Here is a 72089-nt window from a genome sequence, read left to right on the forward strand (position 1 = left end):
GTGATTAACAAAAGGCTAAGCTGTGTTTCAAAATATTGCACTTGTGATTTCATGAATATGAATATTTTCTAGTAATATTATTTGACTGTTGCGCTTACTTCTAGGTTAGACTACTGCAATGCTCTACTTTCCGGCTACCCGGATAAAGCACTAAATAAACTTCAGTTAGTGCTAAATACGGCTGCTAGAATCCTGACTAGAACCAAAAAAAATGATCATATTACTCCAGTGCTAGCCTCCTTACACTGGCTTCCTGTTAAGGCAAGGGCTGATTTCAAGCTTTTACTGCTAACCTACAAATCATTACATGGGCTTGCTCCTACCTATCTTTCTGATTTGCTCCTGCCGTACATACCTACAAGTACTCTACGGTCACAAGACGCAGGCCTCCTAATTGTCCCTAGAATTTCTAAGCAAACAGCTGGAGGCAGGGCTTTCTCCTATAGAGCTACATTTTTACGGAATGGTCTATCTAACCATGTGAGAGATGCAGACTCGGTCTCAACCTTTTAAGTCTTTACTCAAGACTCATCTCTTCAGTGGGTCATATGATTGAGTGTAGTCTGGCCCAGGAGTGTGAAGGTGAACGGAAAGGCTCTGGAGCAACAAACTACCCTTGCTGTCTCTGCCTGGCCGGTTCCCCTCTCTCCACTGGGATTCTCTGCCTCTAACCCTATTACAGTGGGTGAGTCACTGGCTTACTGGTGCTCTTCCATGCCGTCCCTAGGAGGGGTGCGTCACTTGAGTGGGTTGAGTCACTGACGAGATCTTCTTGTCTGGGTTGGCGCCCCCTCTTGTGTTGTGCCGTGGCGGAGATCTTTGTGGGCTACACTCGGCCTTGTCTGAGGATGGTAAGTTGGTGGTTGAAGATATCCCTCTAGTGGTGTGGGGGCTGTGGCAAAGTTGGTGGGGTTATTTCCTGCCTGTTTGGCCCTGTCCGGGGGTATCAACGGATGGGGCCACAGTGTCTCCTGACCCCCCCTGTCTCAGCCTCCAGTATGTATGCTATAGTAGTTTGTGTCAAGCGGCTAGGGTCAGTCTGTTATATCTGGAGTATTTCTCCTGTCTTATCCGGTGTCCTGTGTGAATTTAAGTATGCTCTCTCTAATTCTCTCTTTCTCTCTCTCGGAGGACCTGAGCCGTAGGACCATGCCTCAGGACAACCTGGCATGATGACTCCTTGCTGTCCACCGTCCACCTTGCCGTGCTGCTGCTCCAGTTTCAACAGTTCTGCCTGCGGCTATGGAACCCTGACCTGTTCACCGGACGTGCTACCTGTCCCAGACCTGCTGTTTTCAACTCTCTAGAGACAGCAGGAGCAGTAGAGATACTCTACTCGCTAGCGTGTCAAGTGGCCAATAGCCTAGGGAAATTCAAATAAAACGCGATAAAACTCAAACTTTCATTAAATCACACATGCAGGGTACTCAATTAAAGCTACACTCGTTGTGAATCCAGCCAACATGTCAGATTTTAAAAATGCTTTTCGGCGAAAGCATGAGAAGCTATTATCTGATAGCATGCACCCCCCTGAACCAGCTGAAAACAGTTGTAAACAAAAGAACTAGCGTAGCAGGCGCTACACAAAACGCTGAAACAAAATATTAAACATGCATTACCTTTGATGAGCTTCTTTGTTGGCACTCCAATATGTCCCATAAACATCACAATTGGTCCTTTTTTTCTGATTAATTCCGTCCATGTATACCCAAAATGTCCATTTATAAAGCAGGTTTGATCCGGAAAAAAAACAGCTTTCCAAAACACAACGTCACTACAAAACATTTCAAAAGTTGCCTATAAACTTTGCCAAAATATTTCAAACTACTTTTGTAATACAACTTTAGGTATTTTTAAACGTTAATAATCGATCAAATTGTAGACGGGGGAATCTGTATTCGATAGAGAAAGTAAACAAAACATGCCCCTTTTTCCCTCTTGCGTAACTATCAACAGTGTAACGTTGTTCCAGGATGTGCCTCTTCTTCGTTTCACCAATGATTAACTTCAACCCAATTCCAAAGACTGGTGACATCCTGTGGAAGTCGTAGGAACTGTAAAATGGGCGCTATCAAATTTCCCTTGGCAAAGACACCTGAGGGAACGGTCAGAGGAAAAATAATAATAATTCTGAACAGTTTTCCTCTGGGTTTTGCCTGCTACATAAGTTCTGTTATAGTCACAGACATGATTGAACCAGTTTTAGAAACTTCAGAGTGTTTTCTATCCACAACTACTAATCATATAATAATGATAATATTATATATTCCTGGCATGAGTAGCAGGAAGTTGAAATTGTGCACGCTATTTATCCAAAAGTCTAAATGCTGCCCCCTATACCTTAAAAGGTTAATGATCGGCTATGAAAAGCCAACTGACATTTACTCCTGAGGTGCTGGCTTGTTGCACCCTCGACAACTACTGTGATTATTATGATTTGACCATGCTGGTCATTTATGAACATTTGAACATCTTGGCCATGTTCTGTTATAATCTCCACCCGGCACAGCCAGAAGAGGACTGGCCACCCCACAGCCTGGTTCCTCTCTAGGTTTCTTCCTAGGTTTTGGCCTTTCTAGGGAGTTTTTCCTAGCCACCGTGCTTCTACACCTGCATTGCTTGCTGTTTGGGGTTTTAGGCTGGGTTTCTGTACAGCACTTTGAGATATCAGCTGATGTACGAAGGGCTATATAAATAAATTTGATTTGATTTGTTAATCACCCTGTCATCTCAGATTTTCAAAATATGCTTTACAGCCAAAGCTAGACAAGCATTTGTGTAAGTTTATCGCTAGCCTAGCATAGCATTTTGTCCAGCTAGCAGCAGGTAACTTGGTCACGGAAATCAGAAAAGCAATCAAATTAAATAGTTTACCTTTGATTGAGCTTCGGATGTTGTCACTCACGAGACTCCCAGTTAGATAGCCAATGTTCCTTTTTTCCAAAAATATTATTTTTGTAGGCGAAATAGCTCCGTTTGTTCTTCACGTTTGGCTGAGAAATCGCCCGGAAATTGCAGTCACGAAAACGCTGAAAAATATTCCAAACGGAGTCCAAATATTCCAAATATTCCAAGCTCCATAATATGACAGAAACATGGCAAACGTTGTTTATAATCAATACTCAAGGTGTTTTTCAAATATCTATTCAATAATATATCCACCGGGACAATTGGTTTTTCAGTAGGACCGATTAGAATAATGGCTACCTCTGTATTTTACGCGAGAATCACTCTGGGAGCCATCAGGTGACCAGTTGCACAATGTAGCCGCTTACGGGTATTCTTCAACATAAATGCGTAAAACTACGTCACAATGCTGTAGACACCTTGGGGAATACGGAGAAAAAGTAATTTGGTTGATAGCCCATTCACTGCTCAATAGAACTAATATTGCAGGCGAAAGCCTGAGAAAAATCCAATCTGGTTGCCAGATCTTTGAAAGATCTGGCAACCAGATTGGATTTTTCTCAGGCTTTCGCCTGCAATATTAGTTATGTTATACTCACAGACAATATTTTTACAGTTTTGGAAACTTTAGAGTGTTTTCTATCCTAAGCTGTCAATTATATGCATATTCTACTATCTTGTCCTGACAAAATATCCCATTTACTACGGGAACGTTATTTTTCCAAAAATGAAAATACTGCCCCCTAGTCACAAAAGGCTAATGCTCATGTGCATTTTTTGTTTACCTTTTATATTGACAACGTTATTGTCCGGTTGAAAGATTATAGATCATTTAGGCTACAAAACAACCTGAGGCTTGAATATAAACATCGTTTTACATGTTTCTATGAACTTAACAGATCCAATTTGGATTTTTTGTCTGATTGTTTTGACTGCGTTTGAGCCTGTGGATTGCTGAAGAAAACATGTTTTTGGATATAAAGAGACTTCTTCGAAAGGAACATTTATTGAGTAAATTAATGTCTTCTGATTGCCACCATATGAAGATCATCAAAGGTAAGGGATTAATTTTATCTCTATTTCTGAGTTTTGTAACACTTCTGCTTGGCTGGTTACTGTTTGTAATAATTTGTCAACTGGGCTATGTTCTGGGCTAGGTATGCTTTCGCTGAAAAGCATTTTATAAATATGACACTGTGGTTGGTTTAACAAGAAGTCCATCTTTAAACCTATGTAAAATATGTTTTTTGTTTTCTGAATTTTTATAGTGAGCATTTCTGTATTTGTATTTGGCGCTCTGCAATCTCACAATATGTTGGCCAGATGGGACGCTAGGGTCCCACGTACCCTAGAGAGGTTAACACCCCGGCCATCCTACAATCCAAGCTTGATGCCCTCAATCTCACACAAATTATCAATGAACCTACCAGGTACATCTCCAAATCCGTAAACACGGGCACGCTCATAGATGTCATCCTAACTAACTCGCCCTCCAAATACACCTCTGCTGTTTTCAATAAAGATGTCAGCGATCACTGCCTCATTGCCTGCATCCGTAATGGGTCTGCGACCAAACGACCACCCCTCATCACTGTCAAACGCTCCCTAAAACACTTCTGCGAGCAGGCCTTTCTAATCGACCTGGCCGGGGTATCCTGAAATGACCTCATCCCGTCAGTAGATGATGCCTGGCTATTCTTCAAAAGTGCCTTCCTCACCATCTTAAATAAGCATGCCCCATTCCAAAAAATGTTGAACTAGGTATATAGATATATTCCTTGGTTCACTCCAGACCTGTCTGCCCTTGGACCAGCACAAAAACATCCTGTGGTGTTCTGCATTAGCATCAAATAGCCTCCGTGATATGCAACTTTTCAGGGAAGTCAGGAACACATATACACAGGCAGTTAGGAAAGCTAAGGCTAGCTTTTTCAACTCCAAAAAGGTCTGGGACAAGTTCTGTAAAGTCGATGGAGAATAAGAGCACCTCCTGCCAGCTGCCCACTGCTCTGAGGCTAGGAAACACTGTCACCACCGATAAATCCACTATAATTGAGAATTTCAAAAGCATTTCTCTACGGCTGGTCATGGTTTCCACCTGGCTACCCCTACCCCGGTTAACTGTGCGGCACCCTCCACAGCATCCCGCCAAAGCCCCCAATATTTATCCTTCACCCAAATCCAGATAGCTGATGTTCTGAAAGAGCTGTAAAATCTGGACCCCTGCAAATCAGCCGGGCTAGACAATCTGGACCCTCTCTTTCTAAAACTATCTGCCGAAATTGTTGTAACCTCTATTTTACTAGCCTGTTCAACCTCTCTTTCGTATCGCCTGAGATTCCCAAAGATTGGAAAGCTGCCGCGGTCATCCCCCTCTTCAAAGGGGGTGGCACTCTAGACCCAAACTGCTACAGACCTATATCTATCCTACCCTGTCTAAGGTCTTCGAAAGCCAAGTTAACAAACAAATTACCGACCATTTCGAAAACCACCGTACCTTCTCCGCTATGCAATCTGGTTTCAGAGCTGGTCATGGGTGCACCTCAGCCACGCTCAAGGTCCTAAACGACATGATAACCGCCATCGATAAGAGGCATTACTGTGCAGCCGTATTCATCGACCTGGCCAAGGCTTTCGTCTCTGTCAATCACCACATTCTTATTGGCAGACTCGACAGCCTTGGTTTCTCAAATGATTGCCTCGCCTGGTTTACCAACTACTTCTCTGATAGAGTTCAGTGTGTCTAATCGGAGGGCCTGTTGTCTCTATGGGGGTGCCACAGGGTTCAATCCTCGGGCCGAGTCTCTTCTCTGTATTCATCAATGATGTTGCTCTTGCTGCTGGTGATTCTCTGGTACACCTCTACGCAGATGACACCATTCTGTATACTTCTGGCCTCTCTTTGGACACTGTGTTAACTAACCTCCAGACGAGCTTCAATGCCATACAACTCTCCTTCCGTGGCCTCCAACTGCTCTTAAACGCAAGTAAAACTAAATGCATGCTATTCAACCGATTCAAGCCCGCACCTGCTCGCCCGTCCAGCATCACTACTCTGGACAATTCTGACTTAGAATATGCGGACAACTACAAATACCTAGGTGTCTGGTTAGACTGTAAACTCTCCTTCCAGACTCATATTATTAAGCATCTCCAATCCAAAATTACATCTAGAATCGGCTTCCTATATTGCAACAAAGCATCCTTCACCCATGCTGCAAAACATACCCACGTAAAACTGACCATCCTCCCGATCCTCGACTTCGGTGACGTCATCTGTAAAATAGTCTCCAACTCTCTACTCAAAAAACTGGATGCAGTCTATCACAGTGCCATCCATTTTGTCACCAAAGCCCATATACCACCCACCACTGCGACCTGTATGCTCTTGTTGGCTGGCCCTCGCTACATATTCTTCTACAGACCCCCTGGCTCGAGGTAATCTATAATTCTCTGCTAGGTAAAGCCCCGCCTTATCTCAGCTCACTGGTCACCATAGCAACACCCACCCGTAGCACTTGCTCCAGCAGGTATATCTCACTGGTCATCCCCAAAGCCAACATCTCATTTGGCCGCCTTTCCTTCCAGTTCTCTGCTGACAATGATTGGAACGAATTGCAAAAATCGCTGAAGTTGGAGACCTATATCTCCCTCACTAACTTTAAGCATCAGCTATCTGAGCAGCTTACCGATCGCTGCAGCTGTACACAGCCCATCTGTAAATTGCCCATCCAACTTACCTACACATAAATAGCTTCTCCTTTTCGGTTTATTGAGAAGTGATTGAAAATACACCCTTTTTTATTATTGAATTGGAATTTCAGTTTACTTCCTGAATTGACTGACTTCTATTCAAATTAAATGTTATAGATATGTATGTGTGTGTATGCATGTACTGTAGGCTACAATTAACTTTATTCACACATACTGACATGACTTTATGCACTCATTTAGTTGTGGATGTGTGTAATCTGTGGTTTAAAGTAGAATTAAAATGGTGAATGTTAATGTGTTTGTGTGTGTGTATGGATCTTTCAACCCTCAAGACCCTCCAGGCCAGACGGGCTCAGTGTGAGCATCAGATCCCTTGGTATGGACGTGTCATCGTGTTGTCAAGTGGGTTCGAGACATTGACCTTAATGTGAGGTCATAGGGTCACATTCATCCCATTGACTTTGGCACACAAGTACTGTAAGAACTGATGTTTTACACTGACTCAGTACCAGTGGTGAACCGTGGCTATTAAGCCATCAGTGGGGAGAAAATGAATCCTCCAAACTCAAAAATGAAGGAAGATAACAGAAACATAGCATCACTTAATGTTCCCAACTGAATCAAACAGGCCTGAGGCTGAGCCAGGCTTCGGGCTGCCACTCACACAAAGACAGCACCCGCATGGATATTGCTACCAGCAACAACATCCACACTGATTACACAACCTATGGTAGCCTAATGCCATCACTATCGCACTATCACTGGCAACAACAGTGACAAATCAAAGGAATTGAGTGTCACAGGCTTGTGATGCTGAAAGGACAGCAACCCTAATATGCAGCGCATAAAACACACAAGGCCGATAGAAAGACAGCAGTCACACACAACATGATGTCAAATAATAAGCAGCCCATTCACTCTGACATAATAAGCCAGTAGGTCCCAATCATAAGAATACAAAAACACAATAATTAGGCTAAGGATATCCTAATTTAAATTTCCAACTATTACTTTCCATTGCAAACATATTTTTTCATGTTTAATGCTACAATGTTTCATGCACAAGTTATTTTCAAAGAGATAGAATAGAAAATTATATAGAAAACAGTTCCACTCACCAGATGACGATCTTTTGAAAAGTAACTTTTTGTTGAAGGTTAATCGTGAAAAGGGCGAAGCTAACAAATTAGCAACATCATCCTCTTCGATGACACATGCTGCAGCCGCTGCACACTAGCCTAAAACTAAAGCTAGCTCGCTAGACTGTGGGAAAACAACTGCTTGCTATTGCGCAGTGACCTGTCAGCCTTCAAGAAGGCATAAGATCTTCTTCTTCTACGATATAATGGTGTTCGCAACAATTGGGTGTGCATTCCACCACCTACTGCGTGGATGGATAATAAGGATCCCAAAATGTAAATCATTTGGTTAAAAAAATTAATTAAATATCATACAAACTTAAATAGAAATTAACTAAACAAAATGACACTGCTTTTCTGTAAAAAAAAAAAAAAAAGAATTCTAATGATGTCCCGACATATGCTCAGGGTGGAAAACTTCGTAGCGACAATAGTCCTTGCAGTGCTTCTACAATGAAGTATTGGAGCACCAAAAACGTCTATGCTGCAGATATAATGATGTCCAGATTCTTGGAATTCTTACACACTTGTGCTGTACAATTAACCACTGTGGCTATAAATGCTACAAAATGCCCCTTCTTCACAATGAGTGTATCCAGATCACGTGATTGACTTAAAGCATTAGCAATTGGATGCACCGCCATATCTTCGTCAACACTGTGGTCTCTTGCCCTTCGACTCTTTTCACTACCTCCACATAGGAGATTGGCTGCACAGCCCTGATCCTTGACACCTTGACCTCTCTCACCCTAACAGGGCACTCAAGGAAGTCCAGAATATAATCCCACCACAGTTGCAACATTTTACATTCACAGATTCTTCAATCCCATACTTCTCCCATCTGCAAACATTTGACACATGACCATATCTTTTACAATTCCCACACTGTAGAGGTTTGGACACAAATGCTCTCACCGCATACCTCACATATCCAAGCTTCACATGTTCAGGTAAAGAATCCTCAAATAATCAATAGGCTTTTCTCCTTCCTTCCATTTACCATACATGTCAGGTGGCGTGCACGGATCACTCCTGAGATTTTCTGAACGAGGTACACATCATCTACAGTACCAGTCAAAAGTTTGGACAGACCTACTCATTCAAGGGTTTTTCTTTTTTTGACTATTTTCTACGTTGTAGAATAATAGTGAAGACATTTGAAAGTGCGAAACAATTCTAAACATATTTTAGATTCTTCACAGTAGCCACCCTTTCCCTTAATGACAGCTTTGAAAACTCTTGGTATTCTCTCAACCAGCTTCACCTGGAATGCTTTTCCAACCGTCTTGAAGGAGTTCCCACATATGCTGAGCAGTTGTTGGCTGCTTTTCCTTCACTCTGCGGTCCAATTCCTCCCAAACCATCTCAATTGGGTTGAGATCGGGTGATTGAGGAGGCCAGGACATCTGATGCAGCTATCCATCACTCTCCTTCTTGGTCAAATAGCCCTTACACAGCCTGGAGCAGTGTTTTGGGTCTTTGTCCTGTTGAAAAAAAATTATAGTCCCACTAAGCACAAACCAGATGGGATGGCGTATCACTGTAGAATGCTCTGGTAGCCATGCTGGTTAAGTATGCATTAAATTCTAAATAAATCAAAGACTTTGTATTTGTATGGATCCCCATGATGGCTATTATATTGTGATCACTACATCCTATGGATTTGGTTACTGCTTTAAAGCAAATATCTGCAGCGTAAGTAAAAATGTGATCGATACATGTTGATGATTTAATTCCTGTGCTGTTTGTAACTACCCTGGTAGGTTGACTGACATTCTGATACAGGATGCAGGCAATGTTTACAGTTTACATTTTTTTCCTGAGTGGGCAGCTTCATGATAGCCAGTCAATATTTAAAATCACCCAGAAAATATACTTCTCTGTTGATATCACAGACATTATCAAGCAATTCAAACATATTATCTAGATACTGACTGTGAGCACTTGGTGGTCTATAGCAGCTTCCCACAAGAATGAGCTTTAGGTGAAGCAGATGAACCTGTAACCATATTGCTTCAACAGTATTTAACATTAGATCGTCTCTAAGCTTTACAGGAATGAGGTTCTGAATATAGACCGCAACACCGCCTCTGTTGGCATTTCTGTCTTTTCAGTAGATGTTATAACCATGTATTGCTACCACTGTATCATCAAAGGTATTATTCTAAGTGAGTTTCAGAGATAGTCAGAATATGAATGTCATCTGTTACAAGCAAGTTGTTGACTTCATGGACCTTGTTTCTTAGGCTACATAACTTCTTGGTGACGGGGCATTATTTTCACGTCCGGATGAACTGCATGCCCAAATTCAACTGCCTGCTACTCATCCCCAGAAGATAAGATATGCATGTTATTAGTAGATATGGATAGAAAACACTCTGAAGTTTCTAAAACTGTGTGAATCATGTATGTGAGTATAACATAACTTATTTAGCAGGCAAAACCCAGAGGACAAACCATTCCGATTCTTTTTTTTTTTTAGGTCACTCTTTTCAATGGGTTTTCATTGGGAATCCAGATTTCTAAGGGACCTTCTTTCAGTTCGCTTCCACTGGATGTCAACTGTCTTTAGAAATTGGTTGAGGTTTTTCCTTTGTGTAATGAAGAAGTATGGCCATCTTGAACGAGGGTAACTTGAAGTGTACTGTTAGATAGAGGCGCGTGACCAGAAAGCTAGCTACAGTTTGTTTTCATCCCGTCTTCAATTTTATTGATTATTTATGTAAAAAAAATACCTAAAGATGTATTTCAAAAGTAGTTTGAAATGTTTTGGCAAAGTTTACAGGTAACTTTTGAGATTTTTTGTAGTCACATTGCACAAGTTGGAACCAGTGTTTTTCTGGATCAAACACTCCAAATAAAATGACATTTTGGATATATATCAATGGAATTAATCAAACAAAAGGACCATTTGTGATGTTTATGGGACATATTTGAGTGCCAAAAGAAGCTCGTCAAAGGTAAGGCATGAATTATATTTTTATTTCTGCGTTTTGTGTAGTGCCTGCAGGGTTGAAATATACTTTGCTCTCTTTGTTTACTATGGTGCTATCCTCAGATAATAGCATCGTTTGCTTTCGCCGAAAAGCCTTTTTGAAATCTGACATGTTGGCTGGATTCACAACAAGTGTAGCTTTAATTTGCTATCTTGCATGTCTGATTTCATGAAAGTTTGATTTTTATAGTAATTCTTTTGCATTTGAATTGGATTTTGGCCATATCCCAGAGAGGTTAATATGGGCTATTTTTTAAACGTTTCTGTCTTGCTTGATTGTATTTAATGCTTTAACTGGGAAGCTTATCAGGGGAGACTTACTCATGTTATTTATATTGGAGCTGATAGTGCAGGGTGAGCTACATATTCTCTGTAGATATCAATGATGATGCTCTTGATGCTGGTGATTCTCTGATCCACCTCTACGCAGACGACACGATTCAGTATACATCTGGCCCTTCTTTGGACACAAAACCGGTTTGGGATAGGGGGCAGTATTTTCACGTTCGGATGAAAAGCGTGCCCAGAGTAAACTGCCTTCTACTCAAGCTAATATATGCATAGAAAACACTCTGAAGTTTCTAAAACTGTTTGAATGATGTCTGTGAGTATAACTGAACTCATATGGCAGGTGTAAACCTGAGAAAAATCCAACCAGGAAGTGGGAAATCTGAGGTTTGTAGTTTTTCCTCTTATTGCCTTTCCAAGATACAGTGTAAATGGGGTCATATTGCACTTCCCACGGCTTCCACTAGATGTCAACAGGCTTCTACTGTGAAGGGGGAGCAAATAAGAGCTGTTTGACTAAGATGTCTGGCAGAAGGCCATGAGCTAAGTCATGCGCGCGGCCGTGAGAACGAGCTGCGTTCCTTTTCATTTCTAAAGACAAAGGAATTGTCCGGTTGAAACATTATTGAAGAGTTATGATATGAACATCCTAAAGATTGATTCTATACATAGTTTGACATAGTTTGGACTTTTCGTCTGAACTTTCACCTGGACTTGCCCGCACCTTGTGAATTTCGATTGGTGAACTAAACGTGCTAACAAAAAGGAGGTATTTGGACATAAATGATGGACTTTATCGAACAAAACAAACATTTATTGTGGAACTGGCATTCCTGGGAGTGCACTTACCTCTGATGAAGATCATCAAAGGTAAGTGAATATTTATAACGCTATTTCTGACTTTTACTGACTCCACAACATGGCGGGTATCTGTATGGCTTATTTTTGTGTCTGAGCGCTGTACTCAGATTATTGCATGGTGTGCTTTTTTCGTAAAGCTTTTTTTGAAATCTGACACAGCAGTTGCATTAATTCTTTGAATAACTCTTGTATCAATGTTTATGATGAGTATTTCTGTAAATTGATGTGGCTCTCTGCAAATTCGCCAGACGTTTTCGAGGCACAACATTACTGAACATAACACGCCAATGTAAACTGAGATTTTTGGATATAAATATGAACTTTATCGAACAAAACATACAGTGGGGCAAAAAATAATTTAGTCAGCCACCAATTGTGCAAGTTCTCCCACTTAAAAAGATGAGAGGCCTGTAATTTTCATCATAGGTACACTTCAACTATGACAGACAAAATGAGAAAAAAAAATCCAGAAAATCACATTGTAGGATTTTTAATGAATTTATTTGCAAATTATGGTGGAAAATAAGTATTTGGTCAATAACAAAAGTTTATCTCAATACTTTGTTATATACCCTTTGTTGGCAATGACAGAGGTCAAACGTTTTCTCTAAGTCTTCACAAGGTTTTCACACACTGTTACTGGTATTTTGGCCCATTCCTCCATGCAGATCTCCTCTAGAGCAGTGATGTTTTGGGGCTGTTGCTGGGCAACACGGACTTTCAACTCCCTCCAAAGACTTTCTATGGGGTTGAGATCTGGAGACTGGCTAGGCCACTCCAGGACCTTGAAATGCTTCTTACGAAGCCACTCCTTCATTGCCCGGGCATTGTGTTTGGGATCATTGTCATGTTTTTACCAAAAAGTTATATTTTGGTTTCATCTGACCATATGACATTCTCCCAATCTTCTTCTGGATCATCCAAATGCTCTCTAGTAAACTTCAGACGGGCCTGGACATGTACTGGCTTAAGCAGGGGGACACGTCTGGCACTGCAGGATTTGAGTCCCTGGTCCCAGCTCTCTGCAGGTCATTCACTAGGTCCCCCTGTGTGGCTCTGGGATTTTTGCTCACCGTTCATGTGATCATTTTGACCCCACGGGGTGAGATCTTGCGTGGAGCCCCAAATCGAGGGAGATTATCAGTGGTCTTGTATGTCTTCCATTTCCTAATAATTGCTCCCACAGTTGATTTCTTCAAACCAAGCTGCTTACCTATTGCAGATTCAGTCTTTCCAGCCTGGTGCAGGACTACAAATTTGTTCCTGGTGTCCTTTGACAGCTCTTTGGTCTTGGCTATAGTAGAGTTTGGAGTGTGACTATTTGAGGTTATGGACAGGTGTCTTTTATACTGATAACAAGTTCAAACAGGTGCCATTAATACAGGTAATGAGTGGAGGACAGAGGAGCCTCTTAAAGAAGTTTACAGGTCTCTGAGAGCCAGAAATCTTGCTTGTTTGTAGGTGACCAAATACTTATTTTCCACCATAATTTGCAAATAAATTCAAACTTAGCTCTGGGGTTTTTAGATAAGACAGTGAGTGCATTCCTAAGTTCTCTGTTAATTAGAACTGTCAGCTCAGTGGTGATTGATAATGTTGAGGGGTCAAAAGTTACCTGGGAGCGTATTAGTAAGTTAGAATGAACTTTTCACCTCACTTTGTCCCGGTCGAGAGGGGATTCTGTTAAAGCAATGAAATGACGTCATGATCTGTATATAAACTGTTGCTCGTGGATAAGTGGCAGCGCGCTCCGAGAATAAATTCTGTTACCTATTATTGAAAGACTGGTCTGCGTCTATTATAAAGTAGACCAGCAAACAAGAATCTTACAAATTCTCATAAAATAGATTAAGGGTTTTCAATTAATGAAAACACATTGGCATAATTAAATTACATTAACATAGGAAAACTAAATGCATGCTCTTCAACCGATTGCTACCCGCCCGCCCGACTAGCATCACTACTCTGGACGGTACTGACTTAGAATATGTGCACAACTACAAATACCTAGGTGTCTGGTTAGACTGTAAACTCTCCTTCCAGACTCACATTAAGCATCTCCAATCCAAAATTAAATCTAGAATCGGCTTCCTGTTTCGCAACAAAGACTCTTTCACTCATGCAGCCAAACATACCCTCATAAAACTGACTATCCTACCGATCCTTGACTTCGGCCATGTCATTTACAAAATAGTCTCCGACACTCAGCAAACTGGATGTAGTCTATCACAGTGCAATCAATTTTGTCACCAAAGCCCCATACACTACCCACCACTGCGACCTGTAGTATCTCGTTGGCTGGCCCTTGCTACATATTCATCGCCAAACCCACTGGGTCCAGGTCATCTATAAGTCTTTGCTAGGTAAAGCCCTGCCTTATCTCAGCTCACTGGTCATAATAGCATCACCACCCGAAGCACACACTCCAGCAGGTATATTTCACTGCTCATCCCCAAAGCCAACCCTTCCTTTGACCACCTTTCCTTCCAGTTCTCTGCTGCCAATGATTGAAATGATTTGCAAAAATCCCTGAAGCTGGAGACTTATATCACCCTCTCTAACTTTAAGCATCAGCAGTCAGAGCAGCTTACCGATCACTGTACCTGTACACAGTAAATCTGTAAATAGCACACCCAATTACCTCATTCCCATATTGTTATTTATCTTCTTGCTTTTGCACCCCAGTATCTCTACTTGCACATCATCGTCTGCACATCTCTCACTCCAGTGTTAATGCTAAATTGTAATTATTTCGCCTCTATGGCCTATTTATTGCCTTACCTCCCTAATTTCTACATTTGCACACACTGTACATTGATTTGTATATTGTGTTATTGATCATACGTTTGTTTATGTGTAACTCTGTGTTGTTTTTGTCACACTGCTTTTCTTTATCTTGGCCAGGTCGCAGTTGTAAATGAGAACTTGTTCTCAACTGGCCTACCTGGTTAAATAAAGGTGAAAGAAATCAAATAAATAAAGTGGTCTTCCTACTATTGCACACCACCTCAGTGCTAACAGTGTAACTCTGGTTTATAGGCTCATGATTACCACTTACAATAGCTGTAGGATAAACATATTCGGTGCAATTAGGGGTCCATAAATTAAATTACTTACATTGTGTTTGCTAATGCCCCTAAGATCATGCACATTGGATGCAGCATTATGACGACTCATTGTCACAATGGTAGGGATTAACTGAGCTGGTCTTGGATCATTTGCCAGTCATGTTTCAATGCAGCCTTGAAATGTATGGACAGAGTCCAGGAGCCAAGATGATTTGGATGGACTCTGTGTCACCAGCAGAGCACCCCCACACCCTCACACCTCCTCCGCAATGCTTCATGATGGGAACCACACATGTAGAGATAATCCATTCACCTACTCTGCGCCTCACAAAGACACAGCGGTTGGAACCAAACATCTCAAATTTTGACTCATCAGACCAAAGGACAGATTTCCACCGGTCTAATGTCCATTGCTCGTGTTTCTTGGTCCAAGCAAGTCTCTTCTTATTATTGGTGTCCTTCAGTAGTGGTTTCTTTTCAGCAATTTGGCCACGAAGCTCTGATTCAAGCAGTCTCCTCTGAACAGTTGATGTTGAGATGTGTCAATTACTTGAACTGTGAAGCATGTTTTGGGCTGAAATTTCTGAGGCTGGTAACTCTAATGAACGTATCCTCTGCAGCAGAGGTAACTCTGGGTCTTCCTTTCCTGTGGCGGTCCTCATGACAACCAGTTTCATCATAGCGCTGGATGGTTTTTGCGACTGCACTTGAAGAAACATTCAAAGTTCTTTAACTTCTTCGATATAGGGGGCGCTCTTTTAATTTTTGGATAAAAAAACGTTCCCGTTTTAAACAAGATATTTTGTCACGAAAAGATGCTCGACTATGCATATAATTGACAGCTTTGGAAAGAAAACACTTTTCCAAAACGGCAAAGATATTATCTGTGAGTGCCACAGAACTAATGCTACAGGCGAAACCAAGATGAAACTTCAAACAGGAAGTGAGCCAGATTTTTGAGGCGCTGTGTTCCAATGTCTCCTTATATGGCTGTGAATGCGCCAGGAACGAGCCTACACTTTCTGTCGTTTCCCCAAGGTGTCTGCAGCATTGTGACGTATTTGTAGGCATATCATTGGAAGATTGACCATAAGAGACTACATTTACCAGGTGTCCGCCTGGTGTCCTCCGTCGAAATTGGTGCGTAATCTCCAGCTGCATGTATTTTTCCATTTGATTCAGAGGAGAAACCAAACTGCCACGAATGACTTATCATCGAATAGATATGTGAAAAACACCTTGAGGATTGATTCTAAACAACATTTGCCATGTTTCTGTCGATATTATGGAGTTAATTTGGAAAAAAGTTTGGCGTTTTGATGACTGAATTTTCTTTTTTTTTTCTTAGCCAAACGTGATGAACAAAACTGAACATTTGCTATCTAACTGAGAGTCTCCTCATTGAAAACATCTGAAGTTCTTCAAAGGTAAATTATTTTATTTGAATGCTTTTCTTGTTTTTGTGAAAATGTTGCCTGCTGAATGCTAGGCTTAATGCTATGCTAGCTATCAATACTCTTACACAAATGCTTGTTTTGCTATGGTTGAAAAGCATATTTTGAAAATCTGAGATGACAGTGTTGTTAACAAAAGGCTAAGCTTGAGAGCCAATATTTTTATTTCATTTCATTTGCGATTTTCATGAATAGTTAACGTTGCGTTATGGTAATGAGCTTGAGGCTATAATTACACTCCCGGATACGGATTGCTCGTCGCAACAGGTTAAATATTCCGTATTGACTGACCTTCATGTGTTAAAGTAATGATTAACTGTCATTTCTCTTGGCTTATTTGAGCTGTTCTTGCCATAATATGGACAAGGTCTTCTATCAAATTGTCACACCCTGACCATAGTTTGCTTTGTATGTTTTGGTTGGTCAGGGTGTGATCTGAGTGGGCATTCTATGTTGGATGTCTTGTTTGTCTATTTCTATGTCTGGCCTGATATGGTTCTCAATCAGAGGCAGGTGTTAGTCATTGTCTCTGATTGGGAACCATATTTAGGTAGCCTGGGTTTCACTGTGTGTTTGTGGGTGATTGTTCCTGTCTCTGTGTTTTGCACCAGATAGGGCTGTTTTTGGGTTTCCACGCTTATTGCTTTGTAGTGTTCGTGTTTATCTTTTTTTATTAAACATGAATCAATATAACCACGCTGCGTTTTGGTCCGCCTCTACTTCACCACAGGAATACCGTTACACAAATAGGGCTATATTCTGTATACCACCCCACCTTGTCACAACACAACTGACTGGCTCAAACGGATTATGAAGAAATGTGGTTTTAAATATACTTAAGTCTTAAAAGTAAAGGTAAAAGTATAAGTAATTTCAAATTCCTTATATTAAGTAAACCAGACGGCACAATTTATGTTTTTTATTTTATTTATGGATAGCCAGGGGCACTCCAACCCTCAGACATCATTTACAAATTAAGAATGTGTTTAGTGAGTCCGCTAGATCAAAGGCAGTAGATGACCAGGGATGTGTGAATTGGACCATTTTCCTGTTCTGCTAAGCATTCAAAATGTAACGAGTGCTTTTGGGTGTCAGGGAAAATGTATAAAGTAAATTCCTTTCTTTAGGAATGTAGTGAAGTAAAAGTTTTCAAAAATATAAATAGTAAAGTAAAGTACAGATACCCCCATGAAGAAATGTTATCAGTGTTTTTTCCTGATAGTTGCTGGTTGAAAATACAATCTACACATGGGTTGAGTTTTGGCTTACCTGGTGACATCAACAGTTGGTATAGGTTAATATAGACCAATAACAAAGAGGGATCAAGACCTCTCTGCCAATAACAGCTCATTTTCAGATGACATACTGTATCTCCCACCTCCCACTCAGACCACTTCCAGACAGTCCTAGCAAAATTCTTGCTTGAGAAATAGATTTTTGCTAAAAAGCTATTTTAACATTTTGAGTGAAAACTATTACAGTAAAGTACCAACTCACTGGGGAGATGAAGGCCATCATCAGCTCGGCCAGGTGAGTGAGTGAGAGAGAGAGAGAGATTATACACATGGAAGGCCTGAGGCAGGTCATGTGAGGATGATGTCATCCCTCCGAGTCAATGTGAACAACATGGCATGGAGACCATGTGACACCTTATCATGGCTAAGAGGACAAATAGACATCACAAAAAAGTGTTAATCAAATCAAGATATATTTGATATTCCTTAAAGTAACCACCCTTTGCCTTGATGACAGCTTTGCACACTCTTGGCATTCTCTCAAGGTAGTCACCTGGAATGCATTTCAATTAACAGGTTGCCTTGTTAAAATGAAAAGTTCATTTGTGGAATTTTTTTCTTTCTTAATGCGTGTGAGCATATCAGTTGTGTTGTGACAAGGTAGGGTTGGTATACAGAAATTGGCCCTATTTGGTAAAAGACCAAGTCCATTTTAGGTAGGCCGTCATAGTAAATAAGAATTTGTTCTTAACTGACTTGCCTAGTTAAATAAAGGTTAAATAAATAAAATAAAACAAATATTATGGCAAGAACAGTTCAAATATGCAAAGAGAAACAACAGTCCATCATTACTTTAAGAAAAGAAGGCCAGTCAATCCAGAATATTTCAAGAACTTTTAAAGTTTCTTTGAGAGTATTCTCAAAAACCTTCAAGCTCTATGATGAAACTTGCTCTCATGAGGACCGCCACAGGAAAGGAAGACCCAGAGTTACCTCTGCTGCAGGATAAATTCATTAGAGTTACCAGCCTCAGATTAAAGCCCAAATAAATGCTTACAGGGTTCAAGTAATTGACACATCTCAACATCAACTGTTCAGAGGAGACTGCGGGAATCATGCAGAGTCATGCAGAGTAGGTGAATGGATGATCTCTGCATGTGTGATTCCCACCGTGAAGTATGGAGGAGGTGTGGGGGTGCTTTGTTGGTGACACTGTCAGTGATTTATTTAGAATTCAAGGCACACTTAACCTGCATGGCTACCACATCATTCTGCAGTGATACGCCATCCAATCTGGTGTTCACTTTGTGGGACTATCATTTGTTTTTCAACAGGACAATGTTGAATGCTCTTCCTAGAGCTGGCCGCCCAGCTAAACTGAGCCTTGGTCAGGGAGTTGACCAAGAAACCGATGGTCACTCTGACAGAGCTCTAGAGTTCCTCTGTGGAGATGGGAGAACCTTCCTGAAGGACAACCATCTCTGCAGCACCACCAATCAGGCCTTTATGGTGGGGTGGCCAGATGAAAGCCACTCCTCAGTAAAAGGCACATGACGGCCTGCTTGGAGTTTGCCAACAGGCACCTAAAGACTCTCAGACTATGAGAAACAAGATGCTCTGGTCTGATGAAACCAAGATTGAACTCTTTGACCTGAACGCCAAGCATCACATCTGGAGGAAACCTGACGGTGACATCATCATGCTGTGAGGATGTTTTTCAGCGGCTGGGAAACTAGTCAGGATCGAGGGAAACATGAAGGGAGCAAAGTACAGAGAGATCCTTGATAAAAACCTGCCCCAGTGCTCAGACTGGGGGCGAAGGTTCACCTTCCAACAGAACAACGACCCTAAGTACACAAGTCTCTGAATGTCCTTGAGAGGCCCAGCCAGAGCCTGGACTTGTACCCGATCAAACATCTCTGGAGAGACCTGAAAGTAACTGTGCAGTGACGCTCTCCGTCCAACCTGACAGAGCTTGAGAGGATCTGCAGAGAAGTGGGAGGCAAAATGGGAGAAACTCCCCAAATACAGCTGTGCAAAGCTTGTAGCGTCATACCCAAGAACATTCGAGGCTGTAATTGCTGCCAAAGGTGCTTCAACAAAGTACTGAGTAAAGGGTCTGAATACTTACTTCAGTTTTATATTATAAATACATTAGCAAAAATACCTAAAAACCTGTTTTTGCTTTGTCATCATGGGGTGTGTAGACTGATGAGTAAAACAAACAATTGAATCAATATACCTCTGTATAAGAAGGGGATAAAGTCTGACCCTGGGAATTATAGGCCTGTATCTATCCTCTGTGTAACATCAAATATCCTGGAGAGAATTGTACATGAGCAAATGTATGAATATGTTAACAAACAGGGTCTAATGTAAGATTTTCAGTCGGGTTTTAGAAAGACATACTCCACTGATTCATGTCTACTTTACTTGACTGACTTCATCAGCAAAGAGATTGATGAGGGAAATCTGTGTGGAATGGTACTGCTTGACCTACAGAAGGCCTTTGATATACAGTTAACCTCCTAATCGCCAAACTGGAGGCATCGGGGTTAAGCAGTATCCCTCTACGCTGGGTAAAGTCCTATTTATCAGGAAGGGAGCAAGTAGTAGAGGTTAATGGTTCACTGTCTCAGGCAAAACCAATGAGTTGTGGCGTTCCGCAGGGGAGCGTGCTTGGGCCTCTGCTGTTTTTATTGTATATTAATGATATGAAAGATGCTTGTTCTTGCCGTCTTTTTCTTAATGCGGATGACTACACTTCTGGTGTCTCACAAAAGTAAAACTATGTTGGAGAGCATACTTAGCACAGAGCCTACTAACATTAGCAAATGGCTTGGAGATAGTAAGCTATCTCTGCATTTAGGGAAAAATTAAGCAATTATTTTTGGATCCAGACCTAAATTGTGTAGGTTGTCTGAAATCAGAGTGGAGTTAGGGGGTGAGGTGCTGACTACTAAAACCTCTGTTAGCTACTTGGGATGTATCCTTGACGGAAGCGTGAGCATGGCCAATAAGGTGCTAGGGAAGGTTTATGCCAGGATTAAGTTTTTGTCTAGAAAGTCCAAGCTGGTTGATAAGGACTCTGTGAAAGTGCTAGCTACTGCCCTCATTCAATGCCATTTTGACTATGCTAGTACTTCCTGGGTTGGGGGCTTATCTAAACTTATGAAGGGGAAGCTCCAGATAGCCCAGAATAAGTTGATCAAGGTAGTATTGAAGGTGAGTACTCACATAGGCAGGAGCTGCTTTCAGGAACTGAACTGGCTGCCTGTTGAAGCTAGGGTGTCCCAGATTAGACTCGGTTTGGTTTACAGGAGTATTTATGGTCCTGCGCCCAAATATTTAAGTGATTACTTTCCTCGTGTTAGGGATGCACACAATCACAGCACCAGATCAGGTGTTGCCGATGTGTGCTTATACAGGTTCAGGAGTAATGCTGGGAAAGGTACTTTCTTGTATACTGGAGCCTCAGAATGGAGTTGCCTCAGCCTAGTTGCCTCAGCCTATAAAAACAACGTCCTCTCTTGACAGCTTTAAAAATAAAGTAAAAATATGTTTGATGTCCTCTGTGCCCATATGAATAACCCCTATGATATAACTGGAATGATGAGATCGATGTTCTTCTTTTATGTTTATGTTTTATTATTTCACTGCCATACTGTGTTCGATCTTGTATAGCCATCTTGTCTCAAGAGAACCACAATGGAAATAAGTCCCAGACTTGATTGTGTGTAATCCTCAATGATTTTATTCATGTGCATGTATGGCTTTTAAGTTTTGTGTGCTTGTTTTTAAAAATGGTCGAATTAATAAACTAAACTAAAAAAAATCCGGGAAGGCTGTAACGTAACAAAATGTTGAAAAAAAATCAATGGGTCTGAATACTTGAAACAAGGTAGGCCAAAAAAGTACTGTCCAGTCGCAGTGGTCTTTTGGAGCACAGCAGAAAACAATGGTTTCTTTCCAGGTCGTTTTTATTGCAGTCGTCCTGCACATCTCAGAAGAGTGCTTCATCATTAGTGTGCTCCCTAATTGTCTGCACAGTCTGACCATAAAGCCAATAAAGACCATACGTTTTAGGGCATTGACTCAGATTGAGGCCCAGCTATTCTGAGGCTGGGCATGTTTCCACATATTTTCAGTGAATAGAAATATAAAACACACGTGACTATTATTATTTATGGCAATTCAGTAAGCACACACATGCATAAATTTGTTAAGTGCAAAAAAAATTCATATGCCATTTAGCAGATGCTTTTATCCAAACAGCTTACAGTCAAGCGTTCATAAATTGTTTACATATGGATGGGCCTGGGTCTCGAACCCACTATTCTGGTGTTGCAAGAGCCATGCGCTACCAACTGAGCTACATGTCACCATATATTGAATTATTCTTGCAACAATCTGACTTAGTCCTAACAAATCAAATTTGCTGATATGTTATAGGTTGAAAATTGTGGAATTTGATGTTAATAAACTCCACTAAATGAGTGGTATTGGTTGGCAATTATGTTGGACAGTGCAAGTTACATGTTTACCTAATAATACTTAATCGTCAATCTAAGAAACGTAATAAAACAATCCCCATCAAAATCTGTCAGTTTAAGTTAGAGATATCATGTTCGGCTGTATTTCAATCCACCGCATCTGCCTGTCGGCCTCCCGCATCTGCGTGGAAGGTGGTCTAGGTGCAGTGGTGTCTGTCAGACCATGAGACATCCAGAATATCGGTCTTCTCACAAAAACGTCTGTAGTGTCTGAACGGTTTGGCCTACTAACTATGACCACTCTATGGAAAGGGGAGACTCTCGTGAACATGATGGTGATCTCCGCTTTGCTCTACATCAACCACAAATGTCACAGGGATTGCCTGAAGGTAACGCATACAAACGAATGGCAGTATGGATGTAGTTTTGGGCCAACAAAAATAAGGGGATAAATGTGTCAAAACAAAACACAACAATATTTCCTGAGCTTTCTTATATCACCTAGATATAGGACAGACCTTTCAAAATCTTATTCCTAATGATATCTTTATGACTGTGTTTTTTGCCATTTATGAATTTATTATTCAAGATGTTTCTATGGGCTATAGTACTGCAGGCAAAATTCAATATTTTCTCAAATATTTTTACATTTTTCTTATACCTAAAGGGGTCCTAATAATCAAAACCAAATAGCTAAATGTTCCATGGTATGACCATCTTGAAACAATGCCATATGTTAGCTTAGTTAATTTAAATGGACTGATTTCCTTTTTGAACTGTAACTCAGTAAAATCTTTGAAATTGTTGCATGTTGAACCTCCGGCGCCGACAGAGATGGCCGCTTCGCGTTCCTAGGAAACTATGCAGTTTTTTTTAACGTGTTATTTCTTACATTGGTACCCCAGGTAATCTTAGGTTTCATTACATACAGTCGGAAAGAACTACTGAATATAAGAGCAAGTCAACTCACCATCAGTACGACCAGGAATATGACTTTCCCGAAGCGGATCCTGTGTTCTGCCTTTCACCCAGGACAACGGAATGGATCCCAGCCTCCGACCCAAAACAAAGACGTCGTAAAAGAGGGAAACGAAGCGGTCTTCTGGTCAGGCTCCGGAGACGGGCACATCGTGCACCACTCCCTAGCATACTTCTCGCCAATGTCCAGTCTCTTGACAACAAGGTTGATGAAATCCGAGCAAGGGTAGCATTCCAGAGGGACATCAGAGACTGTAACGTTCTTTTGCTTCACGGAAACATGGCTCACTCGAGAGACGCTAACGGAATCGGTGCATCCAGCTGGTTTCTTCAGGCATCGCGCCGACAGAAACAAACATCTTTCTGGTAAGAAGAGGGGTGGGGGCATATGCCTTATGGTTAACGAGACGTGGTGTGGTCACAACAACATACAGGAACTCTGCAACAGGGACGGGAGTAACAGAAATCTAATTCTGTTGGCAACATTGTACGCAAACACTGCTACCATGCTGCTCTTTTTACAGTTTTATACACTCAGCAGAGAACCTTCTCTTTCCCCATTAACCCCACTCTAATCTTGAGGTGCGTTTCTTTAAAACATGCATCCAATCCCCTTGACCCCTTACACAACTAGACAGCTTCAATGTGCTGCGGTTCACAGTGCTGCTGCAAAACAGGACAATGATAGAAGTTCCGCTCATGATGTTAAATTGCAGTACTTTTGAAAAGCAGTACTTTTCAATGCGTGAGATACAGTATAAGAGGAGTGCCATGAGAGCGTGAGATTTGGCAGCTCTGATGTGTGTGTTTTCGTCACAGTAGTGTACAGGCAGTGTTGAATATATGTTATTGAACCCAACACCCACCATGCTTGACAGAGGTTAAGTCATTACACACGAATCTGTTGCAAAAGAAACCGCTTACTCCAAATGCTGGTGAGTTCCGTTTTGCCTTAAACGGAAGTTCTTTAAAAAAAACAACAACAAGCGGCTGGAAGGAGTTAGAAGGAACCCAGTGGACTTCACTCCATTTTAGAGCATGAATGTAAAGAAGAATGTATCATTTATAGATGTGCAGCTTGTGTCAAACATTTTGAAGGCTTTTCAGATTGGAATGGCAACGCTTAGAAAGCATAAAATTAAAATGAACTACAACCTCTGTTTAAGAACCGAGGTAATCAGGTAATGAATACACCCCAGATGTGCATGGCCATCGCAAGATTCAACATGCAAAACCAAGAGTGAAGAGGTTAAATCTGGACTGGGAGTGATCTGCATGTTCAATCTGACTTATGCATTGGCCATGCAGCATTAAGAGCAAATTTATGCTTAATCTGTAAATGTGGTCGGAGGCGCCATATGGATGGTATGGTGCAACTTTGCAGAGGCCAAATTGAGCTCCATACCGCATCACCGTGAGCCTCTCAGATTTTGTAACAATGCGGAGGGCTTGGTAAAGCTCTGTATTGACATGATTGGTTGATGGTAGGTGAGGGCGGGAGGTCCTGTATAAACACAAACTCACTTCCTTGAAAACAGCTCTGCACTGCTTGGTAAAGTGCAAGAAGTATGAATGCCCTGACTTCTGCAGAGGCCACATCACAGTAAATGCTACAAGACCATGCAGCCTTAATTTGAAATGGCCTCTGCAGAAGTCAAAGCATTCATACTTCTTGTACTTCACAGAGCAGGGCAGAACTGTTGTGAAGGAAGTTGACATGTTTATACAGGACCTCCCGCCCTCACCGACAGTCAACCAATCATGTCAATGCAGCGCTATACAGAGCCCTCCGCATTGTTACAACATCATCATGGCCCATGTACACTAGTACAAGATCATTTCAATGGAAGGAAAGCGGTGAGAAGCGGAAAGGGTGGGGGACTTTGGGCGGTGCGAAGGTGGCGTGGGAGGCGGTGAAAAATATAAACTTTTCCCAACTTTTTGCAAATTACCAGTGGCGACCGCTGGGCGATGACCAATCATATCGAGTGGTTCCCATGACGAATTTGACGCTATGCGACCCAAGGCTGGAGACTTTCTTCAGCAAGATGACTGACAAAAATACTAGGATTTTAGCAAATGTAAGTGATAACAACAACGAATCATGCAAAAAATGTAGTTGACAGGAATATGTTAGTTAATGATAAAAAAATATGCACAATAGTTTGTCTACCATAAAGTTAATTACCAAAAACTGCGATTTAGGAAGCTAGCTGAGTAGCTTTATGGGTGTTGTGACATGAGTATGAACTTATAATTCTGGTTGTTTAATGTTTTAGAGACTCCTGAAACAACCAGCAAAACAGGCTGTTGTCTTGTAAAACAGTGGATGTAAAGAATCTAGCTAGCTAAAGCATTTACTACAAATTGAATGTACAATTCTGTAAGCTTGCCTTTCTGATATGCCATGCAATGCAGATAATTGAAATAACATAGCTAGCTAACTATCTTCTTGCTTATTGTGCAGTGGAGGATAAAAATACTTGTATGCCTATGGATGTGTAGCTAGCTATCTAGCCAATCTGTGTATGGACCCAAACGTTTGGTATACATATTAGTTCAGAACCTAGTTATGAACCTCAGCTATCATAGCCAGTTGTATCAACTTCAAATCAGTCTGAATGACATTAATGACGTCTATGGATTGAGTAGAATATAACATTCTTACAAGATGGCGCCGACAGAGATGGTCGCCTCGCTTCAGGTCCTCAGGAAACTATGCAGTTATCTGTTTTTTTTATGTATTATTTCTTACATTGTAGTCCAGAAAATCTCAAGTGTTAATACATACAGCCGGGCATAACTATTGGATAATAAAGCGATGTCAACTTACCAACATTACAACCAGGAATATATCTTTCCCGAAGCGGATCCTTTGTTCGGACCTCCACCCTGGACATGGGATCTTATCCCAGAGGCCGACCCAAAACAACGAGGTCACCGCATGAGAGGCAGACGGAGCGGCCTACTGGTCAGACTCAGAAGGCGAGCACACCATCCACCACTTCTGAGCATATTACTCGCCAATGTCTAATCTTTAGATAACAAGATGGACGAAATTAGGGCACGAGTTGCCTTCCAGAGAGACATCAGAGATTGTAACATTCTCTGTTTCGCGGAAACATGGTTCACTCGGGATATGTTGTCAGAGTTGGTACAGGCACCTAGTTTCTTCATGCATCGCGCCTACAGAAACAAACATTTCTTTGGTAAGAAGAAGGGCGGGGGTGTATGCCTTATGATTAACGACTCACGGTTTAATCACAACAACATACAGGAACTCAAGTCCTTTTATTCACCTGACCTAGAATTCCTTACAATCAAATGCTGACCGCATTGCCCCCCCCCCCCTTCCCCCAAGGAGATACCTAATTGGCCCTGAACGAACTTCTCTGGACTATGTAAACTGGAAACCATACATCCTTAGGCTGCATTTACTGTAGCTGGGGATTTTAACAAAGCTAATCTGAGAACAAGACTTCCTAAATTCCATCAGCATATCGAATGCGCAACACGAGCGGGTAGCATTCTGGATCATTGCTAGTCTAACTTTCGCAATGCATTCAAAGTCCTCCCCCGCCCTGCCTTTGGCAAATCTGACCATGACTCCATTTTGTTGCTCCCAGTCTATAGACAGAAACTAAAATAGGAAACTCCCCGTGCTCAGGTCCATCCAATGCTGGTCTGACCAATCGGATTCAACTCTTCAAGATTGCATCGATCATGTGGACTGGGATATGTTCCGGATAGCCTCAGGCAATAACATTGATGTATACGCTGACTCAGTGAGCGAGTTCATTTGCAAGTGCATCGGAGATGTCATACCCACTGTCACGTTCTGACCTTAGTTCTTTTGTTGTCTTTGTTTTGGTAATGGTCAGGGCGTGAGTTGGGTGGGTTGTCTATGTTCCTTTTTCTATGTTGTGTTTTGCGTTTGGCCTGGTATGGTTCTCAATCAGAGGCAGGTGTCGTTAGTTGTCTCTGATTGAGAATCATACTTAGGTAGCCTTTTCCCACTTGTGTTTCGTGGGTGATTATTTTCTGTTATGTGTATGTCACCTTTCAGAACTGTTTAGTTTCTCCTTTGTTATTTTGTTTAGTGTTCTCGGTTTAATAAATATATGAACATTTACAACGCTGCGCTTTCGTCCTCACCTCATTCCAACAACGAGCGTCACACCCACTGTGATTATTAAAACCTTTCCTCACCAGAAACCGTGGATGGATGGCAGCATCCGCGCAAAACTGAAAGTGCGAACCACCGCCTTTAATCATGGCAAGGTGACTGGAAACATGACTGAATACAAACAGTGCAGCTATTGCCTAAGCAAAGAAATCAAACAAGCAAAGCGTCAGTATAGAGTAGAGGTCGACCGATAATTTTTTAACGCAGATACCGATAATTGGAGGACCAAAAAAGCCGATACCGATTAATCGGACGATTTTTATTTATTTATTTATTTGTAATAATGACAATTACAACAATGCTGAATGAACACTTATTTTAACTTAATATAATACATCAATGAAATCAATTTGGCCTCAAGTAAATAATGAAACATGTTCAATTTGGTTTAAATAATGCAAAAACAAAGTGTTGGAGAAGAAAGTAAAAGTGCAATATGTGCTATGTAAGAAAGCTAACGTTTCAGTTCCTTGCTCAGAACATGAGAACATATGAAAGCTGGTGGTTCCTTTTAACATGAGTCACGAGATGTATGTGGCAGGGTTTTCAGTCAATCACAGATGACAAAAAGAAAACCAACCCCGTCACGGACATCGACGTCTAGCTCCCAGATAAATTAAACAAATTCTTTGCTCCATTGAGGACAATACAGTGCTATTGACACGGCCCGCTGTTGGCTCTCCCTCTCCGTGACCAGCGTGAGTAAAACATTTAAACATGTTAACCCTTGCAAGGATGCTGGCCCAGACAGCATCGCTAGCCGCGTCCTCAGAGCATACAGACCAGCTGGCTGGTGTTTACGGACATATTCAATCAATCCCTATCCCAGTTTGCTGTCCCCACATGCTTCAAGATGGCCACCATTGTTCCTGTTCCCAAGAAAGCTAAGGTAACTGAACTAAATGACTATCACCCCATTGCACTCACATCTGTCATCATGAAGTGCTTTGAGAGACTAGTCAAGGATCATATCACCTCCACCCTACCTGATACCCTAGACCCACTCCAATTTGCTTACTGCCCAATAAGGTCGCCTGACAATGCAATCGCCATCTCTCTGCACACTGCCCTATCCAATCTGGACAAGAGGAATACCTTTGTAAGAATGCTGTTCATTGACTACAGCTGAGGGGGCTGAGGAAATTTGGCTTGTCACCTAAAACACTCAAACTTTTACAGATGCACAATCGAGAGCATCCTGTGAGGCTGTATCACTGCATGGTATGGCAACTGCACCTCTCTCAACCCGCAAAATTTGATTAGATATAACTTTCTGCCACGGATGCAAGTCGTATATACATGTAGTCATTACCATGCATGAGATCCCCACATTGTAGCCTGTATATTCACTGATCATGTACTCAACCTTGGCAAATAATGGTGCAATTCAGGTATGAATGTCTGAGAATTTTCCATTCATTTCCAATTCCAGGTGTATCAAATTCCAATCTTTGAATGATGCTGTGCCTGCATGTATTACAATTATACACTTCAACAGTGTTTACCAATCTTGGTCCTGGGACATCAATGGTTACACATTGTAACTATGCAATAGACTAGAAACATGATTTAACTAGTTAAAGGCTGATTTATAATTCATATATACAGAAGTAGAAAAAAAAAACAGTACACCACCTCCTATGCATCATGTAAATACTCAAACCGGTTCATCTCAATATCTAATGCCCTTCATCTGCATTGATCTGATAAACACAGGACAGCTGTAGTATTTCATCAAATGAGAGACTTAATTTCAACCAGTAGAGAATGTGAAATGCTTAATTTTCCAAGTGTTATAAATACAAGTTCAATCTGTACTTCAATGCACATCTGTTGTGGATTATGAAAACAGAGGAAGAAACGTGGCGAGAGAGGTGTAAAAGACAAAGGGAAAGAGGTAAGGACATTGGAGCAGGGAAGGCAGCATATGATTAATGAATCACAGTGCTACCCTAATATTCTTTCATTTCATCAAAATGACATAAGTGTCTCTAGTGGTGTCTCCTAACCAGCCTTGGACTCCCAGTCGGCCCGAAGGTTATCTTAAGAGCGGGTGAGGTGGCTGGAATCCTCTTTCACAGCTAAACATAACTGCAGACGAGAGATAGAGAGAGAGCATACTTGTTTGTTTTTTATTCTAACAGTCATAATCATCAGGTGAAATGCAAAACTGACCTTGGATCATTAACTGAGACTACTACATCTCAATCTGTATTTCAATGTAAAGCATCCCTTTAATAATACTTCCTGTTGAACTGACCAAGTGACCTCTCACCTCTGAACATGCTGTGCCCTCTATGTAGCCAGTTCAGATGCGGGAGGGGTTCATCGACACAGCTGATATAACCTAGAGGATTTAGAGAGAAGGAGAGAGAGGGATGAAGTGAGGAGACTTATTGAGAAAATAAGGTAGTTAAAGAGACAGTGTTCAACAGGAATCTGTGTGGCCTCACCTGGTGTCCACACTAAGTGGCTGCAGAGTACTTTATGCTGAAAAACATGAACGGACACACGAGGACAAACTATTTAGCTGTGCATAGTGTAGTCTATCCTTGAAACATCCTGCAGAGCACCAGACTTCTCCTCTTGCATGCGGCAGCGAGCTGCAGATCCCCTCCTGGTCCTCGTGTCCATCCTCATGAAGTTATGCAGGACACAGGTAGCCTTCACACACCTGAATTCCTCCAGGAGGCAGTCCCAGATGGCCCTGGTCACTCAACCTTGCAGTGCCCTACACAGTAACTGTAGGCAATCGGTTTGAAATAATCTACAGTTACAAGGTATCTGTGGTAATATGAAAGAGTCATTATTAGACTTTTACATCACCAGGTAATTGTGGATTACTAAAGTATGTTATCCCTTATAACAATTCATGATAACATTGGATTGATAGGTCCATTTGCACACAAACGTGCATGTGACAATAACAGGATCATATCAAGGATAGTTCCACAAATTAATACAGAAATACTACTTGATGAGTTGATCATTTTAATCAGCTGTGCAGTGCTAAGGCAAAAACAAAAATGTGCACCGCTAAATCCCTAGGACCAGGATTGAGAACCACTGCTCTTCATTGGTACAGGCTTTCATTGCTCTCTTTATCAGAGGACAGAACCTCAGAAGAAACAGACTTCATTGTACTAAAATTACACGGCACTGAATATTATGTTACTATTATCTCTGTCCTCACTTCTAGGGACTGGAACTACACACAAGTACCTGCCTGCCATATCCCGAATAGCCTACTCACTTTGACAGTTGGGGCTTCTATCCTTTCACCCTCCTCCATGGCTGTTAGCTAGCTACCTACAAATGCATTTGGAGTTTGTTTTATAAAGTGATAAATACATCAAGATAGCTAGCTAATATGAAGTTAGGTACCTGGGTGATATTTAATTTAACGTTACTTATACAGTATGTAAAGTTGGCTAGAAAGCTAGCTGGCCAACTAGATAGCTTATTTAGCAGGTCATTTGCGTTAGCCTGCACTGTAGCTAGTTAGCTAATAATACATCGGTTGTTTTTTTTACATTTTCAAAATGTATTTGCTTACTTGAATAGGTTCTCCCAACCATGTAAACAATTGGAAACAGGGCAGCAAAGTTTGTCACCAGAGCGTATTACTATTGAACTATTTACACATTTAATAACCAGACCTTCTTACAAACTTGCTGTGCTGATTTCTTGACGCACCCTCGAACTTGCTGCCATGTGCACGCCCACAAGCGAGTCCCAATGGGCTGCCTAAGCGGAACGCGGCAATTTACCGCTTGCAAGTGTACATGCCCGGCATATGGCCATGCGGTACAGCGCTTGATTTGCCCTCTGCATGAATCCAGGCACCGCAATTGCGTCACACCCTCCATACGAAGCTTCCGTCCACATTTTCGGATCAAGCATAAGTATTCTTTTATGTTGTTACTTTTTCTTTACCACTTCCGTCGGAGAAAGTTCCTGGTTTGAAAATAGGTGAGAATAGTGAGTTTCCAAGACATAGCTTACATAAATAATTGATTTGATAGGGGCGATCAACTACAAAGGAACTATTTGGAATGGATGGCTACAAATGAAAACATCACATCGCGCGAATCTTTCTCTGTCTTGCTATGCAAGGTAAGGCCATGTAGACTACCGCCCCATTTCTTTATTATTACTAACCTCTTTGGTTTTTATCAGTAGTAACTTTGACATTCGTACATAGCCGAAACTATAGTATATTATAACGAGAATAACATGGGTTAATTTCTTTGTTTTTCCTAACACACCCCTGTGTTCTGAGCGAGTAAGATTTTATACTGGGCTACTGGAACAAAGACGTGTGTGTTGTGAGCAACAACAGTGGACTCTGTGGGCTGCTTTCAAAATAAAAGTTCCCCATTGAAACTGCGAAAACGGATACAAATGGAAGATGCCACAATTGGACTAGATAATGCTAAACAAAGTTGGAACGTTATATAAATTCAACAAAATGTGACAAAGTAAAAACATCTGAAATCGCACTGTATTGGACTTCATAATTGCATTGGGGGCATACTTAAATTGCAATATACAGCCTTACTTAGCCCAAGATGTACTCTTAAGGAGCATGCCATTGACAATTACAGAATGGTTACCTGGAGGAAAATGGGGGAGGGTCATGCTTTTTCAATCAAGGTGAGGTTTAGTATTTTTTGTTTTAATCTAGTCCAGGGGAGGGTCGTGTAATTTGTAATTGATGAAATGTAAATATTTCTTAGTGTTTTAGAATGAGTTACTTATTAGGCTATATATCGATGTGTGCCCGATGCCACCTCTCATCTCTGATTCTCCACTGTGCACGCAATATTAATTGTTAGTGTGGTCTCTCTTTAGTGTGGTCTCAATCAAATTATCCATACGAGCATACGAAGTGTATGCTCGGAGTAGCACAGTGCAAAGTTATATTTCTAAAATGGCTACTGGGATGGTGTAAATAAAACTAGGCTGCATTACACACTGCAATGGATATTTCCACCCTGAGCCCTGCTCTGCTCATGCTGGGCAAAAGGTTTTTGTGTGCTGCTTAACCAATGCTGTGCTGAGTAGGTCTAGGATGGCAGGTCAGGAGAAGAGTTAAAGGTTTCTTCCCTACATTTTTTTTGATTAGGCCTAGTCCAGAAAATAAATAATATTGCGCGTGCGGACTTGCCTATAACCCATGTTCTGAACAGTTTGAGAAGGAGACTACAAAGATAAGGAGGACCAGAGAAAAAAACATTGCTAGCTTGCTACTACTATAATCGATTTTATTAATAACAATGTGTTTCTGGCCCATTATGTATTTGAGTTATTGACCTTACAATCATCCAGATTCGATTAGCTTACATTGTGGTGTTGAAACTTGAAGCAGATGCCGTGGCACAATCAGTCGGATATGGACAGCTCATGGTGCTGAAATTCTTCATTCTTCATTTTACTAACATCAAGAGGGCTTTGTGTTTGAGCCTATTTCTTCCTATTTAAGAAATAAGAGGTAGGCCTACTTGTTTGACAGATGAAATGAGGCTATAGGGTGCTATATACATATTTGTTGGTCAATTCTTCCACCCACCATGCATACATTTTAAGGAAATAGAAAAAAAGCACAGTCCTATCCATTGTTAGCTTAAGATTTTGAAGAATATAAAATGGACCCGCTTTGGTCCACGATGCTTTATGCTAGAAACAAGCTGTAAAATACCCAGGAATGACGTGGTTCCGATGGATATGGGGATATCATTGTTTAGATTCTTTGACATTCAGAGGCTGACTTTGCTTGTTAAGTAAATCTAATTCTGACCCCTTGACTTTTTTTTATTCTCAAACTGATTCAATTGTGTTTTTCTCTCATTAATCTACACACAATACCCCATAATGACAAAGCAAAAACAGGTTTAGAATTCTTTGCTAATTTATTAATAATTTTAAAAAGTTTGGGGTCACTTAGAAATGTCCTTGTTTTTTAAAGAAAATCCATTTTTTTGTCTATTTAAAATAACATCAAATTGATCAGAAATACAGTGTAGACTTGTTCATGTTGTAAATGACTATTGTAGCTGGAAACGGCAGATTTTTTTATGGAATATCTACATAGGCGTACAGAGGCCCATTATCAGCAACCATCACTCCTGTGTTCCAATGGCACGTTGTGTTAGCTAATCCAAGTTCATAATTTTAAAAGGCTGTGATAATTAGAAAACCCTTTTTCAATTATGTTAGCACAGCTGAAAACTGGTTGTTCTGATTAAAGAAGCAATATAACTGGCCTTCTTTAGACTAGTTGAGTATCTGGAGCATCAGCATTTGTGGGTTCGATTACAGGCTCAAAATGTCCAGAAACAAAGAACTTTCTTCTGAAACTCGTCAGTCTATTCTTGTTCTGAGAAATTATGGCTATTCCATGTGAGAAATTGCCAAGAAAGTGAAGATCTCGTACAACGCTGTGTACTACTCCCTCACAGAACAGCGCAAACTGGCCCTAACCAGAATATAAAGAGGAGTAAGAGGCCCCGGTGCACAACTGAGCAAGAGAACAAGTGCATTTAGAGTGTCTAGTTTGATAAACAGATGCCTCACAAGTCCTTAACTGGCAGCTTCATTAAATAGTACCCACAAAACACCAGTCTCAACGTGAACAGTGAAGAGGCGAATCCTGGATGCTGGCCTTCTAGGCAGAGCTCCTCTGTCCAGTGTCTGTGTTCTTTTGCTCATCTTAAGCTTGTCTTTTTATTGGCCAGACTGAAATATGGCTTTTTCTTTGGAACTCTGCCTAGAAGGCTAGCATCCCGGAATACCACAACAGGAAATGTATAAAAAATATTGACATCATGGCTAGTCATGGTTTATGTACATGTTTTGGAAGTCCGTAAATGTCATTTTTGAAGTGAACCTTTCCCTGACCAGTTTCAACTGAAATTGTCCACCATGAACTGTGCTAGCTAGCTAGCTGAATTGTACTAAATAACCATGCTGTTACAATATACAAATAGTTGGGTATATAAATAATTAGTAAAACCACAATGTAATTTTTTTATTTATTTAACTAGGTAAGTCAGTTAAGAACAAATTCTTATTTACAATGACAGCATACACAGCAGATGACATGGGGTGAGATTAGATGAGCTGGTCGGGTGCAACCCAGGCGACATGGCGATGCAGGGAACTGAGCTCGGGCGAGGACCAAAGTCACCCTCCTGGCCCAGAGCCTCGCTGAGGCTAGTGGCTAGGCGGGGTTGGGGAGGTTGCCCTCCTTTCGCCCTTCTACAGAGCGATAGGCCATAGTTCACAAAAAGGTTTAAGTTTGAAACGAGAGCATACTGGTGCTTCACCGGCACCAAGGCGACGATGAGGGGAGACATTGAACCCCCGCCTTCACCAGGGCGCAGAGCGGTTGACTTGGTACCTGGAGCCACACAAGGATGCCGAGGTGGGAAGACCCGGTTCACCGGCAACCCCCGATCCCCTTCGGACGCGGCCGACGCCATGCCTAACAGGGAAAGGGGGGTTTGAGCCAGTCGGGCGCAACCCAGGCGACGTGGGGAGCTGAGCTCGGGCAAAGGCCGAAGCCACCCTCCCAGCCCAGAACCCCACACTGAGGAAAGGGAGACGTCTACCCCGTCTTCATTGGTCTATTTTGCTTGACGGCCTTCCAATCTGCCTTTGTTTGGTGGCCTCCGTCCGGCAACCATTTTTTTACAGTTAAATATTTGTTCCCTTTCTTGTAATGTCTTTTTTTGCCCGCCTAACTATCATCCTGGGCTTATATATCGGCTGGTGTGAGATTCACACCCTCTCCCCCGGATTTTCAACTCTCGGGCCAGCGAGAGTTCACCGGACACCGCCGGAAAGCAACGCTTTCCAGGGCTTGGGCCCCTCTCTCGGGGCCAACCCATTCACAAAGAAATGAGAACTCTCCCTGGGGCTTCCACCAGCTTCTCCGGGATCGGTCGCGCTACTGCACTGGACGTCTCGCGGCGTCCGTCTGCACCACTCCTGATCCGGGGATCTGAACACGACTCCCTTTCAATTGGCCATCGCCCCTCCCTTCTGAACGGCGTTCGCCCATCTCTTAGGACTGACTGACCCATGTTCAACTGCTGTTCACATGGAACCCTTCTCCACATCGGCCTTCAAAGTTCTCGTTTGAATATTTGCTACCAATATGATGAAGCAGCTTCAATTTGATTGGCTGTTGCATGCTATTTTAATTACGTTTTAGTTGCTTCATGTAACAGCGAAGTTGTCACTAGAGATGTCAAAGACATGTCACTAACAACTGCAACCAAAATTGTTTTGAATGTTGCGTTGTGTAACTTCAGCCTTAGAGATATCCCTCTGTGCCCAGCCTGGTTTTATAGATTAGACGTAACAGTACAGTAATGTAAATCACACACAAATTAGAATATGTTTTGTTTGGTATGGTTATGTACGACAGAAGGTGTCTTAAGGCAAAAAAATATGAAAGTAGGTGGTTAGTCGTGGTGGTGGATGGGTTGGCATATAACTCGAACCTCTAGCAACCCAAACGTTGTGTTCAAATCTCATCACTGAGAACTTTAGCATTTTAAGTCATTAGCAACTTTGCAACTACTTACTACTTTTTACCTACTTTGCAACTATTTAGCATGTTAGGTTAAAGGGTTAAGATTAGCTAACTTCTAAAATGATCATTTTTATCTCACGGATGGTGAGTCCTTGCATCCATAGCTTTGTCTTTGGATTTGACAGTGGTTATATTTCTCCAGCCCCATCCCTTAGTGTATATTTTCACAGATTTAATTTTCATGTTTTTAATTGGCCTATATTGAAATTATTGGAACAATTATTCTCTATTTATCCAAATTCTATCACAATTTGAGTGCAATCAGTTTTCCCAATTATACATGTTACATTGGGATTTATGTTGGAAGGCTATTGTTAACTCCACAGATTAACCTCTCTACTGTATCAGTGTTCTATCTGTGCCCTAATCGACTGTCTTTCTCCTCAGTCTTTGACTGAACACCAGGAGGGCCTACATTTTGGGGAAAATGCGCAGTACAGGCACAAGTGGGGTGCCCCCGAACCCCCCTGTAGCCAGAAACCACAACAACAGCCCTGGAAACTCAGGTTCCCAGTATGCCTTGTGTGCCCTGGGGGTGGGGCTGGTGGCCCTGGGCATCGTCATGATTGTGTGGAGTGTGGTGCCCTCCAGCATGGCCGGGAACAACAGCGGTGGCACTGGAGGAGGGAACCCCAAACCAGACAACAGGGGCAGGGCTTCGTCGGTGGCCTTTGTGCTGGTCGGGGCTGGGGTGGCCATGCTCATGCTGTCCCTGTGCCTGGGGATGAGGAACAAGCAGCGGGAGCAAGCTCTTCAAGAGGCCCAGACTCTGGGGGCAGACAACGTAGCTGCCAGTGAGGAGGACGGAGAGACGTGAGTACTGTAGCTACTGAATAATAATTGAAATAATTACTGACCTCAGCAGGTTTGTTTGCTCAGGGTTCATTACAGGGATGGGCAATCCCTTTACTACTTTTACTAACCTTTGCCTGCTCCTAGATGTTTAACATCACATGATGTACACCAGATGATGTCATCAGCTCTAACATGTGTACAGCTGATTCAAGTAGTTAGTTGATTTGTTCAATCATGTGAATTACTTTGCTTTGGCTGAAGCGGATGCCTAAAAAGATTGCTAACCTATGTTTAAGTACTTTGAGTCTTACTACAGTGCTTTCTTTAGTAACTTTTCATTTAAAGCCCCCTGTCGTAAACTCCACATAACGCACATTGATTTGGACAACCGTTGCAAAACCATCAGGACTGTAATTAATAGTACACACAGCATAGCCTACAGTACACAGTAGCAACAATGTAAAAGAAAAACAGAATCCATTCTGAAAGCGCAGTTATTCATGTCAGTGTATGAATGTCGACAGGGCCGAGGAGCGAACCCAGAGGTACACCGTGCCCAGCTACGAGGAGGCAGTGGGCAGCGGCCAGTGGCCCATACGCCAGAGCCACCTGCGCCACAGCTCCTCCCAGCTTCCTTCCTACGACGACCTGGTGGACAGTGTGCAGATAGAGGTCGAAGGATCAGTGGTCACTCAGATGACAGCCACTTCCGCTAACCCTGCCTCCTCTGCTGCTGCGCCTAACCACCGCACTAGGCGAACAGGCCTCAATCTCCTTCCCCTTAAAATTCAGAGGATTAAATCAGAGAAGATCCATATGAAGAATACGGATAACTCTCAGCCGCCGGGAGGGATGAGTATTGAGCCGCTTACTCCACCACCAATGTATGAGGACAAAGTGCCCCAGCTCTGAGACTTGGTGCCCTCTAGGTATCAAAGCAGGGTACTGCATCCTCTGTGGCCCGCTATGGGTGGACATCTGCTACAATAGATGTAATCAGATGGCCCCTTGTCATGCATCTGTGGCTAAATCATCTCGATGGCACTTGTCATGCTTACCTGGCTTTTTTTAGACCTGACACTCAAGGTGAGTGAGCAGAGAGCACAGTTCCAAACGTGGGGACTTTGGGTCAACACTGTTGCTGGACAGAGAGCACACTTCTGTTTTTAGACAGACATCTTACAAGGTCATTGAAGCTCGGGTTCAAAGGATCAATATGATTGGGAAAAATACTCGCTCAATGTCTTAGATGTCTTTTGATTACTTTACAATGAGCCCTGTTCCAAATTGCATTTGTATGCAGCTGACCATATTTTTTTATTCCTCTACTGATTTAATTTCAAGTTCCATCTTCATCCTCAGTCAAGTCAGCCATCATGGTGTATTATTCATGTTCAAGTTTTTGTATTCTGTACAGCTACTTAGACAGCTGCTCCTTGGAATTTTGAGAGGTGTTATTTGGCGACTGAATTAATGGCTTTGCACAGACAGTGTTTGTGCGTTGCGGCCTGTGTTGCTTATCAATACAGGATAATTGAGAAAGAGACTGAGGCTCATTGATAGTTGGAAGCCTTTGCCCTGTAGCCACGGCGAAATGGGTTTTGGCTCTGAAGGCAGTAGTGTAGTCCAGCTTTTTTAATTAGCTGTTTTATGCTCAATGGAGGACACAAGGGACTCTTTCCCTGAGCAGCTGGGATAATGGCACCCATTGCTCACTCACGCATCACTCTTGAACTATACAGCAATACCAGCTCCTTGACTGCCAGCACTGTTTTCATTAGGACAGAGAGCACACTTCTGTTTTTAGACAGACATCTTACAAGGTCATTGAAGCTCGGGTTCAAAGGATCAATACCAGCTCCTTGACTGCCAGCACTGTTTTCATTAGGATTATTCAGAAGATTAAGTTGTTGCGGTGTCCAAGGTTTGACCCCATTTTGTTTAGTGGAGCCAGAAGACGTCAGTGCCTTATCTCTCTCGTCTATTTGTTTCATGCTTACCAGAATATGGAAGTTAGCAAATCAATGCAGTAATTGGATTTCCAGAATGTTATTTTATCATATGGATGTTATTTTCTGATTTGATGTCATGTTGATGACCCTGTTCAGCAACTACTCACTACATTTACTGTAGGTGGGAACTTAAACAATACTTCTTGGCATAAGTAAACAGTTGCTAAACTAGCATATGAATACCTATGCACACAGAATAAGTGTTTTTTTTTAAGAGGAAACTTTTAATGCTGAATTACTAGTTTCTAAATGTAAAATAGCATGCACCTCATGTATATTTAGTTTTATATAGATTTTTTATAGGCTCTGAATTCAGTCTGTTCTTTCAATATTGTTGATACTCAGAGACTACTCTGTAGTCACGCCTATGCAATGTTTTCTGTACCTCTGTGTATGTGAGACCATTTTTTACTGTGAGGAATCAGTGGCTTATTACTTCCATTTTCTGTACTCTAAGGGACACTACACTCAAACCTCAAAAGTGGTCTTATGTTGAAAGAAGTCTACGTCCCACACTATGGGTTTCATAGATCCAAGGATATGTCACAACCTCAAGTGAATGGAAAAGATGAGCACCCAAAATGCTTATGTTTTTGAATGGAAATGGTGCTAAACTTTCCCATTCATAAACGGATCAGCACCAAGACGAGCACCATGGAGCTTAATTAATAAACAGATTTATGAATGAACAATTATGGGTTGTGATCTGGACTTTTCCATTCATTTGGGGCTGATATCTGTATCTACACAATCAATGGTGTTGGACATGGATCCATCTTCACATTAGGCTTATTTTGAGGTATAAAAACACCCGACAACTTTGTGGAACATAAACATGGTCAGTCTGTTCATTAGTTCAATGGACTTTTCTCTCAACCAGGTGTGTGTGTGTGACTTTTATTACGATAATTTCAAAGACCATTATTTGTACTGGAAACTATATGATTGGCTTATATAACTAATACCCTTTTGTATGTATCTGAAAGTATGTTTTTGTAAGAGAGGAATTCTGTCTAGTGTTTTTGTTGACTTCAAGATGATGCATTCTTGTTGTGGACACTAAAGGAGCGGAGTCTGAAAATTGTGAGAAATAAAAGGAAATGTTTGTATTCTGACCACGCAAATAGTTGTGTTGCAAATAGGTCCTGTGACTTGTTACTCATTTTCAGTAAGCCCACTAACATGTGTTTCTAGGAAGGCTTAAATCATTCCAATGCCACACTTCCTGTCATTTTATATTGTGGAGATAGTGTAGGTGATATCTAGCCTGGTCCCAGATCTGTTTGTGCTGTCTTGCCAACTCCTATGGTAATTAGGAGGTGGGCAGACAGGAAAAACAGATCTGGGACCAGGCTAGGAGATATCTGTACTTTTCCGCTATACTATTCACCTCACTTTGGTTACTGTAAAGCTGAATGAAGAGGAAACATAGCATGAGTGTGTGCTTTTTCTCTAAAGTATTAAATCGTTGTTGTAGTCTCAAGGTAATTTTCTGTGAGAAAATACTTCTGCCTTCAATGCAGTTCCTTTTAAAAAGTTCCATAAAACCCTGTGTTAGACATGACTGTATTTAAACGCTGTTATGTGAACGACTTTGCTGTCTGAAAGGCTTTAACTCTGATAAGGATTTCTGTTTTGGCTTGAACATGTACATTTTGACCTTGCTTCCCTCTAGTGGTAGAGTACTGTAACTTTTCCAAAACATTTGATAACTAGTGACCATAGTATTTCCTGATCAGGTAGTGTCCTCCTATCCCTATTGACATCCTTTTACAATTTTGCCACATTCATTTAGAAAATGTATTAAGCTCTTGAAATGTAAACCATTACTACTGTGTACATTCATTGTGTAATCAATAGTCCAATGCCTGTGCACTGGCATGACCCACCACTCAGTAGGCTACCTGTTGTTATATTGCATTTGAGCCTTGTTCAGACATCTGTACAATAAGAATGATCCTACATGTTGTAAATTAGTTACAGTTATTGTTAGTTGGTGAGGATTGGCATCTGTAGCTGTAGACCATACTACACTGAACAAAAATATGATTGCAACATGCAGCAATTTCAAAGATTTTACCGAGTTGCAGTCAATTGAAATAAATTCATTAGGCCCTAATCTATGGATTTCTCATGAATGGGAATACAGATATTGATCTGTATTGGTCACAGATACCTTAAAAAAAAATAGGGGCGTGGATCAGAAAACCAGTCAGAAGCTGGTTTGACTGCCATTTGCCTCATGCAGTGTGACACATCTCCTTCGCATAGAGTGGATCGGGCTGTTGATTGTGGAACATTGTCCCACTCCTCTTCAATGGCTGTGTGAAATGTTCAACTTCCAGGAATTGTGTACAGATCCTCGCAATATGGGGTTGTGTATGAAACATCACATTTTATTGGTCACATACACATGGTTATTGCGAGTGTAGCAAAGTGCTACTACTTCCAACAGTGCAGCAAAATCTAACAATTACACAACTACCTAATACACACATCTAAGTAAAGGGATGGAATAAGAATATATATATATATATATACTACCGGTCAAATGTTTTAGGACACCTACTCATTCAAGGCCTTTTCTTTAGTTGTAGAATAGCAGTGAAGACAACACTATGAAATAACACATGGAATCATGTAGTAAACAAAAATGTGTTTAACAAATCAAAATATATTTGAGATTCTTCAAATAGCCACCCTTTGCCTTCATGACAGCTTTGCACACTCTTGGCATTCTCTCAACCAGCTTCATGAGGTAGTCACCTGGAATGCATTTCAATTAACAGGTGTGCCTTCTTAAAAGTGAATCTGGAATTTCTTATTAATGCTTTTGAGCCAATCAGTTGTGTTGTGACAAGCTGGGCCGTACAGTTGAAGTCGGAGGTTTACATACACCTGAGCCAACTACATTTAAACTCAGTTTTTCACAATTCCTGACATTTAATCCTATTAAAAATTCCCTGTGTATGGGTCAGTTAGGATCGCCACATTATTTTAAAAATGTGAAATGTCAGAATAATAGTAGAGTGATTTATTTCAGCTTTTATTTATTTCATCACCTTCCCAGTGGATCAGAAGTTTACATTCAATTAATTAGTATTTAGTAGCATTGTCTTTAAATTGTTTTACTTTGGTCAAACTTTTCGGTAGCCTTCCACAAGCTTCCCACAATAAGTTGGGTGAATTTTGGCCCATTCCTCCTGACAGAGCTGGTGTAACTGAGTCAGGTTTGTAAGGCCTCCTTGCTCGCACACGCCTTTTCAGTTCTGCCCACAAATGTTCTATAGGATTGAAGTCAGGGCTTTTTATGGCCATTCCAATACCTTGACTTTGTTGTCCTTAAGCCATTTTGCCAAAACTTTGGAAGTAGGCTTGGAGTCATTGTCCATTTGGAAAACCCATTTGCAACCAAGCTTTAACTTCCTGACTGATGTCTTGAGATGTTGCTTCAATATATCCACATAATTTTTCTCCCTCATGATCCCATCTATTTTGTGAAGTGCACCAGTGTCTCCTGCATCAAAGCACCCCCACAACATGATGCTGCCACCCCCTTCACAGTTGGGATGGTGTTCTTTGGCTTGCAAGCCCCTCCCCCCTTTTCCTCCAAACATAACAATGGTCATTATGGCCAAACAGTTCCATTTTTGTTTCATCAGATCATAGGACATTTCTCAAAAAAAGTACGATCTTTGTCTCCTTGTGCAGTTGCAAACTGTAGTCTGGCTTTTGGACCAGTGGCTTCTTCCTTACTGAGCAGTCTTTCAGGTTATGTTGATATAGGACTCGTTTTACTGTGGATATAGATACTTTTGTACTTGTTTCCTCCAGCATCTTCACAAGGTCCTTCGCTGTTGTTCTGGGATTGATTTTCACTTTTCGCACCAAAGTACCTGAGCGGTATGACGGATGCGTGGTCCCATGGTGTTTATACTTGCATACTATTGTTTGTGGAGGTCTACAATTTGTTTTCTGAGGTCTTGGCTGATTTATTTTGAATTGACTTTGAAGGTAGGTCTTGAAATACATCCACAGATACACCTCCAATTGCCTCAAATTATGTCAATTAGCTTTTCAGAATCTTCTAAAGCCATTTAATTGTGATATAGTGAATTATAAGTGAAATAATCTGTCTGTAAACAATTGTTGGAAAAATGACTTGTTTCATGCACAAAGTAGATGTCCTAACCAACTTGTTGGTTACTGTCCCTACCGCGACTGCCGTGATAATAACTCCAGCATGTAATCTGTCAAGTCGGTTAGGACATCTACTTTCTGCATGAAACAAGTCATTTTTCCAACTGTAGTTTGTTAACAAGACATTTGTGGAGTGGTTTAAGAACGAGTTTTAATGACTCCAACCTAATTGTATGTAAACTTCCAACTTCAACTGTATGTAATTGCTGATTTCATTTTGTGTTTTTGTTTCGATACAAATTTCACCAGATTGGGATACTGGAGTGTGGGATTCTGCGAGGGGTTAGGCGCTAACTTCATGATCGAGTAACTCTTCTGAGAGGTCACCAGTAGAATAAGGGAGTATGGACTAATTTTGAAATTGGTTTTAGCAGTAACAGTATGTTCTTGTGCTTTTTGACATTTGTCGTAGAGATAATGTTATTAAGAAAAGATTAATGTAATAATTCATAAAACAGCTTAGAATAAGACATTGAGATACTGATCTTTCATTACCAGGCCACTCGTGACAGGAAAACGGGGACAAAGGGGGGCTGTAAATGAGAATAGTTATTACTGGCAATAAAAGGTTGTTAATAAATGTATATTCTAACAGGGATGATGTGTGCTAAGTTGAGAAGCTGGAATTCGAGTCCTAGACACAAAGTAAGCACTAAGGACTGTTATTCTCAATTTGGGTTGGATAATTTATAAAATGTTTTAGTTATGATTTGGAGACAGCGAGAGAGAGTTGCTACCGAGGGGTGGGGGCGCTGCTAAAATGTATTTGGCCGAGAGAGTCTCCAGAAACCTTCTCTCTAAGTGTCATCCTGAAGGGAGGTGGTTTGTTAGGGGAATCACTGGATGATAGCTTGGGACAACCATGAACGTTTTTTGGTCTCTTTTGTTTTACTGTGTACTCAGAATTTTAATGTTAAGTTATTCAACTTTTTTTTCTCTTTCATTCTCAAGTCAACATGTTTTTAGGTTTCGTGGAACATAAGTGTGATCATTGTTCCAGAGGAGGGAAAGGTGTATATTGACCAATTGATTTGAGAATGTGTATGTTTATAACTGTAGAAATGCATTAGGAATAGTGACTAGCGTGTTATAGATGTAATGACAGCTAACTGTACACAATATGGGGTTTTAATTGAACATTACACATACCCAGATCATGGTGAGAGTAGAAGAGATAGTGGTGGCATTTCAGACACTATGGTAAGCTTTCAGGAAACCTGTGACTCCGAGTTTTGTTAGGTTGGATATTCTTCCCAACGCATTAATCTTTTTCCCAATTTCTAACAGCCGGCGAACATTTGACAGATTACATGCAGGAGTTATTATCATGGCAGTCGCGGTAGGGACAGTAACTGAAGGAGCAGTACTAGTAGCGAAGGATGCAATATTTACAAACATGGAACTGGACTACTGAGCAAATGAGGGGTATTGTGAGACTATGGTCATGGGCCATGTTGGTAGTAGCAGGGCTTACTTTAGTAGCATTGTTGGGATATCAGTTTATGAGGGACTCGTGCCACATAGATTGGTAACTGGTAACTGGGAGACCGATGGGAGTACAGTTGATGCTGTTATTCAAATGTCACAAATTAGTGATCTTGCCATAAGAGGAGAGTCTATGTTGTCAGGAAATGACCCCGTGTGTATATCCTCAGGTGAAAGCAGAGATAACCAAGGGCACGGGCTGAATTCTGGAGATTGAGTGTACATCAAGAGACACCAGGCGGGGGTGTTGGGACAGCATTGGTTTGGGCCACACACACTCTACTCCTTACAGCACCTGCAGCGGTAAAGATCGTCATGTCTCTCCTTGGGGGGTGCATAGTTCTCACATGAAGTGAGGTCCAGCTGCATAATGGGTGAGCTTGAAGACACCATGACAGAGGAAGTGGAGCGAGAGAGAGAGAGACTAGATTCCACTGTAAGACATGCAGTTGGGGTTGGGTCTGGGAGCTACTTTAAACATCATAGTTGGGTTGGGGTTAGCTGCTTTTTTGGTTAATGCATCATATGAAAGAGGATAGATGTAGGGGTAATTGTACTCTGAACAACATGTTGAAGGCATTGACGTGAAGTGCTGAGTTACCTCAAGAGGATGTAACGTTGATTAGGGATAGGCACTTGCATATCAGGTGACGTCCCTATCAACTGAAATGGGGAACAAAGTGAAAATAACATGACTTTCATTTTTGTGGAACCCAGCAGAAAAGTTTCCTGGAGGCATAGAGTCAGGTGAAGAGAGAGTGGGAATTGTCATCATCTCAGACTTTGGTTTTCATGCATATGTAATTATGCATCGCTTACCACATTGTTAATACTGTTATGTTTTGTGTGTCTTTTTGTTGATTTCTAAGTCTTATGCTATCACTTAGGAACCAAAAGGTGAAAGTGGTGAAACAAAAAGCATTCTAGCTAACACAGAACAAGATAGCAGATTCAGCTCGAATGTAATTTTGTTGTGTGATGAGAGATGGAAATAAAATTGTGTATGGTGTGATCAGAGAACATAAGTCTCCGGGTTTGTAAACTGTCGTAGCAGAATCAGAATTAGTTAGGTAACATTGCTAAATAAGATGTTTTACCAATTTTCATAAGTATGCTTATGTGGGAAAAGTCAGAAAACAAATTGTAGACCGCCACAAGTCTGGTTCATCCTTGGGAGCAATTTACAAACGCCTGAAGGTACCACGTTCATCTGTACAAACAATAGTATGCAAGTATAAACACCATGGGACCACACAGCCGTCATTACCACTCAGGAAGGACACGGGTTCTGTCTCCTAGAGATGACCGTACTTTGGTGTGAAAAGGACGTTGTGAAGATGCTGGAGGAAACCGGTCCAAAAGTATCTATATCCAAAGTAAAACGAGTCCTATATCAACATAACCTGAAAGGCCGCTCAGCAAGGAAGAAGTCACTGCTCCAAAACTGCCATAAAAAATCTAGACTACGGTTCACAACTGCACATGGGGACAAAGATAATACTTTTTAGAGAAATGTCCTTTGGTCTGATGAAACAAAAATAGAACTGTTTGGCCATAGTGACCATCGTTATGTTTGGAGGAAAAAGGGGGAGGCTTGCAAACCGAAGAAAACCATCCCAATCTGTGAAGCACGGGGGTGGCAGCATCATGTTGTGTGGGTGCTTTGCTGCAGGAGGGACTGGTGCACTTCACAAAATAGATGGCATCATGAGGGAGAAGAATTATGTGGATATATTGAAGCAACATCTCAAGACATCAGACAGGATGTTAAAGCTTGGTTGCAAATGGGTTTTCCAAATGGACAATGACCCAAAGCATTCTTCCAAAGTTTTGGCAAAATGGCTTAACGACAACAAAGCCAAGGTATTGGAGTGGCCATCACAAAGCCCTGACTTCAATCCTATAGAACATTTGTGGGCAGAACTGAAAAGGTGTGTGCGGGCAAGGAGGCCTACAAACGTGACTCAGTTATACCAGCTCTGTAAGGAGGAATGGGCCAAAATTCACCCAACTTATTTTGGGAAGCTTGTGGAAGGCTAGCGAAAGGTTTGACCCAAGTTAAACAAATTAAAGGCATTACACTCAATTATTATTTGGTAGCATGTGAACTTCTGGCCCACTGGGAATGTGCTAAAAATAAATCATTCTCTCTACTATTATTCTGACATTTCACATTTTCACCTTAAAATAAAGTGGTGATCCCTAACTGACCTAGATGGTATTTTTACTAGGATTAAATGTCAGGAATTGTGAAAAACTGAGTTTAAATGCATTTGGCTAAGTTGTATGTACACTTCTGACTGTATTTCTGATTTTCATTTTCAATAAATGTGCAAACATTTCAAAAAACCTGTTTTCACTTTTTCATTATGGGGTACTGTTTGTAGATGGGTGAGAGAAAATGTTCAATATATTTTTAATTCAGGCTATAACACAAGAAAATGTGGAATATGAGTATGAATAATTTCTGACGGCACAGTATATAGTCCAGCCATATTTTATGTATGCATATGTAACAGGGTTAATTTTGGTGACTCCCCTTGCCACTTTATTGTTAAGCCAATGGGTTTTTGGTTTTAGTTTTGTCTTGCCTTCACCTACTCAACATGACATCTTATTGGCTGGCTTGCGGTAGCTTGCTTACGAGGGAGGATGTTTCAGTTAGAATCGTCCCAGTGAACAAGCACCAAACCAGCGGTAAATTGTTGGTTGCAAAGCACTGTACATCAAAAGTGATTTTTATACTCCCAAGTGATGATTTAAATGTACAATTTATATCAATTTGTTTGCAAATGTTATTAGAACACCACACATAAGATGTAGCGTTTTTTGGTGCATAGTTGTTATGCATTTTGTTGTCGAGAATTCCAGCTAGGGGGTGAAACATGAATTTATGCCAGCAATAATAAGTGTGAAGTTTTGATTTCCTCCCTTCTGTAATAAGCAGCCAATGATGTATTTTCCTTTATTCATGTGTTTAATCTGATACTGTTATAGCTCCGCTAAACTGTTTATGATGTAAGCACTTCAGAGTTATACCAAGCTAATAAGTCACTCGTAAGACAAGAAGATTGTAAGAGTGTGCTTTAACTGTATTTACATTATAGTTCTCACGGAAGGTGATAATTCTGACTAAAACTACAGAATAAAGCTGCCAGTTAAAATCAAGGAACGGTTGTGCTCGTGGTTACTGGAAGGAGCCACATGCATTACTATCAATACACCATTGAGTCAAAAATTCAACATTTTGATTGTGTTAGAAATGAATACACTTCAAGTTTATGCATATCCACATTTATGTATTTTACTGGAAATGCTACTTTATAGATTTAACAATGTAACATTCTGTCAACTTAAGATGGAAGAGAAGTAGGCTACTGTATGGTGTTATGTTTATATTAGTAAACACATAAGTAGAATACTTACTAGCAGCAACCAGACAAGCGAGGACCACAAACTTCATCCTGTTTGTATCTTCAAAATGTCTGTTCATACCAAGGATGCCTTTATACTGTAGGCTACTGTATGTGTCGTTTGCTAAACAGATTCTGGGAAACGATTCGTCAGCCAACCCTGTCTGAGCAAACTGGGGGTGAAGCTAAGGACAGCCAGCCCAGCCTCACGGATAAAATTGCCCACCGCCCTTTTTTTCCCACTTTCCTTGAATTGAAATATTGATTTAAAAAGAGATTAGGATTAATCATATGTGTAGTGACGAGCATTTCTCACAGTTTCTCAGAGCAGCATGTTTCATGCATTGTAAATTACCAACGCATGGTGACCTAGATAAAATAAAGTAAGTAGCACGGTACCGCACAATCTACAAAAATATGGATTTTATTGTGATAGTAATGTCATAGAATTGTATTATATGCTAATCAGAGGATGTGATGTTTATTTTTTCCCCAGACTATGCCTTTAAAGAGTTAAATTGAGAAACTCCCTATGTTATGGTCCCAAACTTCTGAAAGACCTTTTCAATGACCAATAGCCTTCTATACACATTTCACTTGCAATTGTAGTTTTAGATGCATACCCAAAAGCACTGCTCCTGATTGTTTTGCACCTCTTTGTCATCACTATTGTTGGTTGAGACACACATCTACGGTTCATTATACTATATAATGATATAATGTTGGTTAATACTTGCTTGACCAAATCTGTTATAACAGATAACTCTGAACAAAAATTAACATTGTTCTGTCCCCATAAATATCAACTTTATGCAGTTTAGTGAAAAATGTTCCATAGGAGTCAACTCAGGCAACCGGAGTTATTCCATAACACCTGTGAATTTCACACAACCCACAGTTGAGAAGATAAACATTGTGAAAAACATGTTATCTCCTAGGTAAAAAAAATTGTAACATTTTCCTGACTTGTTCCAGACAGATCATTATGCAACATGCACCAAGTGTTTTTCTATAACTATTCTCCAGCTATTTAAGGGAGCAGGTTGTTCACCTACTTCAGACCAATTGCTATCAGAACCAAAAATATAAGAAACAATGCAATTGTAAACAAACAGTGTATAGATTCAAAACATGGTTCAATCTTTAATTTTGACAATCATGTGTGGTCAGACCTTATATCTATAGGTCTGTCTATGAATTTAAGAGTGATTACATTTCTCCAGCCCCATCCCTCAGCTGTTTACCAAAACTAGTTGCAGTTTAGTGGGTTTTCTAATCCCAGATTGCCCCTTTAAACATTTAAGGACAACTTATTTTACAAGCCATAAAACTGCCAAGTATTAAATCATGGTATAAAAATATTTTTTTACATCCAGAGTGCATCAAACATGATTTAGACTTTGTTTATGGAAAAGTGGTTATTTCTGTATTTCAATGTTGCAACTTGCTGAAAGTTGTCCACAGTGTTCAAATCATTTCAAATAAACAGAACAGAAAAAATTGTACATCTAGAGTGCATCAAACAAGATTTAGACCTTGATTATGGAAAAGTGTATATTTCTGTATGTTGCAACTTGCTGAAAACTGTCCACAATGTTCATTTCATCTCAAATAGACAGCACAGCAAAAATTGGACATCCAGAGTGCATCAAACATGATTTAGAGCTTGTTTATGGGAAAAAGGCATTTCTGTATGTTGCAACATGCTGAAAACTGTCCACAACGTTCATTTCATCTCAAATAGACAGCACAGCAAAAATTGTACATCCAGAGTGCATCAAAACATGATTTAGAGCTTGTTTATGAAAAAGTGCTTATTTCTGCATTTCAATGTTGCAACTTGCTGAAAACTGTCTACAGTGTTTTCATAACATCTCGAATAAACATAACAAAAAAATGTTATACAGAGTGCATCACATGATTTAGAGCTTGTTTATGGAAAAGTGCTTTTTTCTGCATTTCAATGTTGCAACTTGCTGAAAACAGTCTACAGTGTTAATTTAATCTCAAATAGACAGCACAGCAAAAATTGTACATCCAGAGTGCATCAAACATGATTTAGAGCTTGTTTATGGAAAAGTGCTTTTTTCTGCATTTCAATGTTGCAACTTGCTGAAAACAGTCTACAGTGTTCATAACATCTCGAATAAACATGACATTTTTTTTAATCCAGTGCATCAAACATGATTTAGAGCTTGTTTATGGAAAAGTGCTTATTTCTGCATGTCAATGTTGCAATTTGCTGAAAACAGTCTACAGTGTTTTCATAACATCTCGTATAAACATAACAAAAAACATTTTTATCCAGTGTTCATCATACATGATTTAGAGCTTTGTTCATGGAAAAGTGCTTATTTCTGCATTTCAATGTTGCAACTTGCTGAAAACAGTCTACAGTGTTTTCATAACATCTCGAATAAACATAACAAATGTTTTTTTTATCCAGAGTGCATCAAACATGATTTAGAGCTTGTTTATGGAAAAGTGCTTATTTCTGCATTTCAATGTTGCAACTTGCTGAAAACAGTCTACAGTGTTTTCATAACATCTCGAATAAACATAACAAATGTTTTTTTTATCCAGAGTGCATCAAACATGATTTAGAGCTTGTTTATGGAAAAGTGCTTATTTCTGCATTTCAATGTTGCAACTTGCTGAAAACAGTCTACAGTGTTCATAACATCACAAATAAACATAACAAAAAAAATTATACAGAGTGCATCAAACATGATTTAGAGCTTGTTTATGGAAAAGTGCTTATTTCTGTATTTCCATGTTGCAACTTGCTGAAAACTGTCCACAATGTTCATTTCATCTCAAATAGACAGCACAGCAAAAATTGGACATCCAGAGTGCATCAAACATGATTTAGAGCTTGTTTGTGGAAAAGTGCTTATTTCTTCATTTCAATGTTGCAACTTGCTGAAAACAGTCTACAGTGTTTTCATAACATCTCGAATAAACATACTAAAGTAATTAAGTAACGGTAATTAGCAGATTCAAATAAATACACGCACATAGGTAAGTGATTAAATACCATAGCTACTAGTAACCGTAAGGATTAAAGTTGGGTATAAATTCCTCAAAGGAGGTGTCGGAACTAACGGGAGACGAGAGTTATAAAGTCGAGAAAAGTGGATAAGGCGAGTCAAAAGAAAAAGAGAAAATGTTTTAATTGTAACGAAATTGGACATTTCGCCCGGGAGTGTAACACTCCCTGCAAAAGACGTCACCACCAATGTTGTAATTTAACGGAGGAAAAGGTCAGAGGCGACAATTGGGTAAAGAAAACGAAGGGTCAGATACAAAGGGAGCGAGATTAATGAGAATCCTAACTGGGGGAAAACTTTGGGCGTTTAAATTATTTCTATTTTCCAGATGCCGGAGTAACAAATACAGATAACTGTAAAATGGGTCTATTTGCGGAGAATCTCAGTCAGTTCCATAGCATTGGTGTATAGTGGTGAGCGTAGCAGTCTTACAACCTGCAGTTCAGGGTTCGGTTCCCAGCTGAGGCGTAAACTAAAAATATATATATATATCTGAGTTTTTGGTTGTAATTAAACTAATTGTTTTGCAGAGAAAGCTATAGTCACTAGTATTGGTATAAGATATAAACTGAACGTTTTAAATAGTTTGTTTGGTTCAAATTGAAAGACTAATTCATTCAACTTAAAATAAGGATGAAGCGAATTTTGATGCAAGACGATGTCTGTTCACTAAATGATCTGTTGGGAATAATATATTGGGAATAGAGTCGTAATTAAAATGCTAAATCAAAGACGAGACAGTAACTTAAATCAAATGAATTCTGAATAATAACGGGGAAACAATTACGATAGATTTGTGCCCATTGAAATGTTCTTATAAATTTAGCGAATTGGGAGATGAGAGATGTTGATTTATGTTGTAAACTCTAATTCGGGATTCAACAGATGTGATAAATTAGGTTTGGTTTATCGAACCCGAAATACTGTTGCTGCAGACAGCCAGCAATTATTTACAATTCATTGAAAATCGTTGCGAATTGAGTCGAGGTTGAGCGCTTGTTGATGACATCACTCGCAAGGTACTTTTGTCGCCACGGAAATGATGTAGTGACTGGGGGTAACGGAGATAATTGTTTGTGTCTTTTAGAAGGAAAATGCGTGCATTACTGTTTTGAGTCACTTTTCAGAAGGTGATAAAAATGTCCAAATACATTTTTAAAGGGAGTATGTGAGTCGTCAGGAAAGATGCTAAAAACTAGCAGCTGATTCGCTAGGTGGGCATCATTGATTTGTGGCGTTTATTTGGACTGTATTAGGCTATGAGAAAGGGAGATTGGATGTCTGAATCGTAAAACATCGTGATAATGGATTCTGATGGTTATTGATTCCTGATTTGATTGTTTATGTAACACCAGTGAATTTGAGCACTGTTTCCATTATGTGAAACAATGTTAGGGTATTAATGTTGAAAAGCAACCTCTATAGTAAAACATAATTGTATATGTTTCGGGAAACTAGCTAGGTTGAATTTGGTTATTTTAGTTTTTCCCCTGATACGTAGACATCTGTAACGGGGGCAAGTTGTTTTTTCTTGAGGAAAACGCAGATGATGTTTTGTTTTATTGAGATGTAAACGTGAGTCTCTGAGTAATTTTGTCATCTGAAGCATTATAGTAGTGAGTTTTTGTATAGTTGGTTTTTTTGCTGATAAAAGTGGTTTGTTTATTTGGTTACTGATGATTGGTTATTCAAGGAGTTGATTTAACTTAATTAAGCATTTGTTCTGGTGTGTTTACGTAAGGATTCTTTATACTGGGACGGATGGAAGTTATCTAAAATATGTGAGTTGAAGGAGCCAAGGGAAAATACGTTAAATTTTTATTAAATATCTGGGATGGTAATCTCGGGGAGAATGAGGCCATAAACGACCAAATTGAAAAAGGCCTGGAAGTTTTGATTAATCATTAAGGTTTGCAAATATATACACATAAAACATTTGTTAGGACTATTCGTTTTGGTGCAAAGGTATTTTAAAGAGGCACGCTCAGATATGGAACTTTATGAGTTTTTAGGTTATGAGTTTTAATTACACAAGTGAATTTTTTTAATTTAAGGATAAAGGGTTCTTTAATATGTCTAATGTAGTATAGAACTTGACTATAAAAGGGTGATATGACTTAGTGACCTCATCATGACTATCTTTTGAGGTCTGATCAGCCTCAGGGGAGAGTCATTTGTATAATGAATGTGGTCATATTGAGTTACTAGTTTTAAGGTAAATTCATTATAATGGGGGTTTAGAATTATTGTTTGAATCACTGAAGAGAAAGTGTTTCAGGATTCTGATTTACAATATTAGCTGTGAAGTTTTTGAATGGGCTATTATTGATTTGGTATTATAACAGAGAAAAAAATCCTATTTATCATTGAGAATAAATAGGGGAAGATAAGATACATTGAGGTGTGGATAGGAGATATATTAAGCCAATAGGGCAGGGAATTACATAGAAAAATAAGTTTAAGTTCTTAGGGGTGATAAATTACTGTAGATAAGGTATTCCACACTATGCAACATATATTAAATTAATGTTATTGTCAGATAGAATACTGAGGGTCCCTAAAGGAAAGAGCTTGTTAGTATAGGAAGGATTTTGATATGGTTAGCATTTGTTATGACTTTGTTTGACTATTAGGAGTTTTTTTGAATAGTATTAAATTTAACAGGAATATAGGACATCTGTGATGATTTAGGATTATTGTTAGGATTAAGATAGATTGATTAAGGAAATGTAAGGACTTTAGAGATTGCCACTCATAGACATGTTTTTTCTAAAATCAAGGATTTTAGATAAAGTCAAACAGTTAGAAGCTTAGTGGTATTTGGGAGATATGAGAGAAAAGGGTTACGGTTTAAATCGGTAAATATATATATTTAAGAAAATATATAAGTAGCACAGATAGTTCTTAAAGTAGATAAGAAACTTGACAGAGTATTGGTACAGGATTGACATGAATGGACGCCCAAGGGAGAATTGGACATTTGGAAAATTAAAGGGGCTCCTACATGATGATGTCAGACATTAGGATAATTTACTAATCTTACCTAAGTCATTGTTTAAGAGTAGGCAAGGTTGTTACCTGGGCAGAGCCAGGTAACAAAGGGGGGATGGGTAAATTGTGTTCTAGGATAGGATGTGACCTACGGGATAATTAACTGATGCAATTTTTTTATTAGCTAACAAGTAGGTATAGAAGGTAAAGATATAATCAGATAGAACTAATGAGAAACTGTTCGTTAACCAAACCTGTATGTCCAAGATTTTATTGCACTACAGGTGAATTACAGGTGAAGTCACTCAATCCAGTCCCTGAGGCCTGTTGGGGGGACCATACCAAGGACTCCTGGTGACGGCTAGCAGAAAGAACTACCCGGATTCATATCACACTGCGGGAGGGTAAGACACTTTGACACTGTCGAACAATAACAGAGTTCGAGAGGAGAACTGGAATTAACAGAATTCTGGGGGCCATCTCTCGAATGAAAAATACCTTACCTGTCCTTTCCTCACTGTTCTTGTTCATAGAAGTGAAAATGTGTCTGACTCTTGCTAATGATGTGTTTTCTGGAAGAGGGTGGGGCTTTATAGGTGAGCTGTCCATCCTAAGCTGTATGGTTGGAGATCTTATTCCTACACCATGAACCCGAGAAGGCCAGAGGGTAATATTGACATAATTAAACAAGGAGAAATTAGTATTAACCAAGCATAAGAGATCACTTGATCATGATAAACAGGAAGTGAGAGTAGGATAGGGAGGGATGTCTCAGTGGAGTTCTATGTAGAGCAAGTGGTGTCTCTGACTCCTTGGCAGTTCAGGACTAAGAGTAGCTATTATGGAAGACATCTATGCAAGTCTCTGTGTAGTTCATGGAAACAAGTTATAGCTCACATCAAGTGAGAAGGCTACATAAATCTACATACCCAGCATGGAAGGAGATGGAGTGTAGTGAAAGTAAGGGTTTCAGTTGATAACCTAGTGCATTCCAGGTAGAAAAAGTTAGAGCAGCTGATTGCTCTATAGTCAGCAGAATACAAGCAGAGTCCCTGACAAAGCAGATACTGACTGTGGAGTTGTCCAGAGCCAAGAGCCGGTGTGGATAGTTCAGAAATTGAATTATTCACCTATGGGAACAGCCTGTATGGTAAAGCTATTCATGGAAACAGTAAAGCCAGATAATAAGTTATCCACATGTTCCTCTGAAATCTGAGCTTCCTCCTTTCACAGAGGCAACGGGAGACTGTTTATTGTTTGATTCAGTATAGTACTCCTGAGAAATATGTGGGGCAAAATCAGTACTGCAATAGGACAGATAATGTTACTTCTGATGCGACCAATGAGTGATTTGGCAGGCTGGTTGAGATCTGGGGATTTCAGTAAGATAAGGAGTCCCAGGGCTCACATCTGTTGATTGTGTGGGAGAATGACATGATGGCCGAGTATTACTGGCTAATTGAACAGAGGTATGTGTACTGGTACATTTGAGAATGCCTTTCACACTCATTCAACACCATGACATGGTGTTGACTAAATGGGAGAAAAGAAGTACTCCGACTGGGTCTTTTGATGATAGGGTTGATATTAATAACATTGTGGTTCCAAGGGTGGCAGATGAGATCAAAGCTATAAATTAGATCCTGGCAGGATTAGAGTCAAGTATTTTTTGGTGGTCCACTCTCAATGAGAATGTGGATTGGATCAATTATATATTTTAAAAATCCACAGCGCTTCACCAATTATTTTAGAGATGTAATGAATGACTTGGCAGAATAGAATAGTCTTGGATGTTTGCTGGCTGAAGAGGGTGGGAGTGTATAGGTAATTTGACTCCGGGATATACAGTTAGGATGGATCAGTGACCAAGGCCTTGTCTGGTTTACACACCCTAGTTCACGAGTTGGAAATGAACTCAGGGGTGGATACTGCTCTGACTAATTGGGTTGACAGTGTGTATGGAAGATGGAAAATTGTTATGATTACTGTGTTATGGGCTACCTTCACCTGTGTGACTGTGTTAGTTTTGTACGGACGTGGTTGATATGAAAGTTATCATTTCCAGGACTCTGGAGAAATCAATGACACTTCACATGGTGATATATGGACCAATCCTAAGCTCTGTCCAGTGGAATACAAAATACATGGCTTGGACGTAATAGAAGAATCCGGATCCTTTCACTCGCCAGGAGACCGACCATATTTGATGTTTAGGAAATTTAGATGTTTTCTTGTTTCAATGTATAGACTGTTTTTTCATGAAGATTAACAGAAAATCCTGATAAGTAGAATTAAGATTCTGATGTAGGATAGAACAGTCATTGAAGTTGATTATGTACATACGTGTATTGGTTGTCTTATTCCTAGGATATCATTGAAGTTTCCTTTTAGTGTTTAATGAAGGTATGAATTGTTTAGTCATTTTCAGGGTGGATTGTTGAAATTATTATGGATAAATGAATAAACAATATCCCCATTTTAAATAGAATTGTAACTAAGTAAACTTATACTATGTTATATAAGTGATTAACAATATGAGTTCATAAGAAGGGATTGTGTGACACAGACAAGGAGTAATAAAAAGTTAATGAACACCATTCCAACTAGGCAGAAACAAATGGGTTGGGGACTGTGTAAACACATAAGGTTGTTAGCCTATGGTTGACCCTACTGAAACTTTTAGACTTTTTAGGTTTTTAGATAAGGCAGTGAGTGCATTCCTAGGTTTTCTGTTAATTAAAACTGTCAGTTCAGTGGTGATCGATAATGTTGAGGGGTCAAAAGTTATCTGGGAGTGTGTTAGTAAGTTAGAATGAACTTTTCACCTTACTTTGTCCCGGTCGAGAGGAGGGGATTCTGTTAAAGCAGTGAAATGACGTCATGGTCTGTATATAAACTGCTGCACGTGATTAAGTGGGAGCGCGCTCCGAGAATAAATTCTATTACCTATTATTGAAAGACTGGTCTGCGTCTATTTTATGCAAACAAGAAATCTTACAAATTCTCATAAAATAGATTAAGGGCTTTCAATTGATGAAAGCACATTGGCATAATTAAATTACAGTAACACATTATTATGTAAATGTGTATCTAAATCCTCACTCAAACAATTTGATTTCTACCTCAGATATTATTCTCTCCCTTCCATGCTCTTCCACTTTTCTAATCAGTAAGATGCCAATATTGCCATCATATCTCCGTCATCAGAGTCATCTCACTGCAACTGTCCTTCCCTCCTAACCATCCATTTGGGTACTGCAGTTGCCCACAAGATTGAATGAATAATAGATTTCCACTTTAGGAATACCCTACCTCCCTAAACATTTGGAGCTCCTGCTCTTTTCATGACACAGACTGACCATGTGAATCCAGGTAAAGCTATGAACCCTTATTGATGTCATTTGGTAAATCCACTTCAATCATTGTAGAAGAAGGGGAGGAGACGGATTAAAGAAGTACTTTTAAGCCCTGACACAATTAAGACATGGATTGTGTATATGTGCCATTCAGAGGATGAATGGTCAAGACAAAAGTTTTAAATGCCTTTGCAATGGGTATGGTAGTAGGTGCCAGATGCACTGGTTTGAGTGTGTCAAGAACTGCAACGTTGCTCAGTTTTTCACGCTTAACAGGTTCCCTTGTGTATCAAGAATGGTCCACCATCCAAAGGACATCCAGCCAACTTGATACAACTTTGGGAAGCATTGGAGTCAACATGGGCTAGCATCCCTGTGGAAAGGTTTTGACACCTTGTAGAGTCCATGCCGAATTGAGGCTGTTCTGAGGGCCAAAGGGGGTTCAATATCTACATATATACTAAGTGTACGCAACATTAGGAACAGCTTCCTAATATTTTGTACACTTAGTATATATGTAGACATGCATTTCCCAGATAATGGTGTCAAAGCAGAGTTCAATGACAGAAGCGAGGATCCCTCAGGGCCATAGTCCAACCCTATCAAGGCATCCAGGACTCACCAGGAGCTGCACAAGGAACTGCTTGCTACTAGCCCACAAAAAGTAGGCACCACAAAGATGAGTATAAGCATAAGCCCTTTACACTGTACACACTAACTCTGCTTTTATCAGGACATCAGGATTCCAAAGCAGAGTCTGATCATCTGGAAAGACCCAAACAAGTGTTCCTAGTCCAATTTGGAGCTCAAGCGCCCAACGTTCTAGGAGCATTCTGAAGTTCCATGTTGAGCATCTGGCCGCCATTCTAATGTTTTTTTTGTTGTAGTATCATAAATAGATATCAACCTAATTTTAACAGTTTATTTATTTATTTTTATAATATTTTTTAATATTTTAATTTTACCCCCTTTTTCAAGGTATCCAATTATTAGTAGTTACTATCTTGTCTCATCGCTACAACTCCCGTACGGGCTCGGGAGAGAGGAAGGTCGAAAGTCATGCGTCCACCAAAACACAACCCAACCAAGCCGCACTGCTTCTTAACACAGCGCGCATCCAACCTGGAAGCCAGTGGCACCAATGTGTCAGAGGAAACACAGTGCACCTGGCGACCTTGGTTAGCGTGCACTGCGCCCGGCCCGCCACAGGAGTCGCTGGTGCGCGATGAGACAAGGATATCCCTACCGGCCAAACCCTCCCTAACCTGGACGACACTAGGCCAATTGTGCATCGCCCCACGGACCTCCCAGTCACGGCCGGCTGTGACAGAGCCTGGGCGTGAACCCAGAGTCTCTGGTGGCACAGCTAGCGCTGCGATGCAGTGCCCTAGATCACCTAATTTTAAGAGTTTGACAAACTATGCAGAAGTTGAATTGCCTGAAAATACATTGCCTGAAAATCAGGCAAGAAAGTCATGCCTATTACAATAACTCATTTTTGAAAACTGTGTAAGAGACATCGAATTCCTGGGTTTGAATATGTTATGTGAGGAGGACTTAGTTGTCATGTTATACATTTGAAGCAACAAAAGTTTAGATAATTTGGTCATGAAAACATGTGCTCCTATTTCTTAGTGTACCTCAAACCTCTCCAATGTTTTTCCATCACCAATAATGAATCCTCATGTCAAGCATGTCGCGATGTACCAAGCCATAACTACTGTATTTAACAACCCAAAATGAACCCATTACACCCAGAGCCACACTACATGGCCAAAACTGTGTGGACACAACTTCAAATTAGTGGATTTGGCTATTTCAGCCACACATGTTGCTGACAGGTGTATAAAATTGCAATCTCCATAGACAAACATTTGCAATACTAGCTACCGAGTTCCAAACTACCTTTGGAAGCAACGTCAGCACAAGAACTGTTCGTTGGGAGCTTCATGACATGGCCGAACAGCCGCACACAAGCCTAAGATCACCATACGCAATGCCAAGCGTCAACTGGAGTGGTGTAAAGCTTGCCGCCATTGGACTCTTGTGCAGTGGGAAACACATCCTCTGGCGTGATGAAACAAGCTGCACCATCTGGCAGTCCGACGGACGAATATGGGTTTGGTGGATGCCAGGAGACACTACCTGCCCAAATGCAGTGCCAACTGTAAAGTTTGGTGGAGGAGGAATAATGGTCCCTGGTGGTTTTTCATGGTTCGGGCTAGACCCCTTAGTTCTAGTGAATGGAAATCTTAACTCTACAGCAATACAATGACATTCTAAATTATTCTGTGCTTCCAACTTTAGGGCAACAAGTTGGGGTAAGGCCCTTTCCGGTTTCAGCATGATAATGTCCCATGCACAAAACGAGATCCATACAGAAATGGTTTGTTGAGATTGGTGTGGAAGAACTTAACTGGCCTGCACAGAGCCCTGACCTCAACCTAATCAAACACCTTTGGGATGAATTGGCACACCGACTTTGAGCCAGGCCTAATCGCCCAACATCAGTGCACGATCTCACTAATGCTCTTGTGGCTAAATGGAAGCAAGTCCCTGCAGAAATGTTCCAAATTCTAGTGAAAAGCCTTCCCAGAAAAGTGGAGACTGTTATAGTGGCAAAGGGGGGACAAACTACATATTAATGCCCATGATTTTGGAATGAGATGTTTGACGAGCGGTGTCCACATACTTTTGTTAATGTATTGTACATGATGTTAATGTATTGTACACTTAGTTCTTCCTAGGTTACCTGTTTTGACTGAACAGGACGTGTCCTTCATGTCCTAGCTATGTCCTTCATGCTCTCTTTTTCCCTGTCTCCTCCTCCTTTCCCCTCCCTCTCCCCTCTCTCCCTACCGCTCCTTTCACACTCTCCTCCCTTCCTCTCCTTCTCTCCCCCTTCCCACTATCCCCCTCCTCCTCTCTCCATCTATGGACCTAGGGGTAAGGGCCTGTGCAGTAAGCTTGAGCTGCAGCAGGTGCTTGAAAGGCATAAGAAGGAGCAAACCCAGAAAGAGGAAAGAGACTAGGCCAGGACTCCCCTGGAGGAGGTGCTTCTGACGCGCCAACAGAAAAACACAGAGGTGAGTGGGGAACGCTACGGTAGCCTATCCCATCTCACACAGCCCACACCTGGGTCATGTTTATTAAGCAAGGGTTTCCCCCATCTGTTGGAGTTTGTCAGAGTCCGACAGAACCTGAAGAAGATCCAGGCATTCCACAAGGCTACAAACTCTTGAGTTAGTTGTGTGGACAGGCTCAGAATAGACTTACACAGAATAAACGCTTAGACGTACTGTATGATGCCTGGGAAAGGCCATGAATCAGCATTGGCTCTCTCCCAACTTTTCCAAAATGGCTTCCTTCCACTTCCACAGTCCCACACATTGACAATACTGTGCTTGTGTGCAGAGACTAGTCAGAAATTCATACAACATCACTGATACGATTTGAAGGCATAAGGATATCGTGAACTTAGAAATATTTTGAACCAAGGACAAACATTGACAAATATTCACATTGAACTAGCTGTGGGGGAATGAAATACTATATTCCTGTTCAATGGGTCAGTCAAAGGGGTGTGGATTTATGGTTTCAGTGTTAGGACTCTGGACAGTATTCAGTCAAATTTAATTGGTCACATACAGTGCCTTGCGAAAGTATTTGGCCCCCTTGAACTTTGCGACCTTTTGCCACATTTCAGGCTTCAAACATAAAGATATAAAACTGTATTTTTTTGTGAAGTATCAACAACAAGTAGGACACAATCATGAAGTGGAACGACATTTATTGGATATTTCAAACTTTTTTAACAAATCAAAAACTGAAAAATTGGGCATGCAAAATTATTCAGCCCCTTTACTTTCAGTGCAGCAAACTCTCTCCAGACATTCAGTGAGGATCTCTGAATGATCCAATGTTGACCTAAATGACTAATGATGATAAATACAACCCACCTGTGTGTAATCAAGTCTCCGTATAAATGCACCTGCACTGTGATAGTCTCAGAGGTCCGTTAAAAACGCAGAGAGCATCATGAAGAACAAGGAACACACCAGGCAGGTCCGAGATACTGTTGTGAAGAAGTTTAAAGCCGGATTTGGATACAAAAAGATTTCCCAAGCTTTAAACATCCCAAGGAGCACTGTGCAAGCGATAATATTGAAATGGAAGGAGTATCAGACCACTGCAAATCTACCAAGACCTGGCCGTCCCTCTAAACTTTCAGCTCATACAAGGAGAAGACTGATCAGAGATGCAGCCAAGAGGCCCATGATCACTCTGGATGAACTGCAGAGATCTACAGCTGAGGTGGGAGACTCTGTCCATAGGACAATAATCAGTCGTATATTTCACAAATCTGGCCTTTATGGAAGAGTGGCAAGAAGAAAGCCATTTCTTAAAGATATCCATAAAAAGTGTCGTTTAAAGTTTGCCACAAGCCACCTGGGAGACACACCAAACATGTGGAAGAAGGTGCTCTGGTCAGATGAAACCAAAATGGAACTTTTTGGCAACAATGCAAAACGTTATGTTTGGCGTAAAAGCAACACAGCTCATCACCCTGAACACACCATCCCCACTGTCAAACATGGTGCTGGCAGCATCATGGTTTGGGCCTGCTTTTCTTCAGCAGGGACAGGGAAGATGGTTAAAATTGATGGATGGAGCCAAATACAGGACCATTCTGGAAGAAAACCTGATGGAGTCTGCAAAAGACCTGAGACTGGGACGGAGATTTGTCTTCCAAACAAGACAATGATCCAAAACATAAAGCAAAATCTACAATGGAATGGTTCAAAAATAAACATATCCAGGTGTTAGAATGGCCAAGTCAAAGTCCAGACCTGAATCCAATCGAGAATCTGTGGAAAGAACTGAAAACTGCTGTTCACAAATGCTCTCCATCCAACCTCACTGAGCTCGAGCTGTTTTGCAAGGAGGAATGGAAAAAATTTCAGTCTCTCGATGTGCAAAACTGATAGAGACATACCCCAAGCGACTTACAGCTGTAATCGCAGCAAAAGGTGGCGCTACAAAGTATTAACTTAAGGGGGCTGAATAATTTTGCACGCCCAATTTTTCAGTTTTTGATTTGTTAAAAACGTTTGAAATATCCAATAAATGTCGTTCCACTTCATGATTGTGTCCCACTTGTTGTTGATTCTTCACAAAAAAATACAGTTTTATATCTTTATGTTTGAAGCCTGAAATGTGGCAAAAGGTCGCAAAGTTCAAGGGGGCCGAATACTTTCGCAAGGCACTGTACACCTATTTAGCAGATATTATTGCAGGTGTAGTGAAATGCTTGGATATAAAACTATATATTCCTAACACATATTCTCTAAATAATGCTATATTTTGTGTTTCTTTATTTCCATGTATAATATTAAAAACATTTAAGTGTTAATTGTATTTTTCATGCTTATGAACGGTACTGTATTTAAAAATAATTATGCATATGAGGATGTTTCTAAAGCATTACACAGTAATGGAAAAGTATGGAAAAGTGCTTATTTCTGCATTTCAATGTTGCAACTTGCTGAAAACAGTCTACAGTGTTTTCATAACATCTCGAATAAACATAACAAAAAAATGTTATCCAGAGTGCATCAAACATGATTTAGAGCTTGTTTATGGAAAAGTGCTTATTTCTGTATTTCAATGTTGCAACTTGCTGAAAACAGTCTACAGTGTTCATAACATCACGAATAAAAATAACAAAAAACATTTTTATCCAGAGTGCATCAAACATGATTTAGAACTTGTTTATGGAAAAGTGCTTATTTCTGTATTTCCATGTTGCAACTTGCTGAAAACTGTCCACAATGTTAATTTAATCTCAAATAGACAGCACAGCAAAAATTGTACATCCAGAGTGCATCAAAACATGATTTAGAGCTTGTTTATGGAAAAGTGCATTTTTTTTTTTTTTTGCTGTGCTGTCTATTTGAGATGAAATGAACATTGTGGACAGTTTTCAGCAAGTTGCCACAAAAATGGATAAGTAATGGAAAAGTGTTGACATTAAATGTTAACACTGTAGACAATAGAAATACATTACAGCTAAATAACAAATATGAAATATAAATTCTTTGTATTAGAAGTTAGAAATCAATTGTCATTGAAATGTAGCCCATAACTAAGTTTCGTGATCCTATATGAATTGTGTCTTTATTTATAGGTAACAGCGGAGGGGTATGCTTTAGGTTGAGCGGTTCATTGGTTTAGCCTCCTACTACATTCTACCATTGAATAAAAGGGGTTTGCTTTTATTTTGTCATTCTCCTACTCCTCACATGACCGATCTCGGGAAGCACATGACCCCACATGACAAGCAGTCATGTGATAAGACTTTAAACGTCCTCTTGAAGTAACCAGTTTTTTTTGTCTGTACACTGTGTTAACTACGGTTGCGTTCGCGTCTAAGACGGCATACGTCTGCATTTATCGAATGAAGCTCCGTTACAAGAGTGAAAATCTAAAACTACGTTTGGGAAAAAGGTAACTAAGCGCAGCGCTTTAAAATAATCGACTTCTCTATAGAGCAGAAGTGTATAGACGAGTCCAACGTAAGGTATCTATTAGAAAGTACATAGTACATTGATATGTCTAACTTGTCACTTGTTCAGAAATATGATTCACACCATAGCCGTAAACCATCATTATGCTTTCCTGAACGGGTCCTGCAAGAATAGTATTTAGGATATCTGAATAACGGCATTCACATTAGTGTTCTACAAACGTGTATACCTAAGAACTACCAATTTTCATCTGGCTTGATGATCGATTCAGTCTTGCTTTTGAAGGTGCGATGTCTATCGAGAAGCTGCAGCGTTATCGAGAGCAGATGCGCACAGAGCTGGACAAAGTGGTGGACTTCTGGCAGAAATACTCTCATGACACACAATATGGGTAAAAACCATTTGATCACATTCACATATTTGTCGAAATGTTTTGTTATTTTAACATTTTCTTTATCATAATTAATTTTTACAAACATTTTAAAAAGTGTAGCCTTGTCTAGCTGTAGGATAGTATGTATGCCATGTCTGTGAGATGAGATCAATTGACCATGTTAAACAATGTATTTTTCCAGTGGATTTTTCACTTGTATAGGGAAAGATGGAAAAATCTACGATGAGCTGAAATATGTCTGGTTGCAGGGGAGACAGGTAAACTCATCCACAAATGTTCAGTGATTGCCTTACCGCTCAACACCAAACAGATAGACCAATGCAAAGGCCTGCTAATAACATTGATGTGCATATTCTGCTGACTGTTGCAGTGCACCTTGATTTGATTATTGGGTGGGTTTTCCTATAAATGTACTTTTTTTTAAAGAAAGTCATTTTTTTTGGCCTTGAGCAAATTTCAGGTCTGCTGAGCGCAAACTTGAACATTGTGAAAATTCAGTGCAACTTCCAGCGTGCATTTACTGTGAACACTGATGCTGAACCCGCTTTAAGTTACCCTTGAAACAGTGGTCAAGTAGGCTGCTGTGGCTATTTGATCATAATGTAGGCCTACCAGAGTGAAGAAAATGCATCCCATAACATTTGAACATGGAAATAGATGTTCTATCATTCAGCCTACAGTTGCAGCCAATGTGTGGCTACAGTTGCAGTCAATGTGTGGTCTTCAGTGTAGGCCTGACATTAACCGGTCTATCCACTTGTCCTTCAGACAAAGAGGTGACTGAAAATGTTGTGGTGTTTGATGCAAGAAACCATTTTTCAAAATAAAATGCATCATTATTCCCATACCATTATTACAGAGAATCAGACAAATTATGCTGCCCTCTGCCTATTGGCTACTTAGCTTATTAAAGCCTGTCTCAAAATAGAACACTGCCCCTTTTAAGACAAGAAAAAAGCTCTTTAATTTACTCACTTTTCAAAGATGGCTAGAAATGCACACATTTTGTGCTTTTGTAGGAAGCAGTCACTCACCCATTTCAGACTACAAAGTATCTATAACTGGGCTAATAACTCACTAACTAGCAAAGGATATGAACAAATGTGCACACGTGGTTACATGTAGCTCTTGCTTTGAACTCAAAACAAGCGCACCAACTCATGACCGTTCATGCTGTAAACACAATCTAGTTCAAAGTGAATGGCACAGATCCATATATGACAATGGTCGATTTGCATATAGGCCTACTGCAGCTCTGACTGGTTATGGAGCTTAGGTCTGTGTAGAGTATGGGCCTGAGTCAGGCCTGTCAATGCAATAGAATCCTACTCTGCATTCTGCCTACAACATCTCTTGCATAGTTAGTTTTGCACACTAAGTCTTGCATAGTTTGTTTTGTTTCAGTATGTTGCATTGAAAGTGGCTAATATTGCATGGATACGATCACATTTCTAACAATAAAGGGGAACGTTGATTTTGTTAACTAACAGGGAAAACTCTAGAAAGTGAACTTCAATTAAATCTTGTGCTTCTCTGCCATGGCTGATATTTCTTCTGCGTGGCAGTAATGGGCTGCACGCCCTCGCACTTGCGCAGCTTAGAGGGAACATTGCTCAAAATATAATTTCACATTTCACTTGGATCAATGTATCTTTGCAGGTGTGGATGTATTGCCGCCTATACAGGACAATGGAGCGCTTCAACAAGCCCGAGATCCTGGAAGCCGCCAAATCTGGTATGTGGGTTTGGTGGTTGCATAGCATCTTTGTCAGTTATTGGGAGTGAAAATACATACCTATTCAGACTGTTAAAGCATTTGAGTGGATTTCCAAACACTTATCAGGTTGTTTTGTTGTGTCCTGTCAGCTTTGCAAGGAATTTCCCAAGTAAGCATTTAGCTTCAAGTTTTTTTCCAAAGGTGGTAGATGGTGAAATGTTTTCTGTTAGTGATTTAGTTAATTAATGCAAGTCCTTTAAAGAGGTCACCTCACCTGCTGTGCCAGTATTCTGACTCATTTAACTGATGCAAAGTTTTAAAAATTCCAAGATGGTGTAGCAGTGCAGACATAGTTTGTTGTTCTCCCATGTACATTTTGTCAATTTATTTTCATACAAAAAAGACATGTAATCTCTTTTTCCCATTTTTAAATGAAATATATCTTCCGGCAACCCGCCTCACCCAATGTGGTACTGATCTGCTATTTTTAGACCTTATTGCCAGAACCTCCATCAGGAGCTAATTACTAGCTATTTAGTCATTGTAAGCCACTGCCTTTTGCACAGACACCAGACGCTTTTAGCCTGGATAATACTTCCCAGCCTGCCAGTATCAGACTGTTTTCTCCACTACAACACCGGATTCCTACCAAAAGCCCTGGGCCATTACTCCTGATTATCACAGCTAGCTAGCTGCCACTGAGTGGCCCAGCCCCGGCCTGCTCAGTGATCACTTGGCTACACAGCTGATGCCTCCCGGACTCTTCACTAACACGATTAGAATCCACTACTCCACCGGATTCTTGCCATAAGCTCTGGACCTTTGCATCGGATAATTGCTGTTAGCTAGCTGCTACCAAGTGGCTATAGTGGTTAACACCCTTGTCCCGAAGCTAGCACCAGTTAGCCGCGAGCCAGGCGCATCTCCCGGCTAGCAAACGAAATTACTACGAAATTAAATGAGCTACAATACCACTTTTGCCAACTGGCCTGGACCCTTTGTTGACACGGAGCCCCGCCGTTCCATCACGACTGGTGTGCTGACGTAATTCCATCCGTTGTGCCCTCAACCGGCCTTTGCCAGACGTCGGAGCAGATGCTTCTACTAGCCTCGGTCTGCTAACTTTGTTGAACACCGTGTCTCCCGCTTGCTAACGACTACCCAGCGGCTTCCCTGTTTCATCTATTGCTGTTCACTGGACCATATGATCACTTGGCTACATAGCTGATACCTGCTGGACTGTTCATTAATCACGGTACTGTTTATTTTTGTTTGTCGGCCCCAGCCTCGAACTCAGGCCCTGTGTGTAGTTAACTGACACTCTCTGCCCATTCATCGCCATTTTACCTGTTGTCTTCGCTGATTAGCTGTTGTCTTACCCGTTGATGTCTTAGCTAGCTCTCCCAATCAACACCTGTGATTGCTTTATGCCTCGCTTTATGTCTCAATGTCAATATGCCTTGTATACTGTTGTTTAGGATAGTTATCATTGTTTTAGTTTACTGTGGAGCCCCTAGTCCCACTCAACATGCTTCAGATACCTCTTTTGTCCCACATGCTGTGACCTCACCCAGCTTAACTAGTGCGTCCAGAGATGCAACCTCTTATCGTCACTCAATGCCTAGGTTTACCTCAAATCAAAATCAAATCAAATTTATTTATATAGCCCTTCGTACATCAGCTGATATCTCAAAGTGCTGTACAGAAACCCAGCCTAAAACCCCAAACAGCAAGCAATGCAGGTGTAGAAGCACGGTGGCTAGGAAAAACTCCCTAGAAAGGCCGAAACCTAGAGAGGAAGAAACCTAGAGAGGAACCAGGCTTTGTGGGGTGGCCAGTCCTCTTCTGGCTGTGCCGGGTGGAGATTATAACAGAACATGGCCAAGATGTTCAAATGTTCATAAATGATCAGCATGTTCGAATAATAAGAAGGCAGAACAGTTGAAACTGGAGCAGCAGCACGGCCAGGTGGACTGGGGACAGCAAGGAGTCATGTCAGGTAATCCTGGGGCATGGTCCTAGGGCTCAGGTCCTCCGAGAGAGAAGGAGAGAATTAGAGAACGCACACTTAGATTCACACAGGACACTGAATAGGACAGGAGAAGTACTCCAGATATAACAAACTGACCCTAGCCCCCCGACACAAACTACTGCAGCATAAATACTGGAGGCTGAGACAGGAGGGGTCAGGAGACACTGTGGACCCATCCGAAGACACCCCCGGACAGGGCCAAACGGGAAGGATATAACCCACCCACTTTGCCAAAGCACAGCCCCCACACCACTAGAGGGATATCTTCAACCACCAACTTACCATCCTGAGACAGGGCCGAGTATAGCCCACAAAGATCTCCGCCATGGCACAACCCAAGGGGGGGCGCCAACCCAGACAGGATGACCACATCAGTGAATCAACCCACTCAGGTGACGCACCCCTTCCAGGGACGGCATGAGAGAGCCCCAGTAAGCCAGTGACTCAGCCCCTGTAATAGGGTTAGAGGCAGAGAATCCCAGTGGAAAGAGGGGTACCGGCCAGGCAGAGACCGCAAGGGCGGTTCGTTGCTCCAGAGCCTTTCCGTTCACCTTCCCACTCCTGGGCCAGACTACACTCAATCATATGACCCACTGAAGAGATGAGTCTTCAGTAAAGACTTAAAGGTTGAGACCGAGTTTGCGTCTCTGACATGGGTAGGCAGACCGTTCCATAAAAATGGAGCTCTATAGGAGAAAGCCCTGCCTCCAGCTGTTTGCCTAGAAATTCTAGGGACAATTAGGAGGCCTGCGTCTTGTGACCGTAGCGTACGTGTAGGTATGTACGGCAGGACCAAATCAGAGAGATAGGTAGGAGCAAGCCCATGTAATGCTTTGTAGGTTAGCAGTAAAACCTTGAAATCAGCCCTAGCTTTGACAGGAAGCCAGTGTAGAGAGGCTAGCACTGGAGTAATATGATCCAATTTTTTGGTTCTAGTCGGGATTCTAGCAGCCGTATTTAGCAACTGAAGTTTATTTAGTGCTTTATCCGGGTAGCCGGAAAGTAGAGCATTGCAGTAGTCTAACCTAGAAGTGACAAAAGCATGGATGAATTTTTCTGCATCATTTTTGGACAGAAAGCTTCTGATTTTTGTTCTCAATGTTACGTAGATGGAAAAAAGCTGTCCTTGAAATGGTCTTGATATGTTCTTCAAAAGAGAGATCAGGGTCCAGAGTAATGCCGAGGTCCTTCACAGTTTTATTTGAGACGACTGTACAACCATTAAGATTAATTGTCAATTGTCAAGATTAATTGTTACCTCCACTGTACCCACACCCTACCATACCCCTGTCTGTACGTTATGCCCTGAATCTATCCTACCATGCCCAGAAATGTTGCTCCCTTTTATTCTCTGTCGCACTAGATGACCAGTTTTGATAGCCTTTAGCTGTACCCTCATCCTACTCCTGCTCTGTTCCTCGGGTGATGTGGAGATTAACCTGTATAACCTGTTAACCAGGATTTGTTTCTTTCCTATTAGTTTTTTTGCGGTGTACTTTTTGTGTCCAGTGACTAATGTATTGTTATCGGTGTATGAGGAGGAATAATAATGACGGTTTATGCCCTGCTATTGTTTTAATTTGGATTTTATTTTTGTACCCAAATATACTTTATTTTGTTTTATCCCGTGAACGGGACCGTTGTCATCATCTGACACTAATTAGCATAACGCAACGGACATAAATCTTACTAGAAAATATTCCTATTCATGAAGATCACAAGTGAACTATATTGGAACACAGCTTAGCCTTTTGTTAATCACCCTGTCGTCTCAGATTTTCAAAATATGCTTTACAGCCAACGCTAGACAAGCATTTGTAAGTTTATCATAGCCTAGCATAGTATTATGCCTTGCTAGCAGCACCTTGTCACGGAAATCAGAAAAGCAATCAAATTAAATCGTTTACCTTGGATGAACTTCGGATGTTTTCACTCACGAGACTCCCAGGTAGACAGCCAAAGTTCATTTTTTGCCCAAAATATTATTTTTGTAGGCGAAATAGCTCAGTTTGTTTTTCACGTTTGGCTGAGAAATAGCTGAAAAATATTACAAATTAGCTCCATAATATCGACAAACATGGCAAACGTTGTTTAGAATCCATCCTCAAGGTGTTTTTCTAATATCTATTCGATAATATATCAGTCAGGACAATTTGTTTTTCATTAGGACCGGTTAGAGTAATGGCTACCTCCTGTCTTTTACACGAGAATCTCTCTCGGAGCCACCATGTGACCACTTACGCAATGTAGCCTACGGCTATTCTTCAACAGAAATGCTTAAAACTACGTCACAATGCTGTAGACACCTTGGGGAATACGTAGAAAGCGTAAGCTCGTTGATGGTACATTCACAGCTGAATAGGGAGTCATTGGAACACAGCGCTTTCAAAACCTGCGGCACTTCCGGATTGGATTTTTCTCAGGCTTTCGCCTGCAACATCAGTTCTGTTATACTCCCAGACAATATCTTTACAGTTTTGGAAACGTTAGTGTTTTCTATCCAAAGCTGTGAATTATATGCATATTCTAGCATCTTTTCCTGACAAAATATCCCGTATAAAACAGGAACGTTTTTTTTCCAAAAATGAAAATACTTCCCCCTAACACCAAGAGGTTAACCCAGGTCCTGCGTGTCCCCAGGCGCTCTCATTTGTTGACTTCTGTAACTGTACAAGCCTTGGTTTCATGCATGTTAACATCAGAAGCCTTCTCCCTAAATTTGTTTTACTCACTACTTTAGCACACTCTGCCAACCTCTGTTCTTGCAGTGTCTGAATCCTGGCTTAGGAAGGCCACCAAAAATTCTGAGATTTCCATACCAAACTACAACATTTTCCAACAAGATGGAACTGCCAAAGGGGAGGAGTTGCAATCTACTGCAGAGAGAACCTGAAGTTCTGTCATACTTTTAAATCTGTAAACAAGGGCACCCTCATAGATATTATCCTGACCAACTTGTCCTCCAAATACACCTCTGCTGTTTTCAATCAGGATCTCAGCGATCACTGTCTCATTGCCTGCATCCGCTATGGGTCCACGGTCAAACGACCACCTCTCATCACTGTCAAATGCTCCCTAAAACACTTCCGCGAGCAGGCCTTTCTAATCGAGCTGGCCGGGGTATCCTGGAAGGATATTGACCTCATCCCGTCAGTAGAGGATGCCTGGTCGTTCTTTAAAAGTAATTTCCTCACCATCTTAAATAAGCATGCCCCTTTCAAAAAATGTAGAACTAAGAACAGATATAGCCCTTGGTTCACTCCAGACCTGACTGCCCTCGACCAGCACAAAAACATCCTGTGGCGCACTGCACTAGCATCGAGTAGTCCCTGCGATTTGCAACTTTTCAGGGAAGTCAGTAACCAATACACGCAGTCCGTCAGGAGAAGCAAAGGCTAGGTTTTTCAAACATAAATTTCCTACTGATCCTTGACTTCCATGTCATTTACAAAATAGCCTCCAACACTCTACTCAGCAAACTGGATGCATCCGTTTTGTAGCCAAAGCCCCATTTTACCACCCACCACTGCGACCTGTATGCTCTCGTCGGCTGGCCCTCGCTACATATTCGTCGCCAGACCCACTGGCTCCAGGTCATCTAAGTCTTTGCTAGGTAAAGCTCTGCCTTATCTCACTGGTCACGATAACAACACCCACCCGTAGCATGCGCTCCAGTAGGTATATCTCACTGGTCATCCCCAAAGCCAACACCTCCTTTGGCCGCATTTCCTTCCAGTTCTCTGCTACCAATTACTGGAACGAATTGCAAAAATCGCTGAAGTAGGAGACTTATATCTCCCTCACTAACTTTAAACATCAGCTAACTGATTGCTTCAGCTGTACACAGCCCATCTGTAAATAGCCCATCCAATCTACCTACCTCATCCACATATTGTTTAAAAAAAAACTTTTTTGCTCCCCAGAATTTCTACTTTGCACATCATCTGCACATCTGTCATTCCAGTGCTAAATTGTAATCACTTCGCTACTATGGCCTATTTATTGCCTTACCACCTCACGCCGTTTGCACACACTGCATATAGACTTTTCATGTTATTGACTACATTTGTGTAACACTGTTTGTTGCACTGCTTTGCTTTATCTTGGCCAGGTCGCAGTTATAAATGAGAACTTGTTCTCAACTTGGCCTACCTGGTTAAATAAAGATTTTTTTTTTAAATGAGTCAGTCTTTGACA

At 40.8% G+C, this 72089-nt stretch overlaps 2 protein-coding genes and 1 long non-coding RNA gene across 3 annotated transcripts in view; 2 read left to right on the forward strand and 1 right to left on the reverse strand.

The window, feature by feature from the left end:
• Nucleotides 1–28434: 28434 nt before the first annotated feature.
• LOC121840437 lies at nt 28435–31057 on the reverse strand. Its single transcript, XR_006079619.1, has 4 exons — nt 30875–31057; nt 29772–29808; nt 29594–29665; nt 28435–29409 (listed from the first exon to the last, which is right to left on the reverse strand). It is a non-coding gene; the product is annotated as an uncharacterized LOC121840437 (long non-coding RNA).
• A 238-nt stretch (nt 31058–31295) lies between these two features.
• On the forward strand, nt 31296–39836 carry LOC112221622 (transmembrane protein 51). Its single transcript, XM_024383795.2, has 3 exons — nt 31296–31434; nt 36308–36733; nt 37240–39836. Exons 2-3 carry the CDS (start codon nt 36348–36350, stop codon nt 37625–37627), a joined length of 774 nt encoding a protein of 257 aa, XP_024239563.1. The 5' UTR covers nt 31296–31434; nt 36308–36347; the 3' UTR covers nt 37628–39836.
• A 23709-nt stretch (nt 39837–63545) lies between these two features.
• The window catches only part of LOC112221623 (renin binding protein), a 14875-nt gene continuing 6331 nt past the window's right edge, over nt 63546–72089 (forward strand). The window contains exons 1-4 of the mRNA XM_024383796.2: nt 63546–63729; nt 64035–64140; nt 64325–64400; nt 65803–65878. Of these exons, the coding sequence (XP_024239564.1) occupies nt 64040–64140; nt 64325–64400; nt 65803–65878 (253 nt within the window). The 5' untranslated portion in view covers nt 63546–63729; nt 64035–64039. The remainder of the gene's footprint in view (nt 63730–64034; nt 64141–64324; nt 64401–65802; nt 65879–72089) is intronic.

The sequence above is a fragment of the Oncorhynchus tshawytscha genome, linkage group LG22, assembly GCF_018296145.1.
Source record: "Oncorhynchus tshawytscha isolate Ot180627B linkage group LG22, Otsh_v2.0, whole genome shotgun sequence".
Taxonomy (NCBI): domain Eukaryota; kingdom Metazoa; phylum Chordata; class Actinopteri; order Salmoniformes; family Salmonidae; genus Oncorhynchus; species Oncorhynchus tshawytscha.

Bases quoted from the DNA above. Each gene is read 5' to 3' on its own strand.
- LOC112221622 (XM_024383795.2), top strand. From the start codon at position 36,348: ATGCGCAGTACAGGCACAAGTGGGGTGCCCCCGAACCCCCCTGTAGCC. The intron at 36,734-37,239 runs GTGAGTACTGTA...GAATGTCGACAG, and splicing joins AGTGAGGAGGACGGAGAGAC to GGCCGAGGAGCGAACCCAGA.